At 45.6% G+C, this 69671-nt stretch overlaps 4 protein-coding genes and 1 long non-coding RNA gene across 8 annotated transcripts; 3 read left to right on the top strand and 2 right to left on the bottom strand.

The window, feature by feature from the left end:
* Positions 1-8730: 8730 nt before the first annotated feature.
* LOC129475704 (uncharacterized protein DDB_G0271670-like) lies at positions 8731-11115 on the top strand. The gene is made up of 2 exons (XM_063634584.1): positions 8731-8755; positions 8832-11115. Exons 1-2 carry the CDS (start codon positions 8731-8733, stop codon positions 9470-9472), a joined length of 666 nt encoding a protein of 221 aa, XP_063490654.1. The 3' UTR covers positions 9473-11115.
* Positions 11116-13890: 2775 nt separating this feature from the next.
* LOC129475702 (protein FAM236A) lies at positions 13891-14701 on the bottom strand. 2 transcript variants are annotated; one of them, XM_055267948.2, is made up of 3 exons: positions 14549-14701; positions 14196-14371; positions 13891-14041 (listed from the first exon to the last, which is right to left on the bottom strand). In XM_055267948.2, the coding sequence occupies exons 1-3, from the start codon at positions 14582-14584 to the stop codon at positions 14014-14016; spliced, it is 240 nt and encodes a 79-aa protein (XP_055123923.2). In that variant the 5' UTR covers positions 14585-14701; the 3' UTR covers positions 13891-14013. The 2 variants fall into 2 exon arrangements, with proteins under 2 accessions (XP_055123923.2, XP_055123924.2); XM_055267949.2 differs by having other exon boundaries at positions 14196-14359.
* Positions 14687-17017, top strand: LOC134735954 (uncharacterized). The gene is made up of 2 exons (XR_010119558.1): positions 14687-14950; positions 15157-17017. It is a non-coding gene; the product is annotated as an uncharacterized lncRNA (long non-coding RNA).
* A 22623-nt stretch (positions 17018-39640) lies between these two features.
* LOC129475703 (protein FAM236D-like) lies at positions 39641-40550 on the bottom strand. 2 transcript variants are annotated; one of them, XM_055267950.2, is made up of 3 exons: positions 40303-40550; positions 39958-40133; positions 39641-39803 (listed from the first exon to the last, which is right to left on the bottom strand). In XM_055267950.2, the coding sequence occupies exons 1-3, from the start codon at positions 40522-40524 to the stop codon at positions 39776-39778; spliced, it is 426 nt and encodes a 141-aa protein (XP_055123925.1). In that variant the 5' UTR covers positions 40525-40550; the 3' UTR covers positions 39641-39775. The 2 variants fall into 2 exon arrangements, with proteins under 2 accessions (XP_055123925.1, XP_055123926.1); XM_055267951.2 differs by having other exon boundaries at positions 39958-40121.
* Positions 40551-40619: 69 nt separating this feature from the next.
* On the top strand, positions 40620-69198 carry LOC129475701 (doublesex- and mab-3-related transcription factor C1). Of its 2 annotated transcripts, none has more exons than XM_055267945.2 (7): positions 40620-40675; positions 65437-65594; positions 65894-65952; positions 66267-66400; positions 67280-67340; positions 67525-67672; positions 68661-69198. In XM_055267945.2, the coding sequence occupies exons 2-7, from the start codon at positions 65531-65533 to the stop codon at positions 68771-68773; spliced, it is 579 nt and encodes a 192-aa protein (XP_055123920.1). In that variant the 5' UTR covers positions 40620-40675; positions 65437-65530; the 3' UTR covers positions 68774-69198. The 2 variants fall into 2 exon arrangements, with proteins under 2 accessions (XP_055123920.1, XP_055123919.1); XM_055267944.2 differs by lacking the exon at positions 40620-40675 and adding an exon at positions 61537-63334.
* Positions 69199-69671: the final 473 nt, after the last annotated feature.

Below are 69671 nucleotides of genomic sequence, written 5' to 3'. Positions count from 1 at the left end.
AGCAGCAAATTTTGCAATTGCAAAAATATGGAACCAGCCCAAATGCCCATCAGTCAGTGAGTGGATAAAAAAATTGTGCTGTGTATATATACCATGGAATACAACTCAGCTGTAAAAAGGAATGACATAGTGGCACTTGCAGCAATCTGGATGGAATTGGAGACCATTACTCTAAGTGAAGTAACTCAGGAATGGAAAACCAAACATTGTATGTTGTCGCTCATAAATGGTTGCTAAGCTATGAGGATGCAAAGGCATAAGAATGATACGGTGGACTGTGGGGACTTGGGGGAAAGGGTTGGGAGGGGGTGACGGATAAAAGACCACAAATTGGGTACAGTGTATACTGCTTAGGTGATGGGTGCACCAAAATCTCACAAGTCACCACTAAAGAACTTAGGTAACGAAACACCACCTTTTCCTGAAAACCGTATGGAAATAAAATGAAAATGAACTATAGGACGTCTAATAATGGGCCATTTAAATGGCCCACAAGTATCCTTTTCTGGGGCAAATGCTGGGCCATTGATTTTCCATGGCTCTCCCACTAAATGGCCTCTCTAGTTTCCCCAACCTTTGTCAATGGAGCCGATAGCTCCATATAATAGAGACTTGGCCATCTTTGGTGCCACCCTCCAGGGTCGTATGGCCATCTACAGCCCTGGTGGTCCATTGGTTCCCTCATAATACTCAACACTTTCTGGCCTTACTCCACACAGGTTCTCCGGTCACTTGGATTCCTGGGGATCCTTCCAAATTCAAGCAGAGGATTCTTCTTCACCAAGGTGGATTATAGGCTACAGAAGCAAGAGTATGCAACCCCCTGCCAACCCTCACCATTGAGACCATTATTCTGTGTGATTTTTACCATGGTCATAGCACCCATCAAATTCGCCAGCCTGATGATTTGCACTGATGCCCTGACTGAAAGGACAACAGGATGGGTTAAACTAAAAACGGTTGTGTTGATTATTGGAGCCAAATGGACCCCAGTAATACTTTCCATATGGGTGAAATTTGTCAATCCCCACAAATATATGAATATATTTGGACTCCAAGTCATGGATTCCCAACTCTGATTTCCCATTTCCTGAGCACAACCTCCATACTCCATTTCCGTGTCCTTTTTTTTTTTTTTTTTTTACCCAAATGCAATCCACGAAGAGTTGACACCTGGACCCAAGGCAGGCTAATACACTGGGATCCACTGGCCATAGATGGAAGAGTGAAATATCCAACATGACTTTTCTATTTTTTCTGGAAAGCAGGCACTACCACTTTCTAAGGCTTTCCACAGTGATGATGGATTTAAAGGTTCGCTAATTACAGGCCCTTCCCAAAAGGAAATAAAAGTGTTGGCCTATAGACCCATGCCTACCACCATGTAGATCTTGCAGAAAGGAGAGAGAGATGGCTATCACTGGCCTAGCTATGCCTGATATGGCTGATGGCTTGGATCTGGGACACAGTTTCCCCTACTCAATGCCAGGCTACCAAGGCAGTATTGCACCCACAGTGTCATCTCTATCCATAGTGTACAACTAGTCCTCTACAAAACCATTGACTAGGCATATGAACAGCATCCTGACCAGCCATCAGGAAGAATAAAAAATAATGTGGTCCTACACTGGTTGTGCTCCCTGGAGCTACCTTTAGCGTAGTTATGATGATAGACTGTCTGACCTTGACCTGTGCCTCCAAGTCCTGGATTTGGCTCAAGAGTCATACTGGCCCTGGGAGGCCATCGCCACATCCTGGATGATGACTACAGCCCAGCCAACCAAAGTATCTCAAAGGATGACCACAGTCCAAACAACCACCACCTTCTAGACTCCTGGGTTATAACCCTCTCCTTCCCCATCCTCCTTATTGTGTGCATAAAACCACACTTTGAAGACCAGCCTCACTAGGGTTTCCATACCCACCCTAGGAGAACAAAGCCCATTTCCACTCAGGCTAAAACTTTGTCCCCGTGTGCCTCCTGAGGCAAGGCTACTGCTTGAGGCTACCTACCCCCTGTGCTAATCTGTGTGTATACATAGCTGAAGTTACATCCCAAAGGCCGGACTTCACACAATGCCAGGCCTGCTTCCTGCCCCCAGGAACAGACCCCCCTCTTATTTGCTGACCTAAAGCTCATGAAACAAGCCCGTAAAGCCATCCATAGGAAACGTTATCATTTTAAGGCCTTGGGTTTTCCTCTATGCTGTCCTGGTCCAGATCAAGGGGATGCTGATGTATCAGGTCTGGTCCCAGGCCCATGATTGCAGCTCAGGCACCTATCCAAATGCATGTGCTCCTATTTGTTTGCCTATGCCCACATAGCATAAGCAGACATAATACCCCACATAATAAAGGAAACTCCAGGTAAACTCGAGAGTGGCACGTGCCAGTCTCCTAGATAACTCCCGCCTGCTAAGCTCACTCTTAGAAATCTCACCTGCACATTGCTAACACTGCTCTTCCTCACTCCACTCACTCCTCAGCCGCCCCTGCACTCTGTGGGCTGTCAGAAATTGGTCCATTCCCCCATCCCCGACACTATTAAAAACTCCTACAGGGGGGCTCCTTGTCCTGTATATATTTCCAGGTGCTCCACTCCCTCCCCCACGCCTCCCTCTCCCTTCCTCGAGGACGCCCCTCACTTTAACTACCTTTGAGTGACTAATACACCTTTGAAATACTTGAGATAATTGCTGGCTCTGGTGTGGAGTGTGTTGACACTGATACCTTTAAAAGGAGGGGAGCAGCAGACCTGGCAGCTAGCCAGGTCATCGGGCTGTACCACCGTCAATAGGAGAATAAACACGCTGTGATGTACTCGTACAATGGAATACTACTCAGCAATAAAAACGAACAAACTGTCAATACACACAACAAGGATGAATCTCAAAAAACGTTAAGTTGAGCAAAAGAAGCCTGAAAAAAATGTGCACTGTGGTTCAGTTTCTATAAAGTTGCGGAAGAGGCAAAATTAATCTGCGGTGATAGAAATCAGAAAAGGGGTTGCCGCTGGAGGGAGGGGTGGATACTGACTGACTGCGAAGAAACACAAGGGAACTTTCTGGGGCGATTGAAGTCGTCTCTATTCTGATCTGTGTGACAGTTACCAAAGTGAATGCATTGGACAAAAATCAGCCATCTCTATACTTAACCATTTGGATTTGTGCATTTCTGTGCATGCAATTTATGCTCCCAATTTAAAGTGCTGCCAGTATAAGAAAAGGAATAAAACAAAAACAAATTGCTACCCCAACTTTCTTTTTGTTTTATATTGTTTTCCACACTTTTGTTCTCAATCTTTCTGTTTTTTATTTTTTATTTTTTTGATGTAAACGTGTTTCTTGGTTCTCATTTTGATAATCCAACCTGAGGGTCTCTTTTAACTGGAGAGTTTAGCAGATTCACAATTACATTTACTATAATTATTTTACATTAAGACTTACACGCGCTGTATTATTTGGCCATATATGAACAACCCATAGCTCAACAGCCTGAGATATATGTGCAAGCTTCAATGAACAGAGCTGGGACGGAACTATATGGGTGATCCTTGTTCCCTGACCAGGGTCAAACTGAACTTGCCAGTTGAGAATTGTCTTATGGACGGAACAGAATAGGACATGCAGCTACTCTTACGCATTTTTGAATAGTAAGAACTCAGAGGGGAGCTTGCCATAATGTAAATTATGTATACGATAGAGATATCCTAATTAGAACAGTGTTGTGCTGGCTCTTGAGATAAATAGGTCAACAGAAAAGAACACAAAGCCCAGAGACAGACCTTTGCATGTAGGGAATTTGATAAGTTTAACGTTTGTTGGCACTGCAAGTCAGTGTTGCAATGATGGACATTTGATAGAAAGTACGTACTTCCAATCCCCCAAATAAAAAGCCCCACTCCAAAGGTGACCACTCTTAAAAGGTTGATGAGCATCCTTTTAGACCTGTTCTATGCGTTTACGCTAGTGTATTTTTACCCACAGAAATGTATAATTGAGTTTTGCTTTGTCTGACTAAATGATGACAATCCTATATATTGTTCCTCAACATTTTAAAACTCAAGAATAGATGTTTTTTCACGTCATACCTGTAAATCTTCCTTAATCTTTCAACTTACACACAGTAGTTAGTCACAGTGTAGTTTTTAAAAGCGTTCTCTTATTGATGAGTATTTCTGTTATTTTCAATTTTGGTAACCATTATATACAAGACAGCAATGACAATTCTTGCACACATCTCCTTGTGCATAGGACTGGGTGGTTCTCTAGGATTAGGGTCGCCAGAGTTAGCAAATAAAAGTACAGGAAACCCAGTTACATTTGAATTTCCCATAAACAATGAATAATTTCTTAGCATTTAGTAAGTGTTTTAGTGTAAGAATGCCTCAAATATTGCATACAGGACACACTTATACTAAAAAAGTGTTTGCTGTGGATCTGAAATTCAAGCTTAACTGGGAGTCCGTTATTTTATTTGGTACCAATACGAAGGATGAATACCTATAAGTGAGTTTTTGTTGTTGAGTGTATACGCATTTAAAATTTTACAGCTGATTGACAGTCTTTACAATTGTGTTTTGCCATATTTGATATGAATCTACTTAAACATGGATTTGCTGCATGTTGGGTAAATAATTGTATCTCTTTGTTGTTTTATGAGTATTTTCCTGATTGTTGGTGGGATCAAAGAATTTTTTTTTTTCGATTCTCCTGCCTCAGCCTCCCGAGTGGCTGGGATCACAGGCACGCACCACCACGCCCGACTAATTTTTGTATTTTTAGTCAAGGCAGGGTTTCACCCTGTTGGCCAGGCTGGTCTCAAACTCCTGACCCCAAGAGATCTGCCTGCCTCAGCCTCCCAAAGTGCTGGGATTACAGGTGTGAGCCACTGTGCCCAGCCTGAAGATTTTGTTTGTTTTTTATTATTATATTTTAAGTTCTGGGGTACATGGGCACAACATGCAGGTTTGTTGGCCATCTGAATTTCTGACTCTGGGGAGTAGGTCCATAAGTTTTGCCCGTTTTCTACCTTTTCTTTACTTTTTTAGAGCAGGCTAGCATGAGCAGTGTGTGGGGTGGTAAAGGGAGGCAGGGCATAGGGCTATGCTGCTGCAGAGAGAAGCAGAGAGAGAGCATGAAGAGAAGGAAGCTTGAATGCGTCACTCGGCCTGAGTATGCCTAGCAAGCACACTGCTCTCAGCTTGGGTCATCCTCTGGTGGTCCCTCTTCAAAAGTGTAAAGCATTTTGGCCTAGGCTTTTCCCCCTTCCTTGGCCTGCAGAGGCCCTCTGAGGTCTGTCTGTGGACAGAGTAGTGGATTGGACAACTTTTTGAGGAGGTTGGGTGACTTTGTCGTGGGGAGAACAGAGAACAGTTGTGAACAAATAGTACAGTGGGGAGCGTTCCAGGGAACAGAGCTCTCCTTCACCTCACAGGCTAAAACCCTCCACATGGCCAGCAGTTGTGTTCAGTGGGCCATGTAGAGAGGATTCTATAGCACTTACAGTATCTTAATGAGAGTCTGCAGCCAAAGACTCACCAAGGACAGTTTTAAAGAAATTTGTATGATTCCCACTACTGTGCGTTGCAATGTTTTCTTTTTTCTTTTCTTTCTTTCTTTTTTTTGAGACGGAATCTCTCTCTGTCACCAGGCTGGAGTGCAGCAGCACGATCTCAGCTCAGTGCAACCTCTGCCTCCCAGGTTCAAGCAATCCTCCTGCCTCAGCCTCCCGAGTAGCTGGGACTACAGGCACACGCTACCACGCCCAACTAATTTTTGTATTTTTAGTAGAGACGGGGTTTCACCACGTTGGCCAGGATGGTCTCGATCTCCTGACCTCGTGATCCGCGTGCCTTGGCCTCCCAAAGTGCTGGGATTACAGGCGAGAGCCACCGCACCCTGCTCATTGCAATGATTTCTAATGCATATCTCTTGTTTGTGTTGTCTGCATTTTTCCAGGCTTCTTTAAATATAAAAAGCCCTTATGGAAGCAAAACCATGTGAATAATTTGATCGATAATGACAAGATGTTTGATGAAATTTAAAGTACATTTGCAAACAAGAAGAAGAAGAGGAAGAAGATGAAGGAGGAGGAGGAGGAGGAGTCGGCGGCGAGGGTGAAGAAGAAAAGAAAGCCTGCTAGAAAGTTTGGTTTAGAGGGAAACATCTCCAGGTTGATAAGTGATATGTGAGTCGGGGCCCAATCAGGAGACAGAAACCACGCAGGTTGTTTGGACAGAGCACAGTGAATACAAAACATGGCTAAGTGGTGGAACTGGGTTACCTCCTAAAAGGCACAAAAGAGAGCTTTAAGGGGTCCAGGAGTAGCAGTTGCAAAAGAGCAGCTACTACCTCTAGGATGAGGGATAGCAGGCAGTAAAGGAGTAGGAGAGTTCACTGTTCCTCCCGAGCTGAGAATCAGACCTCTTTGAAGAGGATGTAGCTGCCAAAAGAACTTGCAGACTGCCAGTGGTGTCGAAACTTACCAGAGAGTGTGGGCCTTTGCTGGTCTGTAGCAGAGACCACCAAGGCAGGAAGGTGGTGGGTGGTGGTGGTGCATGGGAAGGCTGGAGCTGCTCAGAGGCAACTGATAGTGGGGAAATCATGGTCTGGAGGTGCAGCTGGAGCTTGCCTGCACTGGTCTCTGACCTCCTTCAGTGAATATCATCAAACGGGAGACTGCTACTAGCAGGAGGGACGAATTTTCCTGCTGGGATTTGTAGGGTCGCCCCCAGTGCTCTCTACGGCCAGAGCGTAACATTCTGTTAGTTGGCATAGGAGAAAGACTCACAAGGATCACCTCTAGTGTGACAAAGCAGGGCAAAGAAGAGGTAACTTGGACCTGGCAGACAATACGTTGATAAATGTCACAATCGGTATCCAAAACCAACAACATATTTAGCCCCAAATGAACGGAGTCCTTCCCGTTAAGAGTGGGAACGAGGACAACAAAAACGTTTCACATCATCGCTATTAGCTAACAGGGTACCACGGTCCTAGTCAATGTGATGAGAAAAGGGAAAATGAATACTGTATTAATAATATGCGGAGACTGTGATTGCCTACCTAGAAGACGCGCGAGAATCCACTGAAAAAGCATTCTAATTAAGGAGAGGGGATATTAAGATGGCCGTATGCCCCAAAGTATACAAAACCAGTAGACTTCCTATATGTCAGAAATAAGTAATTAGAAGACATAATGGGAAATACACAATTCACAGCAGCAACGAAACTAAAAAAGACTGCCATGGACAAACTTAAGAATTATGCAAAAGCTATATAAAGCAAACTAAAAGGTGACTGAAGTACTCTGATTAAAAAGCAGAATCAATGGAAGAAGATGAAGAACATGCTGTATTTTGTGGCTGAGGAGCCTCCATCTTCTCATGTTAATGAGATGTTAATTATTCTCATAGTAAACTATACGTCCTAAGAAATTCTAGTTAAAATTCAAGCCAGGGAATTTTCTTTAACTTGAAAACTTTGATTTTGAAGTTCTTGTAGATGACAATATTTTCCAAAATATTTTGAAGAAATTTTGTAAAAGAAGAATAGTGAGGGGGGAATTAGTTCTACTCACACAACAACAATTTCTAAATCTTTATAGCAGAATTAGCAACAACCGAATTTAGATCAATGGGAGAAATTTGAAGTGCAAGCGTGGACATTATATGGAAATCTAGTACGTGTTATTGCGAAGTATAACAATTGCTATATAAAAGTCGACCGCAATCCCAGCACTTTGGGAGGCCGATGAGATGAGGGCGGGCCTGAAGTCAGGAGTTGAAGACCAACGTGGCCAACATGGCAAAACCCCGTCTCTACTAAAAGTACAAATATTAGCCGGGCGTGGTGGCGGGCGCCTGTAATCCCAGCTACTCAGGAGGCTGAGGCAGGAGAAGCTTGCACCCAGGAGGTGGAGGTTGCAGTGAGCCGAGATCGCACCACTGCACTCCAGCCTGGGGGACAAGAGCGAGACTCCATCTCAATAACAGCAATAACAACAACAACAACAACAACAACAACGTCGACCGTTTTGTTATGTGTGAGGAGGCTATACTGGTTCCTGTCTAGAAAGGTTAGGATGAAAGAAAGGAATGCTAAGTTGTACCACGATACAATAAGAGAATGCACTTGCTAGGGTGGAGGAATCTTCTTGCTATTTATTTGCAGGCTTCCTAGGGACTGACCTCAAGGCAGGAGTCGGTTTAAGGTCCCCGAATCTCAGATGAGAGGTGAAATGGGAGAGAGCGCTCTGTAGAGAAAGGATGAGGCGCAGTGACGTGAGAGTAAGAGAGGTAAGAAGAGGATGTCATTATGGGAATGGTGGTTTGCAAAGTTAGATTACAATTAACAATAACTTTCCAGACTGTGTAGCAGAGAAATAATACACAAGAGAACTGATGTTGTGCACCCAGATCCACTGATCATAAAGAAAACGAAACACATCTTCAGTTCTCCATGGAGGTCACTTGTTTCCCAGGTCCTTCCTCCACATCTAGATGACCACACAGGGTGCAACCAATGTAGATGCGATGTACACTATAATAATGAAACGAACGCAAAGGAAAACTCACTAAGTGCTTACTCTAGGCCAGGCACTGAGCAAAGCAACTTCAGGTAGATGATCTGAAGAGGAAGCTGCAGAGGCAGCCGCTGGACAGAAATGCCTACGCTCTTAGGGAGTCTTCTCCACAGGAGAGAAGGAGGGATACGAAGATAATCCAGAATGATCGGATTCATCACAGCAACAGGTAACAGTTATTAAGCGCTTACACTGGGCCTGGTCTCTTTTAGGCTTATGGTCTCTTTCAAGCCTCACATGAGCAGCCCCACCTCTGGGAGCAGCGCCCCCGCATCCCTCAGGCTGTAGCCTGCGGTACTGTTTTCTGCCAGAAGAGGCACTGCGGGGCGGCGCCCCCCAGTTCCCACAGCTCCGGGAAGACCCGGGCGGCGGAGGCTTAGCCCCCTCCCCTCCCGCTTCCTCCTCCTCCTCCTCCACCTCCTCCTCCTCCCCTTCCTCCTCCTCCTCCTCCTCCTCCTCCTCTTCCTCCTCCTCCTCCTCCTCCTCCCGGTCTGAGGGCGGCGGTCTCCGACTCAAGACCCTGGGGCTCCGGGTCTTCTCAGCAGCCGCCGCAGCAGCCGCGGCGACGTCACTGTCCTCGCGGCCTGGCACACAGCGCTCCGGCCGCCGAATGCCCGTGGACGCGCATCTCTTCTCAGAGTTCCTGCTTCCTGGGCCAGCCAAAGCCGCAGGTGAGAACGTCCGCGGTAGAAGTGACACCCAGGGCCTGCGGGTCTCAGAGGCCCGGTGGCCTCCTCCTCTCCTCCTTGCCCAAGAAACCCCCACGGGGGCGCCTGCAACGGGGACACCAAGTGCTCCCCGGAGCCCTGGGAGCACTTCTTCTGAGGCATGGAGCCCCTGCTCAGGTGCTTCTGAAAGTTCCTTTGTGGACCCCAGAAACCCCTAGGCAACTGTCTGCCCCGCCCCGCGCCCCCGCCGCCCCCCGCCCCCGCAGTACCCCTCGGGCCCCCGACATCCCTGATGCGCATGCCCAGGGGCCCTGTGAGCTAGAAAGTAGCTGAGCGGGTGCAGTACCTGCTGGTTAAGAACCGGAAGACGGTGGCGATCAAAAGGGCAGACATGCTGAAGTATGTCATCAAAAGGTACAGGAGCTTCCTCCCTGAGATTTTCAAGAAAGCCTCTGACCTCCCCGAGTTAGTCTTTGGGTTCTATCTGAAGGAACTTGATCCAGCAGAGCACTCCTATGTCTTGATCAGAAAAATCGATCCTGCCCTGGTTTGGGGCCTGACAGGCGACCAGGGCACACCAAAGACCCGGCTCCTGATGATTACTCTGGACTCGATCTTCATGCAGGCCAGCTGTGTCCCCGAGGAGGTGGTCTGGGAGGTGTTGAGGGTGTTGGAGGCACATTTCGTCTAAAAAGCATTTCGTCTCTGGGGAGTCCATGAAGCTCATCACCAAAGCTAGTGTGCAGCAGGAGTATCTGGTGCACAAATAGGTGTCCCACAGCAATCCCACGCTCTAGGTGTTCTTGTGGGGGCTCTCAAAGGAAACAAGACAGATGGAAGTCCCGGAGTTTGTGGCCAAAGTGAATGACACCCACCCCAGTTCCTTTCCGTGGCAGTAAATGAGGCATTGAGAGAAGAGGAGGAGATGCCCCGTGCCCGAGATGGCAGCTGCCGTTGGTGACGTGACAAGTGCCAGTGTTAGTGCCAGTTCCAGTTCCAGGGCCTATGCCATGGCTGAAGCAAGCATCAGCACCAGCACCAATGCAAGTGCCAGTTGCCAGTGCCAGGGCTAGAGCCATGGCTGGAGCAAGTATCAGTACCTGGGACAGTGCCAGTGTGGTTGCAATCTCAGGCTAGTGTCAGGGACTCCTCCTGCCAGCAGTGAAGGCTGAGGCTGAGTCTTCACTTTGTTTTGCTGTGGGTAGTCAAAAGGGCCCCACAGCAGTGGGTGCTGGGGTCCTGACTTTTCAAGAGTCGAGGGGTAGAGTGGGGTTAGGGAGAACCTGCCGCCCATGGTATCTGTGTTCCAGTTCTATTTGTCTTTCTCAGTGATTTAGCTTTCAATTGGCATACTGCAAAGTTTTGTTTGCCTTAGTTAACTTTTTTTTTGTAATGATGATCAATTTACAGGAAATAAACCGGTTAAAACTACATGATGACAGAGTTATATCAGAGTTGAAACAAACGCCATACCTAAGCATTTTTTCAAAATCCTTTGTTCCATCCAAGTACACTTGATTGAGTACTTAAGTTGAACATCCAGGTCTATGAATGACGTTGGTCAAATGTTTTATTGTTCTCTGTTTCGATTTTAGCAGGAGAGATTTGCTGTTTCATAAAAGACATTGGGAGAGTATATCATTTTATGCCTGTAACTTATTATAGCGTTGGAATAAGCTGTTCTTTGGAAGTTTGAGAGACTTTACCAGTACAATCACTCCCCCCCCACCCCGGCCTCCAAATATAAAAAGATAAAATAAAAAGCCGGTCAGTGTCTGTTGCACAAAATTACAACCGCTCTCTGCTTGTATTTGCCTAGTTCTCCAGAATGTAGGGAAAAATAAAAATTCAATGAATTAGACACCTCGCTCATCGACTCATTTATTCAACATACATTTACTGACTACCTACTATATGTGAGGCACTGTGCCGGGCGCTGGAGATACAGGAATGCACCAGACTCAGCCTCTGCCCCACATCTGAGAGTCTAGATGGGGCTGTCATGTAAGTAAATCAGCCAGATGTGGCAGTTTGATGTATTAATTGCCGGGATGAGGATAAGGACCAGGTGGTACGGGAGCCTGGAGGAGAGACACTTAACCCTGGGTGGTGGACGTCTGGGAACAAGGAGGGCTTCCTTGTAGTGAGATGCCATCTGAGATCTGAAGCACTGAAGGAGTAGTAAGTGCGGTGTGCCCCCGAGGCAGGGTATTGTGGGCATCGGGAGTATTCCATGTTCTTCAGTGGAACTGGAAGGTTAGAATTTGGGGAGACTGGGGAGAGATGATCTGGAGGTGGGGACCTGTACAGGAGCCAGGATCCTCAGTTGGTGGACTTCACAGCTGAGAGATTAAAAAAATAATGATAATAAAGTAAACGTGTAGTGGAAAGTGACTCTTTGGAAAGCAGCTGCTCTTGGCTCTTGGATGAGCCAGAGAAAAGACTCCGCCTGTGGCATGCCTAGAAGCTGTCCTGGACTCCTGTCCCTGTGCAGTTTCTACAGTGCACACAGCAGGTGCTTTACATCCAGCATCCGTAAGGAGTGATGGGCAAGGGGGTAAGTGTGTTGCACTCACCGGAGCTGATTCCCAGAAGCTACTGAGCAGATGTTCGCCCCTGAAGCCTGGGAGAGACAGAGCTCAGTGGGTTATATGACTACAGTTAGTTGTTGTTGTTGTTGTTTTAAGAAACAAAGGCCTAGATGTTAGAATGGATAAGTTATCCTGTTTATACAGAGGGAAAACTGTTTGTAGGGGTGAGAGATAAGTCTAGACTAGCCTGGAGCGAAGCCAGGAAGAGCCTTGATGGCTCAAACCCGTTTTGGCTGGCCCAGGAAGCTATGGAGGTTTCCTGAGCAGGGAAGGACCTGATGAAGGCCAAACCCTACAAAAATTACAGTGGCCAGCACCAGCGTGGTTTTCAAAGGACCAGTATTCTCCATGCCTTAGAATGGTCCTGGTGGGTATAGTGATCATAATAACTAGCCTAAAATTATCTTCAGTTCTTAGAGATTGACATGCATGTTTTACATCCCTGTCCGTTGGCCTTGCAAAGCCTTTTTGTGCCCTTCGTCACAAACACCGTGGGATCCTGGCACCAGTTCTCTCAGGACCTACCCTAGGATATGTAGGATCCAGAGAACATTACAATGTAACCCCTCACTCGCATTCCTCTGCTGGCATCAAGGAAAGGCTGGAGGTGGTGGTGGTGGTGGGGTGGTGCAGTGGAGTTGGGGGTATCATAATATGAAAGCATGCAATCTGAGGTGAATGGGGAAAGGGTTTTGGAAGGGCTCTGTCTTAGTTTGGGGTGGGGATAGTAGGAGCTGATTATGTGTACCTCAATCTGAGGCCTTTCCTCAAAATCCCGAGCCGCCTGCTCTCCATTTGAAGCCAATAAACATTGTCAGTTATGAAGGGTGTATGCATTTGGGCAGGGAGAGATGATATTTTTTCTGCATTGTTACGCTGAATTGCCCTCCTCAAGGCCATAGCAAGATACCTGTGGAAAAAGCATTGTCTATAAGTCACAGTCCTAACAGGTACTTAGGAAGAAGCAATGCTGTCCCATGACTGTAACCACGTACATGAGTCCAGATACGAGTGTATGTCTTAAGCTCCTCTCCATCTCCAACAGCCAACCCTATCCCACCTAAATATCTTTCTCAAGAGGTGTGAAAAGATATTGACCCACAAAACCACCAAACACTTCCAGATTTATTTCAGTCTTAATGAGAGAGAAGCAAGAGAATGTGCCAGCGGGGAGGATGGGTCAGCCTCCTGTGGGAGTGGGTCCTCGAGAGTGTTGCTCTCCCCTGGGCATGCTGAGACACTAGAGCTGCCCAGCCTGCAAAGCTGAGGACCCCACTCTGGGAGCACCCATGGGACTCAGCTCCTCATTCAGAAAGTAAACAGATCAATGTAATTTGACGTGGGCCTCTATGACGTCCTCCCACCCATTACTGTGTGTCTGAAAGGCCCGCCGTCTCTCCATTGACCTTGGTGATTGCTTGTGTTGCAATTTCTAACAGGTTAAAGGAACAAGTATGCTCCAACCCCCATTGTAGAATTCTCCTGCTGGTACTGTGTTGCAGCACATATCAAGGTCACCTCAGGAAGGCAAAAGAAAGAAAAAATGAAGCCCTCCTCTTACGAAAACGAACAATGCGTAGGTGGAGACGAGGCCGTCTGTTGGAAGGGCTCTCTGTCTTGCGGTGGGGTAGGAGGGCCCGGGAGCTCTTTGTCAGTATCGGGGTTAACGCCTTTTCTGAGATCCACAGATTCTTCCTCCACATGACCCTCCCGCCTCTGCATATAAACACTGCCCACTTTTCCTCCGATATGAAGACCCTGCGCATTGCTGGGGGAAGAGAGATGTTATTCTGTCCTCATTCCTGCATGTAAGTGCCTCACCAGGGTCAGAGCTGCCAGCTGTGAAAAACTCACCATTCATTGGCCACAGCACATTGCCACCAGGACCCAGGAACAAGCAGCGCTGCCTCGAGGAGGAGGGCGGACAGCCTAACAGGGCTAAGGAAGATGCTAGCTCTCTCCCTCCACAGCCCCACCACCACCAAAGCTGACCACCCTCACTTCACCCGACATGCTGAAAGTTACATCAAATGCCACAAAGCAAAAACAGTCAAGCGTGCCAGCATTTATTTCAGGCCTGGTGACTGGGACACTGGGGCGAGCAGGGGCATGGAGCAGCAGAAGGGGCTTGGTCACCGTTCACGCCTGTGTCTGTGGCTCCGGTGGTCTCAGATTCCGAGTGTCCGATATCCTCCCCTAGGGAGGAAAGCAGAGTGACAAGTGGACCCTCGGGAGCCCTGGGGATTTCTGGCTTGGCCTGAGGTTCTCTTGGTGGAACAGGAAGGGGAGGCGGATGGGCTTGGTGGTGAGCAGTGAGAGAGGCGGAGGCTGGCTCCGAAGGAGCTCTCACCTGAAGCACTTGGTGAAACATGCCAGGGCCCTCTGGAACCGGCTCCTCCAAGACCCTCGCAGAAGAGCAGGTTCCCTGGGCAAGGCTGTGCCACCGGATGGGTCCTCCGTGGCGTCAGACACAGCAACCACTTCCTCAGGGTCTTTTTGCAACCCTTTCACATTCTGAAAGACAGACTAAATAGCTGGATCCTAATGGTCCCTCCCACCCCTGGCTTCCTTCACCCCATCCAGCAACTGTTGTGTGCATCTCTGGCCCTCTTCCAGGGGCTGGGGATGCAGCAGTGACCTGCACAGACCAAAGCCCAGCCTCCTAGGGGACATTCCAGGACAATGGAGGGAAGCCAGACTCACCAGGTCAGCAGGTGGAAGGAAGGGAGTGAAGATCATGCTTCCAGGAGTGTGTGATGTGCCGGTAGGGACCGACAGGACTTCGTTGAAGACACTGGCGAAGCTCGTCACTCTGCCGGGTGCAAAGAGGCCGAGGGCCTGCCCCCTGCACGCCCCATTCAGCCCCTCTGCCCCTGCCCCATCGTCCCTCCCTCCTGCAGCGTCGTGCTCCAGCAGCGGATACATTTCTGGTATGTCACATTCCGTCTCTTCCTGTGTTTCTTACTCCCACTCCTCCAATCTTTCTTTCCTTTGTTTCTTCCTCCTGGCCCTCCCAGCAGGCTCGAGTCACGTTTCTGCTTGCTGAGCAGAAACAGCCCCGAGGGTCCTCCTCGAGAGAACATGATGTGTAGAGGTCTTCTACAGGTAGCTGATTTTATTTGGCCATGAATGGTTCATTGCATGCCAAGGTCACACATGGTCCTAGTTTGCCATGAGTGGGACCATTCCGGTTTTAAAACTTAAAGGCCCCTGTCCCGGGAAAGCTCTCAGTCCCAGGGAAACTGGAACTACTTCATTCATGTGGACACTATTGTCACATTACTGTGCACTGTTTTTCTCACATTTAACAGTTGAACCCTATAGATGAAATTGTTAAGAGTGATCCTGATACATCAGACTTAGACATTTATGAGTAATCGATGTGTATTGAAGGCTCTGTATATCTTCATAGTGTGGAGGTAAATGCAGCATTATGTGTTTGCCCCTGAATACATATCCACTAAAAGCCCATGACTGGACCGCAGCCATCACATCTGCTCTTGGGGTGTCACACCAGAGTTCTAGATGGACCCAGAATTGCAGAGAGACGAGGTCAGGGGAAGGAGCCGGGAAAGAGGTTAACAAGACCACAGATGCTGCAGACGGGATTCACACGAAGATGTCCTTCCCACCAACCAGGCCATCGCTGGCTTTGTAAGGTAATGAGATTAGCAACATTAGACGTGTTGAAACACAGCCTGAGCGGTCACTTGTACCGTATGCTGCAGAGAAGAGGGTTCAAATGGTTTCAGACAGCCCTGTGATTCATAGGATTTGTGTGCAGATCAGACGTAAAGAGCCCTTAGCTTTCATGTAAATACATAATTCCCTCTGATGTGTACAAAAATTCTCCCCAAAATCTTGTGAATTTCCAGGCAAGTGTTGTGAAATACTTAGAAACTCCTCCGAGAAGTGAGCAGGTCTCATTGTCTGTCTTATCTCCCTTTTCTCTCCTTGAATCTACTCCAGTTAGGTTTTCCCCTCCACCACTCCACCGAAACTTAGGAGTTAATTGAACATGAACCAATGAACAAGTGAAAGTAATGTTTCTTATAGTTGTATATGACTAGCTATGTGATTAAAATGACCAAACCGGCAAGTTGTGTTTAAATGCTTAATAAAAGCTAGGTTTAAATTGTTAACTTAAAAAATGAATGGAAATGAAGACCCAAATAACTACACTGTCATCTCCCAGCACGACTTTCATTCTCATATAAAGAAACTCATTTTCTAAGTAGGAGGGTTGCTCCAAACTGCTGGCAATTCCCAGGAAGAAAGGCCCAGGTTTTATGGAGCTTCCACCTGTTTCCTTGTAGACGCAGCCAACTGCCACCAGGTGGCAGAACAAGATGAGAAAACTGTGCCCCACGGAGTCCCTGAGCCCCTTCTGCTGCAGTTTTTGAGTGAGTTTTCTCAGGGGCCGGAATCAGTCCTGGGGAACCATCCCAAGGTTCCGCCCTCTTAAGCTATTCCAGGGTGCACCCAGGGCCTGCCTGGTCCAGGGTTTCTGACGTCTATGATGACGCTTAAGGCAGTGACATCGATCAGCAGGGCCTCTGGGCTAGGAGACCCAATTCACCTCCTCATTAGTAACCCTGGGATGTGGTAGTAGGTGGCTTCAGGCAGGATGAGGGGCGAGTTGCATCTGTCAGTATGTCAGGGTAGTGACATCTGTGATTCTGCAGGGACATTTGGACGGCAGGGAATCAGAAACGCCAGAAAGCGAGGGTCCGCAACGCAAAACCTTGCCAACTGCTGTGGACTGAATTGCGTTCCCCCACCCTGCAATTAATATATTGAAGCCCTGACCCCTAACGGGGCTGTATCTGGAGCTAGAGCCTTTAGGAGGCAATTAAGGTTAAATGAGGTCATAAGAGTGGAGCCCTGCTCCGACAGGATTAGCGTCCTTATGAGAAGAGACGCCACAGAGCTCATTGTATCTGTCAGTATCTCGAGGTAGTGACAACTGTGCTTCTGCAGGGACATTTGGGCAGCAGGGATGTCTCTTCTTCTCTGCACTGCATGCACCCAGGAAAGGCCATGTGACGTCTTAGCAAGAAGGAGGCAAACCATGAGGAGAGCCTTCAGCAGAAACCAAATCGGCCAGCACCTTGATCTTGGACTTCCCAGCTGGCAGAACTGTGAGAAAATAAATGTCTGTTGTTTAAGTCACCCAGCCTGTGGTATTCTGTTATGGCAGCCCGAGCGGACTAATACACCAACCTAGCGATTTTTCAAAGAAATGAGTCCCAGGCTGGCCCAGGAGGCCAGGTGGACAACCCTGTTGTCCCGCCCAGTAACATTTCCCTTTTTTTTCTGAATCTCCTTTGAGAGAATAAGCTGCCTCTGTGCAACTGCCTTGAATGGACCCAGAGTTCTGCAAAGAGTCAGGGAGGGGCTGTGAGTGATGGTGATAAGACCCGCCCCGCACCACCTTGTGGATGGATGGGATTCATATCGAGAAAGGCTACGATGTCGGCCCCCAGCTTTATACCATGTCTCCCTCAGCTGAGATTAAAGAAGTGTGTAGGGATTCAAGAAAAAGTTGATTTTTTAATTTGGAGTGGGTGTTACAGGGAGTAGGGGTCAACTGGATTTTGCCAGCCCTGAGATTGAACTGGGTAAATTACAGGTAAATTATATGTGTGAAAGCACTGGGTACATGAGAGGATCTCAATACAATTTTGTTGACTTGCAAGCAAGTTTCGCAGAAGCTCCTGCAAGAGGTGAAGTGATTCTGATTATTACAAATAATAACAGTTTCTTTTTATTAAAGACCTAGTAAGTACAGGTATATCACCTGTTTCCAATACTATCTTATTTATGCAAATAATCCTGGTGTACGAAAACAGTACAGGCAAAACAATAGTCTCCCTTGTCCACCCCTCTCCGTCACCAGCCCCCTCAGCAATGGCTTAATGTGTTTCCTCAAAAATTCCTCAATCTTTGCATTTACATACACATACATGCACTAATAGAAACATATGCTTGTCTTTTATGGGGCCACAAGATACATACTGGCTCAGGATGCACGTATTGTGTGGCGCTTGATTTTTGCATTTTACAGCAAGTCTGGGTGAACTTCTCCTGTCAGTTCACGGACAACTATCTCATCATTTTTAACTTCTGCATAGTATTCTAAGTGATATGCCATAATTCTTTAACTACTTCCATACACAAGGACCTTCACATTGTTTTCCTCAACTTTTAAAGTTCTCAAAAGTTTTTCCAGTATCTTTGTTTGCAGAGGATGTGTCGCTCTAGAAGAGATACACAGAAACAGAATTTTGGCACAAAACCCTACAAATATTTCAACACTGAGTAACCATTGATAAATGGATCTGAAAAGAGGTGGCAGCAATTTATCCTCTCAGGAGCAGTGTAGGATAGTGTTCATTGTCCTTCACCGTCGCTCTTGATGTTATTCATCCCTTTAAATATTTGCTAATCTGGTGGTTGATATATGAAAGGTTTTGAGACAAAGCCTTCCTTACAGAATCCGTGAAGGTCCAGGCCTGGTCATGCCTGCAAGCCCATACTCAAATGTCGCCTCCAGTGGGCTGGTTGGGGAGAGGCCGAGAAAGGCACAACAGAGTACAACAGAGAGTGACAGGAGGAAGTTTCGGGGGTCCATGAGAAGGCTCAGACAGGGCACCCACTCAGCCTTGGGGATGTTAATGGAGTCAGTGGAGGTGTCCCAGAGGATTAGATGCCTGAAATGCGTGAGGAAAGAAATTAGACAGGGAAAGGGAGAGGAGGAACAGCACTTGAAGCACAGAGAACAGGCCACTGAGGTGATTTTGGAAACTGCAAATAAGCAGACCCAGTTTCTATTCTGTGCACTAGTAGCAGTCAAGGTTGGCTACCACGAAACAGTGCTGGATTAGAAACGTGTGTCCCAGTGGAGACCCTGAGTTCCTCTGCTGCAGTTCTCTAGAATGAGGGTGCTCAATCAGGGGCTAGCCTGAGTTCCAATGTCCAGCCCTTGAGGATCTTCTGGGTTGCATCCAGGCCCTGGCCTAGAGTTTCTGAAGTCTGTCATGGGACATAAGATAGTGATACATATATATAGTCTCCTAAGGACCTAGCCTGGGAGACTCTAGTCAGCTGCCCACCCATTCTGTAGCTCTGGGATATGAAAAGAAGCAATTTTAGGCAGGGTGAGATGCCAATGGTGTCATGCAGTATCTTAGGGGGTAGTGAGGGTATCCTTAGAGGATACTGAAAATACTTGCATTGGGGCTCATGGGAGGCATAATAGCCCCCAGGGCAGCAGTGCCATCAGGGGACTTGCAACTAGGCAGCTGGCTGACACAGCAGGTAGCTGTGAATGTAGCAGTCCCCTAAGCCACAGGGTCACTAAATGTGTGAGAAGAACAAGAATTTGGAGATCATTTAGCCAAAGATTTCAGTATGTCAATAGGGCAATGGAAGCTCAGAAAGGTATAGCAACTTGCTCAGCACAGAGAGAAAATGTGTCACTATGGTGAGACAGTGAAGTGAGGACACTGTGACTAACACTGACAGATGAAACCTGTCTTCCCTTGAACCTGAGAGGTTCTAGAAATCAAGAGCCTGTGCAAATGGGTCATCACAGCAAACAGCTTGAGGAGGTTCATGGCAGCCAGGTCCCAATCAGCAGCAGTGCTGTGCCTCTGAGGATATAATGTGTGAGGCTGTGTTGGTGTGTGAATCAGCCTCTGGTGGGTGGTGAACAGGGGGCTCCGGGCTGGCATTCGCTCCCTCTCTCTCTCTCTCTCTCTCTCTCCCTGTCTCTCTGTGTGTGTGTGTGTGTGTGTGTGTGAGAGTGTGTGTTCTAGAGGTGAGGTCCCCTTGTCACCAAGCCCTGCTCTATTAAATCCTCTATGACCACTTGGGTTTCGACTGCTGTTTTCCAAGTTATGGCCCCCCGTAACCCACTGGATTGGTTGGAGGGTGGTATCGTTGCAGACAAGGGTCCTCCCTCTGAGCCCAAAGGAAGGAAGGAGGGAACAAGGTGGCCTCAAATCTTGCCCCCTGGGCCTGAGCCTCTTAAGCTGCAGTGGCAGCTTCATCCATATCTGTGTCCCACGCAGTCTCATATCCCTTGCCCTACCTACATTCAGCCAGCCCAGATTCATTTCTGGACTGCAGAAAAGGCCTCAGCACCTCCAGGAAGACAGCTCTGAGTCCAGACATTGAAAACATCTGGTTCCTGCTGAGCGGGAGGCTCTGGGCTCCAAGCTAGAGGAAATAAAAGGAATGCTTCTCACCCTTATCCCAGATCAGAGAGTCCAGGCACAGCAAAGCTCTAGTGGACTCATGCTCATTGATTCGTTTTCTTCAATAAAGGTTGATGGGTGCCATGCTGTAGGTAAAGCCCTGCGGCCAGGTACTGGCTGTTCCAGGACTAACAAGGCAGAGCTCATGCTCCAGAGATGAGAACCTGGGTGAGGACACTCATGCAACTTAACCTGCCAGAGGGGGCAGTCTAGCATGAGAAATGCTATGGTAGAGAAGAGTACACAGTATGTTTGTGTGTTAGTCCAATATTTCATCATATAGATAGGGAAATGGAAGCCCAGAAAGGTATAGCAACTTCCTCAAGGTAACACAGAGAGAAAATGTATCACTATGGTGAGACAGTCAAGTGAGGAGACTGCGATGGAGACTGGCATAGTGGAGGGGAGACATGTTACCAAGGGAAGAAGGATGTGTTCTTTTTGAAGGTAGGAACATCAGCGATCAAAAGGACAAGCGACAGGCTGAGTAAGGAAATGCTGGCTCCAGAGGAGAGCCATAATGCAAAGGCCCTGAGGCAGGGCAGAATTAACAGTTATTTTCGGGGGGTACTGAAGGCAAATTTTAGCCATGCTGTGGAGAAAGACGAGGCTGTAGGAGAGGAACAGAGTTGAGATGTCCAGATGGAAAGTCCGAGGGATGACAGACAATGTCCTGGGTAGAAAGGGGCTCTCACAGAATCATCTCATTTGGATCTGGATGGTATAGAAGGAAGTCTCCATTGCTGGTGCAGGATGAGTCCTGGGCTCCCGTCCCTGTGCAGTTTTCTACAGTGCATACACTGGGCCTTCTAAACACACCAACTCTAAAGCACAATGGTGAGGTCAGAGTGATGCCCACCCAAGCTGTTCCCTAGAAGCCAGTGATCAGATACCATCCTGTGTGGCCGGGGAAGCTGGCAAACAGTGCATAATGAGGACATTGATGTGGGTTCATCTAGAATAAAACCAGGATGACATAAAGAAGGGCTGCGTTTCTAGTAGGGGTCAAATGAGTGCAAAGAGGCAGAATTGTGGGGTTAAGATATTGGAATCAGGCCTCGGTGAGAGGCGAAGGCAGAGAGAGAGAGAAAGTGAGGAGAGGGAGAGGAAGGGGGTGACGGAGGGAGGGAGGGAGGGAGGAAGGGATGGATGGGGGCAGGGAGGAAGAGAGGAATCTAGGGAGGGAGGAAGGAGAGCATCTGGTCCTTTGCATAAGGGATATGGCCTATGAGCTGCAGCCTGCTGGGGCTGCCTCCCTCACAGCAGAATTTTTGGAAAAGTATCCACTGTGATGGGCCTCTCTTCCTGGAGAACAGACGCCTTTGTCCTACTTGCTAGGAAGATATTTTTCCTGCACTGTTTTTGGGTTTTGGTTTCTGTTTTTTGGCACTGAAATGACCCGGCTCACCCGGGAGCTCCCAAGAGGAGGATGCAGGGTCCCAGGTCAACTATATTACTACTCATGGCTGCCACTTACTGAGGGCCTAATACATATCAGACACTCTGTCGTGTGGATTACGTAAGCTGACACTTATCTTTCCAACCGTCCTGCAAGTTCAATGTCAGTCAAATTTTACAGAGGTGTAATCTGGGGCCGGAGACTTCAAGATACTTGTCCAAGGTCACACAGATATTTATTGACAAAGCTGGGACTTGACCCCAGATCTGACTAAAACGTGGGTGCACCATGCACCACCCTGGCACCTGAGAACTCCTCCCAGCCTTAATGGAGCCTTCTGTGTCTTGCACTCAGTCCCTAGCCCCCAGATATTCCTGCTGTCTTAATTGTTATTGATTGCTGCATAAAAAACTACCCCAAGCATATCAAGTTAACATGATAAGCAGTTTTTCTCTGAGAGTTCTGTAGATCAGGGATCCGGGTATGGCTTAACTGGGTCCTCTACTTCCCAGTCTCTCACAAGGCTGCCAGCCCAGGGACAACAGTCTCATCTGTAGGCCTGACTGGGGAAGGATCGACTTCCAAGCTCACTCATGCGGCTGTTGGCAGGATCCAGTTCCTCATCTGTGGGCTCAACTGGGGAAAGATAGACTTCCAAGCTCACTCATGTGATTGTTGGCAGGCTCTAGCGGGTCGCTGGCCTGAGGGCCTCAGTTCCTCTATGGCTGTTGGCCAGAGACTTTCATCAGCTCCTCGCCCGCTGGCCTTCTCCATCTGGGCAAACATGCATGCAAGAAGAGCCTGAGGGAGAGAATGAATGCCGGCAGGTCAGAAGTCACAGTCTTGTTATAGCCTAAGCATGGAAATGACATGCCATCACCTTTGCCAAATTTTGTTGGTTAGAAGCAAGTCACTAGGTCCAGCCCACCCTCAAGGGGAGGGAATTCCATAGGAGCATGGGTGCCAGGAAGGGGGATCCTTGGAAGCCATTCTGGAAGGCTGCCCACCACACCTGCTCCTGCACCCACCTCAGTATAGTGAGCCCCTTTGGGTATCAACCACCTTGACGGAGCAAATGGTTGATGGGCTACCTTGGACTGTGCTATGTGGCCTGCATCTCTCTGATCCCACCTCTCTTCCAGCAGGCCCAGGACTCCAGTCTGCCTGGCCTTGCCTTCCTCCCCAAACCAACCAGCTACTCCCAGCCACTGAGCCCATGAGATGTCACAGCAGCTGAAAATGGACCTGCTCCCTGTGACTGAAGCACACACCCATCACTCGGGTGGGACTGGGACCCAGGATGGTGCTCCAGGCCTCTCCTGGTAAAACAGAGGTGAAGGGCTCAGCTCTCCCACTGAGACAGGGCCCACCTCAGGAGAACACGGGTATAGGTGGGAGAGGGCCGGGTCCAGAGTTATCTGTGAAAGCTGCAGAGATGTTCTTGCTTTTACCCTCTGGGTTGGGATTCTGGGTAGAATCTCCCCATGTTCTCCAGCAGGCATCACAGAAACATCTCTAAGGCAACGTGGGGGCACCCATGCCAGAGAAGGAGCTGCTCTGAAGCTGCGTGGAGACCCAGAAGTGTTCAGACGCCTAAGATGGGGGACCTACTCTAGGGGGGAGAGGAGTGAGTATAGATTGGGGATGGCTTGTGTGTCTCCAAAATGTATTTAACTCAAAAGCAGACAGAGATGTGAAGCACACATGGCAAAGCATTTTTAAGTAGGGATGGTGGCTGCTGTATTCTTCTCTCTGTTTTTCTGTAGGTTTGAAATATGTCAGTAGTACAATACTCTAAAAGTAGAAAACAGAAGAGAAGGAGGGGCTCTCAGGACCCCTGCACTCCACATTTCCCAGGTGTGTCTCAGAACCAAATGCGTCAAGCTGGGGCGGTGGCATTGTGAACTTGTGAGTTTCCTAGGAACCCAGTGGTTCCATTAGGCTGTGGGGATCGGGACTGCAGGTGGCTGGACTCCCATGGCAGAACCTTAGCCAGGAGCAGAGCCATCCCCGAGAAGCCTGGGCTTTTTCCAGTTCTGGGAAGCATCCACCAGGCTCAGCTTTTCCCACTGCTGCTATTTTCTTGCAATATGTATCAGGGGCAGCTTACAAAGAGACACGGTGTCATAATACGAGATAAACAACCTGAGGTGATGGATCTGACGCCATGTGCTGGAGGGGCTCTCTCCAAGGTTGAGGTGGGGGTTGTTGTGGTCAGATTATAACTTAACGCCTCTGAAGCCTTTCCTGTGGATTCTGCGACATCTTCTCTCCTTCTGACCTCACCTCCCTGTCCCTCAACCTACAGCCCTCCTCCCCGGCCCAAGGGCTATCACTCAGTCAGTGCCCATCAGCCACCCTACATGAAGTGTTTGAAACCAGTAGCATGTTTACTGTCCATCAACCATTGTGCTATTGCAAAAGTGACTGGGGGACATGCAGTACTGCTCCAAGGTACAAGGACAGCAACCCATTTGGCTAGGTACCCCGTGCCTGACTCTCTCTCCACAACGACCCCCTTCCCTGCCACCTTCGCCGAAAGAGGCAAACCATAAAATCACAGGAGGTGGATATTCATGTGGAGAGGGACATCAAATATCATAACACCAAAAGAACCAAGTGTGCCAGTATGTATTTCAGGCCCACTGGGGTGAGCAGGGGCATGGAGCAGCCGAAGGGGCTTGGTCACCATTCACGGCTCTGTGTCTGCGGCCCCCGTGGTCTCAGTTTCCGAGTGGACGGGAGGAAAACAGAGTGACAATTGGGCCCTTGGGAGCCCTGGGGATTCTGGCCTGACCTGAGGTTCTCTTGGTGGGCTTGGCGGTGAGCAGTGAGAGAGGCAGAGGCTCTCACCTGAAGCACTTGGTGAAACATGCCAGGGCTCCCTGGAACCAGCTCCTCCAACACCCTCTCAGAAGAGCAGGTTCCCTGGGCAAGCTTGGTCCTCTATGGTGTTGGCAAAATAAACCAAGGGCATAGTGTCTTTAGCTGAGCCAGTCCTGTTCAGGAAAATAGGGAAAAATCATTCTAGCCAGCACTAACATTGCTTCCTTCATTCATCGGGTGTTCGCTGGGGCCCTGTTATGTGTACACCAGGATCAGTTGCAGGTACTGGGGATACAGCAATGAACTCTAGAGCTCTAGATCCCGGCTCTCCTGGGGCTGACTATCTGCCACGCTGGAGGGAAATCAGGCTCACCAGGTCCTCAAGAGTTTGCTCTTCCTTGGGAAGGCTAAAAACTGGAGCTGCCCACCTTGCAAAGTTGAGGGCACCAGTCTAGGGGATGCGGCTTTCTCCATGCAGTCAGATCAGGACTCAGCAGCAGCAGGAATGCCGGTGAAGTTCATGTTTTCTGAGAAGCGCGATGTACATGTGGTGTCTGAAAGGACTTAATGTCAGAGGCCGGCAGGACTCTTCATTGTGCTGGGCCTCTGGCTCAGGGCCTGTCCCCCTCGTGAAAATCCATCCCCGTGTCCCTGGCCTGGATCTTCACCCTCCCCTCCTGTAGATGAGTACACTCTTTTCAAACAGTTGATACATTCTCGAAAACTCCCTCAAGTGCTGAGATGCCTCATTGACTAGTATCATCGCTTCCCTTTCCTCTCTCCCGACTCTCCCTTGAACCCACTCTAATCAGCTTCCAGCCCCACAACACGACTCTCATGTAGATGATTAAATGATGAATTGAAAGTGATGGTTTCTGCTTTTCACGTTACTCTACTTATATAAGCCTAAAGACTTAAGGAAAGATCTATTTGTGCATTGTTATCTTTAAGGTTTACTGAAATTCAAACCGGGGTACTTGCCAATTACATTTTCCCCCCACCAGCCCCATCTTCATGTCAAGAAACTCAGTGAGTAGACAACCCTGAAACTACCCCTAAATTCCCAGTGAGCAGAACCCCAGCGTTGCTGGGGATCCACAATCAAACTCCAGGTTTCTCTTCTGTGCATTAGTGGAAGTCAACGTAGGGCACTTGAGGGAAGCATGGATGTAGAAAACTGTGTCTCACGGAGCCCTGAGATTTTTAGCTGTAATTTTTGAGTCAGGCTGCTCAGCCAAGGCTCAGGCTCAGCCTCCGGGAGCCTTCCAAGGTCCTGGCCTTGAGGACGCCCGAGGGTTTGTCAAGGGCTTGACAGAGCCCTTTTAGGACTCTGATGGGCCTTGAGACTGTGGCATCTGAGCCCCCAGGGCTCTGGTCTAGGAAGCATCAGTTTTCCCACCCTACTTCTAGTTGTGATTGGTGTCAGGAGGAAGAAAGAATCTGGGGATGCACCATAGGGTAAATGTATCAAAACCGTTTAATCCCTGACAAATGGCACTCCAAACGTGGAGTGCACATTTGGCGCATAGCGTGAATCTGTGCCAACTCACACTACCAGCGTCAGAACCTCAGTATATGATACCCGATTGGTATCATTATAATTTTAAATGTTTGTCAAGTTGCAGTTTGAAAAGTGGAATCTCATTGTTATCTTAACTCCATTATGGCTTGTGATGTGGAGCTCCTATTCTTTTCATAGTGGCCATTTGTATTTCTATAAATGGCCTGCTCAGATTGTTTGTCAGCTCTCCTATTGTTGTTTGTTCTCGCATGTGTTTCTTGAGTTGTCTCATCAGAGCTCTCTGTATATTGTAGATGTGATTATTTAGTCTGTTATAATTGAAGAAGATGTTCGCTCCCAGTCTCTCACTCGTGTTTGCATTTTATTTCCTGTGTCTTCTTGTATGGACACTTTTCATTTGGGGTGTTCACACGGACTGCTTTATTCAGGCCTCACCACAACCATGCGAGGTTGTTAGTATTTACCTCAGTTCTCTTTTTTTTGGTTGGTTTTATTTACATTTAATAAATGCTTATTGAGTTAGGTGTCAGAGATACTCTGCGCAGTGGGGATAGAATCACCATAGTTCCATGCGCCAAGATCACACTGAGGGCTGGCGTCACAGTAATGAGCTCTACACTTACAGAGCTTTCCACCTGTAAGAGTTTCAGGCACACTCTTAAACTTCTTTTTTTTCCCTTCACGATTTAAAAATGTATTACTTGCACATAATTGTACATATTTGTGGGGTACCGTGTGATGTTTCAACCCCTGTATACACTGTATAATCTTCAAGTCAGGGTAATTACCATATTCATCACTTTAAACATTTATCATCTCTTTGCAGTGTTAACATTTAAAATCTTCTAGATTTAAAATCTTGAAATATACATTACATTGGTATTTTCTATACTCGCTCTACTGTGTAATAGAACACCAGAACTCGTTCTTTATGTCTAACCGTAACTTTTTACTTTTTTACCAACCTCTCCCGTTGCCCCACACCCCCTTCCCTCCCCAGCTTCTGGTAACCACTGCTCTAGTTTCTGCTTCTATGAAATCAACTTTTTAAGATTCCACATCTGAGTGAGGTCATGTGGTGTTTGTCTTTCTGTGCCTGGCTTATTTCACTTAACATAATGTCCTCCAGGCTCACCCATGTTGCCTCAAATGACATGATTTCATTTTGTTTTATGGCTGGATAGTATTCCATTGTATACACAAGCCACATTTTTCTTTATCCATTCATCTGTAGATGGGCATTTAGGTTGATTCCATATCTTGGCTATTGTGAATATTGCTGCAATGAACACGGGAGTGCAGATGTCTCGTCAATGTGGTGATTTCCTTTTCTTTCGCTATTTACCCCGTAACGAGATTGCTGAATCACGCAGCAGTTCTATTTTTAATTTTTTGAGGAATCTTCATACTGTTTTCCATAATGACAGTAGTAATTTTCATTCCCACCAACAGTGCATAAGTGTTCCTCTTTCTCAACATCCTCTCCAGCATTTGTTACTTTTTGTCTTTTTGATAATAGCCATTCTAACTGGGGCGAAGTGATATCACGTTGCGGTTTAGATTTGTATTTCACTGATGATTGGTGATGTTGACTGTTTTCATATATCCGTTGGCCATTTGCACATCTTCTTTTGAGAAAAGTCTATTCAGGCATTTTTCCCAATTTTTAATTGAATTATTATGAATTTTGCTATTGTTTGGGCTCCTTATATATTCTGGATATTAACCCCTTCTCAGACGCATGGTTTGAAAATACTATTTCTCTCATTCTGTAAGCTGTCTCTTTACTCTACTGATTGTTTCTTTTGCTGTGCAGATGCTTTATAGTCTGATATAATCCTATTGGTCTATTTGTGCTTTTGTTGCTTATGCTTTCGAGGCCTTACTGAAAAAAAAAAAAAAAAATCGTTGCCCAGTTCAATTTCGTGAAACCTCTCCTCTATGTTTTCTTCTAGAAGTTTCACAGTTTCAGGTCTGACATTGCAGTCTTTAAGCCATTTTGATTTGACTTTTGTATATGGTGAGAGATAGGGGTCTGGTTTCATTCTTCTGATTGTGAACTTACAGTTTGTCCAGCACCATTTATTGGGGAGACTGTCCTATCCTCCATGTATGTTCTTGGCTCCTTTGTAGAAAATCAGTTGGCTGTTAATGCTTGGATTTATATCTGGCTTCCCTATGATGTTTTATTGGTCTACGTATCTGATTTTATGTCAGTGCCCTGTTGTATTGGCTGCTTTTGTATATTTCGAGGTCAGGTAGTGTTTTGTCTCCAGCTTTGTTCTCCCTGCTTGTGATTGGTTCGGCTATCAGCATCTTTTGTGGCTCCATACAAATCTAGGATTTTTTTTTTCTATCCAGACTGTCATTGGTATTTTGACAGGGATGTCAAACGTCGAACATGGAGATCACTTTGGTTAATATGGACATTGTAACAATATTAATTCGTCCACGAATGTGGGATCTCTTTCCATTTATTTTTGTCCTCTTCAATTTCTTTTATCAGTGTTCTACAGTTTTCACTGCAGAGATCTTTCATCTCCTTGCTTAAGTTTATCGGTAGGATTTTATTTTTTATTTTTTTGTAGCTATTGTAAATGAAATTACTTTCTTGATTTCTTTTTCAGATAGTTTGCTATTGGCAAACAGACATGCTACTGATTCCTGTATGCTGATTTTATATTCTGCAACTTTACCAAATTCACTTATTACTTCTAATAGTTACTTGGTGGAGTCTTTAGGGTTTTCTCTATATAAGACCATGTCATCTGCAAACAGGGACAATTTGACTTCCTCCTTTCAGGTTGGATGCTGATGTGGTTTGGCTGTGTCTCCACCCAAATCTCATCTTGAATTGTTGCCCCCATAATTGCCACGTGTTGTGGGAGGGACCTGGTGGGAGATAATAAAACCTTGGGGGCGGTTTCCCCCATACTGTTCTCGCGGTAGTGAATAAGTCTCGTGAGATCTGTTGGTTTTATAAGGTGTTTCCCCGTTTTTTTGGCTCTCATTTTCTCTCTTGCCTGCCGACAGGTAAGATGTGCCTTTTGCCTTCCATCATGATTGTGAGGACTCCCTAGCCACGTGCAACTGTGAGTCCATTAAGCCTCTTTTTAAACAATAAATTATCCACTCTCGTGTATGTCTTTATCAGCAGTGTGAGAACAGACTAATACAGGTGCTCTTTATTTCTTTCTCTTGCCTAATTGCTCTGGCTAGAACTTCCAGTACTAAGTTGAATTTAAGCAGTGAAAGTGAGCATTCTTTTCTTGTTACAAATCTTAGAGAAAAAGCTTCCAACTTTTTCCTATTCAGTATGATATTAGCTTTGGGTTTATCATATGTGGCCTTTATTTTGTTGAGATATGTTTTTTACCTCTTTGCCCACTTTGCTGGGAGTTTCTATCATGAAGGGATGTTGACATTTTTTGAATGCTTCTCAGCGTCTATTGAAATGAGCATATGGATTTTGTCCTCTGTTCTGTTGATGTGAGGCATCACTTTTATTACATTGCACATATATTGAACCAACCTTGCATCCCTGGGATGAATCCCACTTGATCATGATGCATGATGTTTTTAATGTGTTGCTAGTGTTTGGTTGAGGGTTTTCGCATCCATGCTTATTAGGGATATTGGTCTTTAGCTTTCTTGTTTTGTCGTGTCCTCGTCTGGCTTTGGAATTACGGTAATGCTGGCCTCGTAAAATGTGTTCGAAAGTATTCCCTCCTCTTCATTTATTTGTTTGTTTGTTTGTTTTTTAAGCCTTTGAGAAGAATTGGTACCAGTTCTTTACATGTTTGGTAGAATTCACCAGCAAATCCATCAGGTCCTGGACTTTTCTTTGATGGGAGAGTGTTTAATCCTGCTTCAATGTCATTATTCCTTATTGTTTCTGTTCAGGTTTTCTATTTCTTTGTGATGCAATGTTGGTAGCTTGTATGTGTTCAGGAACTTACCTGTTTCTTCTAGATTTTGAATTTCCTGGCAGATGGTTGTTGATGATAGTCTCTTGTCATCATCTCCACCGCTGTGGTGCCAGTTGTAATGTTTCCTTTTTTTATCTCTGTTTTTATTTGAGTCTTCTCTCTGTTTTCCTTAGTTAGTCTAGCTAAAGATTTGTCAATTTCTTTATCTTTTAAAAAGCTAACTCTTTGTTTTATGATTTTTGTTTTTAAAAAATCTCTACTTTGTTTATTTCTGCCCTGATCTTTGTTATTTCTTTTCTTCTGCTAACTTTGGGTTTTTTTGTTCTTTTTCTAGTTCCTTGGGGCATAACATTAGGTTGTTTATTTGAGATATTTCCACTTCCATTACACAGGCATTTATTGCTATGAACTTTCCTCTTAGAACTGCATTTGCTGTATCCCATAGGATTTGGTATGTTGTGTTTCCATTTTCATTTGTCTCAAGGAATCTTTAAATTTCCTTTTTCCTTTTTAATTCCTTCATTGACCCATCCATTGTTCAGGAGCGTGGTGTTTCATTTCCACGACCTTGCCCAGTTTCCAATATTCTTTCCGTTATTGATTATTTCATTGTGGTCAGAAAGTACTCAATATGATTTTGATTTTTAAAAGTTTGTTAAGACTTGCTTTGTGAACTAACATATAGTCTATTCTGAGGAAAGTTTCATGTGCTGTTGAGAAAAAATATGTATTCTGTGGCTTTTGGACGGAATGATCTGTAAATATCTGTTAGGTCCGTGGGGTCTAGAGTGCAGTTTAATGCCGACATTAATTTTCTGTTTGGTTAATTTTCTGTTTGGACGATCCATCCACTGCTGAAAGTGGGGTATTAAAGTCCCTCACTATTATTGTATCATGGTCAATCTCTCATTTAAGGTCTTTTAATATTTGCTTTATGTATTTGGATGCCCTGGTGTTGGGTGCATATATTTACAACAATTATAAATATATATATATATTTACAACAATTATAAATATATATATTTACAACAATTATAAATATATATATTTACTATATATATATTTACAAAATATATATATTTACAATGGTTAAAATAGATGTATTTAACAATTAAATATATTACAATATATATTACAGTTGTTAAAATATATATATTTTGCAATATATATCACTATGTATACAATTGTTACAAAAACATATGTGTATATATATATACACACACATATGTTTACAGTTGTTATATCCTTCTGCTTTATTGACCTGTTTAACATCATATAATGGCCTTCTTTGTCTTTTTCTTTTTATGGTTCTTGACATAAAGTCTATTTTATCTGATCTAAATAGAGGTACTCCCACTCTGTTTTGGGTTCCATTTGCATGGAATGTCTGTTTCCCACCCTTTGCTTTCAGTCTGTGTGTGTCTTTGTCGGTGAAGTGAGTTTCTTTTAGACAGTATTTGGTTGGGGCTTGTGTTTTTAGCCACTCTATGTCTTTTAATTGGAGAACTTAGTCCATTTACATTCAAGTTTATCATTGACAGGTAAAAGTTTAACACTACCATTTTGTTACCTGTTTTCTGTTTTTTTGTTTGTTTGTTTGTAGATCTGTTCTTCCTTTGTTTCGCTCTTACCATCTTCTTTTGCTGTTATGTATTTTTCTCTAGTAGTAAATTTTGATTCCTTGCTATTTATATTTTAGTGTCCCTATTATAGGTTTTTGCTTTGTGGTTACCATGATGAGACGTACAAAATATGCCTTATAATTACAACAGGTTATTTTAAACAGATAGCAGTTTAACTTTAATCACAGGAAAAACGAACAAAAACAAACTCTACACTTTAACTCATCCCTCCCTCCACACTTTGACTTTTTGATGTTTTAAGTTACGTCTTTTTATATTCTTATCTCTTAACCAATTGTTGTAGTTATTACTGTTTTGAACGGTTTTGTCTTTTAGGTTTCATACTTAAGATATATTTGGCAACCCGCGATGACAATATTATAGCATTGTGAATTTGTCTGCTTTCTTACTATTACCCGTGAGTTTCATACCTTCGGATATTTTTTTGTTACATGTTAGTGTTCTTTTCTTTCAGACTGAAGAAACCCCGTTAGCATTTCCTGTAAGACAGGTGTTGTGTTGATGCTTTTTCTCACCTTTTTTCTTTTCTTTCTTTTCTTTTTGCTTCAGGAAGTCTTTTTCTTTCTTTTTTGTTGGAAGGATAGCTTTGCTGAACATGGTATTCTTGACTGACAGTTTTTTCGCCGTCATCACGTTGAGTGTATCATTCCTCCCTTTCCTGGCCTGCAGGATCTCTGGTGAGAAATCCACTGAAAGCTGTATTGGTGATCCACTGAGTGTGATATGTTGTTTTTGTTGTTTTTCTCTTGATGTTTTGAGCATTTTTCTTTGCCTTTGATTTGTTTAAATAATTTGAATATGGTGTGCTTTGGGGAATTTGTCTTTGGGTTGAATTTTATTTGTCACCTCTGAGCTTCCTGTGCCTGAATGCTATGATCTTTCTCCAGATTTGGGAAATTTCAGCCATTATTTTTCTAAATATGCTTTCTAGACCTTGTATTTTTTTTTTTGTCTTCTTCAGCAGTTTCTATTACGCAGAGCCTAATTTTCTTGATGATGTCTTATAATTCTTAAAGGCCTTCTTCCCTCTTTTAAAATGCTTTTGTCTTTTTCCTCCTCTATATATGTTCTGTCTTGGAGCTTACAGAATCTTTCCTCTGTTTGGTCGACTCTGCTGTTAAACCTTTCTAATGAGGTTTTCAGTTCAGTCACTGTATTCTCTATTTTAGGACTTCTGTTTTTTTTTTTTTAATTGTTTTTATTTCTTTGTCAAATTTTTTGTTTTGTTCCTGGAGTGTTATTCAAATTTTATTTAGTTTGTTATCCATATTGTCATGTAATTCCCCAAACTTCTTTAGGATTATTCTGAATCGTCTGTCAGACATTCCATAGATCTTCAGTTTTTCTGGGTCTGTTACTGGAGTTTGGTTGGTTTCTTTTGGCGTGTCATATTTTGTGAGTTTTCGCAATCCTTTTCTCTTTATGTTGATGTCTGTGTGTTTAAGGAGATGCTCACCTCTTCCAGGTTTTGCAGCTGCTCCTTGGTGGTGTTAAACATTTAGTACTTAATATTGGAACTTAAGTTCCAACCTTGGCCAGCTGTTGCTTTCAGTCTGGAAAAGACTTACTGTGAGCACCAGAACTTAAATGCTCCACTGGAACTATATTGCTGCCCTGCCACTGTTTCTTGGTCTGGGGAAGACTTAAGCGAACACTGGCCCATTATTGCCAACCTTTTAGTTCTTTCCAGGTCAAGGGAAGGCTCCACGTGATCACGTGGGCTTAGTGGGAAATCTGGGCAGGGATTTGGGCCTTCCTGTGTGTTGCGCCCCCAGCAGTGCTATGGTTCTGGCCAGTCTCCTCAGCATTGGCATGCCCACTGATTGTGGCACAGAGCAGCAGCCAAGATCCACGTGAGAGTTGCTGTGATCAGTGCACCCACTTTCTGTTCCCAATTCACCCCAGGTGTTTCAGCTCTCTTCTGGAACTCTGAAGGGTACCTGTGGGATAGGGCTGGAGGGGACTTCCCACGAAGATTCCCAGACTGCTGGGGAGGTCACATGTCCACCTCCAATTCCCTCCTTCCACCTCAGAAATTGTGGGTCCAGAGAAATTCTCTGTGAGTAGCATTATGCTGGTTTGGGGGAGGAGGTGGCACAGTCTAACGTGACTGTTGTTCCTCTTACTGGTTGTGGCTTTTCTCAGTTTTGTCATCCCAGGAAGTTTCCTTGCTTCTCCCCCAAGTTGTAGTGAAATCAGGGTGGTATTCTTGTCTTTGGTTAATTTGTAGTTGTACTTTTGTGGGAAGAGTGGTACTGTGGGATCATCTGTTCAGCTTTCTTGCTGACGTCACTCCTCCTATTTACCCCAGTGTACAAATGCAGAAAGCGAGGCTAAGAAAAGGTGCAGGGATTTGTCCCTAGATTCTAATCCAAGATCCCAACCTATGCGTGCCTAACTGGAAAGCTATGCAGTGACGTGGGCCCATGGCAGGCTATAGGCCAACATTAAAGCCCCATTCATACTGGCCTCCTCCTAGACACAGAGGGAGCACGGCATGTAGCAGAACAAGTCCTCTTTTGTCCTCAGAGGTGTGTGCGTACTTCAAAGCCCACAAGACAGGGAATGGCAGAAGAAGGGGCATAATAAGGGGCCTGCTGGACAGGACACTGTAGTGAGGGTTGGGAGATCTGGGGGCCAGGACAAGACCCACCACTAACTGTGACTTTGTCTAAGCAACTGGCTCTCTCCTGGCCACTTCTCTAATAACCAGATAACAGTTCTGAGCCACCATTGCAAGTGTCGGAAAGGTGGGTTCTTTGACCCCAGCTGGGATAAAAGGAAAGGGGGTGAGATATACCTCCAGCAATCATTTCAGCACCCCATAGCTCTTATCAATGCAACCTCTCAGGCTTAGCAGCTATTGCTAGCATCATCATGATTTGCATGTAAATGACTGCAGCTGGATGACGATCTGGGGACAAATGGCATCCAAAGCTTATCCCAAAGGGCCTGATCTCAAGGAACCTGATGGATGTTGCCTCTAGGCCTGGTACAACACCAGCTGCTCTGTGGAGGGGGCATCCCAAGTAGTCTTCACAAGCCCTCTGTGAGATGCTTTCTTTCCCACCCCCACAAAGAGTAATAGCATCGGTCCTTCTCAATCATCCAGGACTGCTGTGAGGAGTAATGAGAAAGCTCCCAACAGCCCTGGAAGACATTAGAAAGTGAGATACAGCTGCTGTGTACCCACAACAGCAACAACAACAACAACAAAAACAAGAACATGAGGAACATGATGCAAGTCCGACAGATTACTCATCCAGGCAATTGCAGAAAACATACCAGAGCTGTGTATTATGAGACAAATGGTCATCAATATTACTACTAATCATCAAATGCCCACTGATGGTACTATTCCCAGTGGAGTTACAAATGCCACCCAAAGAATCCATAGCTCCTGTCCTCTCAGTAGATATGGAAAGTCACTGTTACCGGGGACCAGGTTTTGCCTGGCATGCCCCCACAGGTTTTATCCCATCTAGTTCTCACAGCAAGTGAATAAGACAAGTCTAGCTCCTACCTCTGGGAGGAGGCTGTTCACCCTCCCCTCACAATCCCCAGAGGACATTGATGAATAAGTAAACCAAGGCCAAAGCCTCCTGACCCATGCTCCATGGTGTGTGCCAGTGGTTTATGATGTCTCTGCAATACAGGTCTTGTCCACCCTTAAGTGGCCAATTAGGGCCTGGGACAGCCTGCAAATATTACCCAACATGGTTGAGCACCACCAGCTTTGAGCCTCACCTTTACGCCATACACCAGAACATACATGGGTTATCGTGTATGTAAAAAAACTCCAAACCAAGCCGAAACAAGAACAGGATGTGTATAAATTTCCTGAATGGGGTAGAATTCTGGTTATTTCCTGTGTAATTGCCAAGTATGTTCAACGTAGCTTCTCAGCAACCCGTCAGCTATATGAATCTTAGCAGAACCGAAGACTAGACCCGATTTCTTCAGCCTTTCACTGAATTCTCCTCCTCCGCCTGTGATCCCTATATCGGTCAGTGGTACCCCAGGGCCAAAAGTCACTCAAGCCAGAAACCTGGGTGTCATCCTTGGCCCCTCTCTGGACCTTGCCCCAGGCCCACCTCCAACCTAACACAGCACCATTCTATCTATCCTATGAAAAGCATCTCTCAAATAATGCCACTTCCCTCTTCCACTAATTTTCCCCACAAACTTTTTTTTTTGTTTTTTTTTTTTTTGAGACGGAGTTTTGCTCTTGTTGCCCAGGCTGGAGTGCAATGGCACGATCTCGGCTCACCGCAACCTCCACCTCCCGGGTTCAAGCGATTCTCCTGCCTCAGCCCCCCGAGAAGCTGGGATTACAGGCACGCACCACCACGCCCGGCTAATTTTGTACTTTTAGTAGAGATGAGGTTTCTCCATGTTAGTCAGGCTGATCTCGAACTCCCAACCTCAGGTGATCCGCCCACCTCGGCCTCCCAAAGTGCTGGGATTACAGGCGTGAGCCACTGCACCCGGCCTCCCCACAAACTTTAAAACCCACGAGTGAGTGAGTGCATTTTCTTTGGGCACGATTTCTCCCTATGCCCATCTATTTTCTGTGACTGAGACTAGAGGGTCTAAAGATGGCCAGTGAATGAATAAAATTGACTGGTAGGGTCACAGAAACAAGCAAAGCCCACGTTGACCCTCACTGGCATGATCTCATTACACTTCCTCATGCTGGAGTCCCAGGAAAGCCAAGTCTCTCTTTGTAATCAGTGCAGTGAGGATGGGTCAGCCTTTTATGAGAGTGGTCTTGGAGCATGTGCTCCCCCTTGGGATGGCTTAAAGGTTGAGCTGCCCACCCTGTAATGCTGAGGGCACCACTCTGGGGGTTCCAGCGAGATGCAGCTTTCCCCCTACAGGAAGTAAAACAGATGAATGTGATTTGATATGACCAATGTGAGGTCCCATCACTCATTAGTATGTGTCTGGAAGGCCCACGGTTAGGCTCCATCTTTTGTAGGAGACCAGCAGTCTTGCGACTGTCCTCAGGAGTACTCTGGCGGTCTGTAGAATTACCTCAGGTGACCATGGGGAGCACTGGAGGAGGGGCACGACAGATGCGGTTTTTTCCCCATTAGGTCGCACCATCATTTTACCAGTCGAAACAATTCCCCAGTGGGTGCAGTGTGGGAGGAGATCGGGCACTGTGTGGTGGGAACTGTCTCCAAGCACCCTGTTACCTGGGGACCCTGACCTCATGAATGTTTTAGCTTTGTTGCATGTGGGACTGCAAGTACAGTGTCCCCATCACCAAGAGCGTGGGCTGTAACTCACAGTTCATTAGGACCCCCTTGATTTGTAGTTGGTGACAGTGGCTCTTAGACTGCCTTGCTGTAATGGAAGGGTCCTTGCCTCAGATCAACCAGGGACTGTATCTTGGCTCCCTCTTGTGCTGGCGATGCGACCTCAGAATGGTGATCACACCACTCACCTTGATCCGGATGGTGGAATAATAAAACAAAAACATGTGACGCTCCTGTAACACAGCAGGCTGTGTAACATTTCATGGAGCTAAGTACAAATGTTGCTACCTCTGTAAGGCTGCCCAGGATTCATGGGAACATAGCACCAGAGAGACTGAGGACGGCTGGGGCAGAAAAACAAGCTTAATCTCTTGCTCACTCGCACAGTCCAATGGTCTTCTGTTCACCAGAAGTGCTGGGTGATCCTGGAGCGGTGGAATTTCTGACCCCACACCTCCTTCTGAGGCACTGTCCACTTTACTGACCTACCTGAGACATCCCTCAGGCACGGGGATTTTGAGGTGATGTAAACGCGGGTCGTGGGGAGGTGTAAGCAAAGGAGAAGAACTCATAACTCGGTCACAGTCATATTTCAGGAACAAAGGTGTAAAGCTGATGACCCATGCCTTCCCCTATCGCTGACCTGTCTCTCCCCATTCCTGCATGCGATTGCCCTGTATGCTCAAATGGTTCATTATGCAATGGGTAACGGGCCTGCTTTCGAGATGCACGAGCATCTGTTTTGTGTCGCTGTAACAGAATACATGAGACTGCGTGATTTATAAATAAAAAAATATTTATGTAGCTCATGGTTCTGCAGGCTGGAAAGTTGAAGGGTATGGCCCTAGCTTCAGGCGAGGGCTTGTGTGCTGTGTCATAATGTGGTGAGGAAGGTCAAGGGGGAAGTGGACACATGCAATGAGAGAAAACCTGAGGGGCATCCTGGCTGTATAGCAACCTACTATCTTGGGCACTTTGTCCATTCCTGCGAGCACTAATCCAGTCTCGCCAGAGCAGGAACTCACTCACTACTGTGAGGAGAGCACCAAGACACCTACAAGGACAAAGGGGGGGCCCTCATGACCCAAACGACCGTGCACTAAGCCTCACCTCCCAGCACCACCACCTTGGGGATGAAATTTCAACATGAGTGGAATCTCCTGTGTATACGGGGCTGGCAGAGGAAAGCATCTTCTGCTGTGAGGCTGCAGAGTCCAGTGGCCTGCACAGTGGGGAAGGCAGGGAAGTCCGCATCGTCCATCCGACCCAAGAGGGCCTGAGGTGGACGATGGCAACTAGAGGTCGAATCAGCAGTGGAGGTGTTCCTTTCAGGAGACGATGGGTAGTGCTGTGTGTGGGAGTCAGTCAGCATCTGGTGGGTAGTGGGCATACGGTTCTGGGCAAAGCAGACTTGGACAATGTTAGGATCAGATTGGAGAGCCCTGGAGAGAGTGTGGTGCTGGGGAGAAGGGCTGCTTGTTGCTGAGTCTGGCTACCTTTAAATCCCACCTCTGCCACTTGGGTTTCAAGTGTGACTGCCGAGTTGTGCCCTATCCACCAGATTTCCCCACATCATTTCTTGTTTCAACAAGCATTCGCATCCTAAATACACACACACAAGCACAAGCATGCCCATTCACATGCATGCACAGACTCTCCCTGACACTCCCTTACCAGTGCAATGACTGAGCTCATGGTTATGACAGCAGCTATGAAGGAACGAACACCCAACAGGTCCTCAGCCCTAGGGAGTTGGAACGCTGCTCCTCTTTTAGACTAAACATGGGGTTTAGGGCTAAACCCCACGATGTGAAGTCCTAGCCCCTTTTGGAGAAGCAGCAACATGGAGCTGAACTTCCCCCACTGAGTTAGGGCCCAGCTCAGGAGGACAGAGGCATTGTGGGGAGATAGGTGGTACCTGTGCCATCGAAAAAGCTGCAGAGACATGGGATGTAAAGAACTCCATCACTCCATAATTAACAGCTCTGTCTGTTCAGTACCTATGGGTCTCACCGTGGCTGTTCCCCAGGAATATAGGAAAAGGGCTGTGGGACTTCCAAATGCTGTTGCCTACCTGAACCTTACCCCATCTGGATTTCATTTGAGCTTGAAGGCCCTGGACCTCTGAAAAACCAGAGGGTGAGTAATTCACCCAGCAGGCCCTATGAAAGCATTTTATTTTCTCCCCCGGCTTTGCACAGGGGACTACATGAGACGGGGGAGGGGGAGAGAGAATTTTGGTGTTCCCGTGTCCTAGTTAGGCTTCTTGATGCTAAAAAGCACATCCAATATCCTCGTCCATTTACTTTGGTGACTCCTGGTGCTGCAGTTTCTAACAGGGCCTCCTCCATGGTTGTTAGTTAACAGGGACAATTATGCTCCAACCGCCCCCCTTTCAGAATTCTCCTGCTGATACTGTGTTGCAACACATACCAAGGTCACCTTAGGAAGGCAAAAGAAAAAAAACAAAGTCCTCATCTTATGGAAAGGAACAATGCATAGTTGGAGACAAGGCCGTCTGTTGGAAGGGGTCTCTGTCTTGTGGTGGAGTAGGGGGGCTTGGGAGCTCTTTGTCAGTATAGGGGTTAACGCCTTTTCTGAGATCCACAGATTCTTCCTCCACACTCTCGCGTCTGCATATAAACACCGCTCAGTTTTCCTCAGATGTGAAGACTGTGCGCATTGCTGGGGGGAAGAGAGATGTTATTCTGTCCTCATTCCTGCACGTAAGTGCCCCACCAGGGTCAGAGCTGAGAGCCGTGGAAAACTCACCGTTGACTGGCCACAGCCCGTTGCCACCAGGACCTAATAACAAGCAGCGTTGCCTCGAGGAGGAGAGCAGACGGCCTAACAGGGCTAAGGAAGATGCTAGCTCTCTCCTTCCACAACCCCACCACCACCAAAGCTGACCACCCCCAGTTCAGCCGACGTGTTGAAAGTTACATCAAATGCCACAAAGCAAAAACAGTCAAGCGTGCCAGCATTTATTTCAGGCCTGGTGACTGGGACACTGGGGCGAGCAGGGGCATGGAGCAGCAGAGGGGGTTCGGTCCCCGTTCACGCCTGTGTCTGTGGCTCCGGTGGTCTCAGATTCCGAGTGTCCGGTATCCTCCCCTAGGGAGGAAAGCAGAGTGACAAGTGGACCCTCGGGAGCCCTGGGGATTTCTGGCTTGGCCTGAGGTTCTCTTGGTGGAACAGGAAGGGGAGGCGGATGGGCTTGGTGGTGAGCAGTGAGAGAGGCGGAGGCTGGCTCCGAAGGAGCTCTCACCTGAAGCACTTGGTGAAACATGCCAGGGCCCTCTGGAACCGGCTCCTCCAAGACCCTCGCAGAAGAGCAGGTTCCCTGGGCAAGCCTGTGCCACCGGATGGATCCTCCGCGGCGTCAGACACAGCAACTACTTCCTCAGGGTCTTTTTGCGGCCCTTTCACATTCTGAAAGACAGACTAAACAGCTGGATCCTAATGGTCCCTCCCATCCCTGGCTTCCCTTACGCAACTGTTGGGTGCGTCTCCGGCCCTCTTCCATGGGTTGGGGATGCAGCAGTGACCTGCACAGACCAAAGCCCAGCCTCCCAGGGGACATTCCAGGACAATGGAGGGAAGCCAGACTCACCAGGTCAGCAGGTGGAAGGAAGGGAGTGAAGATCATGCTTCCAGGAGTGTGTGATGTGCCGGTAGGGACCGACAGGACTTCGTTGAAGACACTGGCGAAGCTCGTCACTCTGCCGGGTGCAAAGAGGCCGAGGGCCTGCCCCCTGCACGCCCCATTCAGCCCCTCTGCCCCTGCCCCATCGTCCCTCCCTCCTGCAGCGTCGTGCTCCAGCAGCGGATACATTTCTGGTATGTCACATTCCGTTTGTTTCTGTATCTCTTACTCCCACTCCTCCAATCTTTCTTTCCTTTGCTTCTTCTTCCTGGCCCTCTCAGCAGGCTCGAGCCACGTTTCTCCTTGCCGAGCAGAAAAAGCAGAGGTCTTCAAGCTGGTGGTGAGTCATCATTTGGTGGGGATGCCACAGACCCGAGTGTCCATGTGGGTTCTCTCCTGCCTTTGATTCACAGGATTATGTACATGGATGCCCTGGGCAGGTGTATGAGTCCAAATGAGTCGTCACAGCAAGGAGAGTGAGCTGGGTAATGGTATCCAGAGTCCAAATCAACAGCAGTTTTCTTTTCTGAGGTTTATGTGAGACTCCACGTCTGTGTAACAGTCAGTATCAGGTGGTTTAGGGCCTGGAGGGCTTGGAAAATGTGAGAGAGAGGGAGAGGTGAAGGGCCTGGGCTGGGGTGAGTTGAAAGTAGAACAGCCGACCAGCCTGGGCAGCATAGGGAGACCCCACCCCCACAGAAAATCTCAAAAGTAGCCTGGCATGGTGGCACACACCTGTAGCCCCACCTACGCAGGAGGCTGAGGGGGGAGGATTGCTTGAGCCTGGGAGGTGGAGGCTGCAATGAGCCTTGATGGCACCACTCCACTGCACTCCAGCCTGGGAGACAGAAGGAGACTCTGTCTCAAAAACAAACTGACAAATCAAACAAACAAACAAAAGAAAGTAGAAGAGCAGAGGTGAAAGCTCCTTGTTGCCTAGTCTTGCTATGTCAAAATCAGGCTTTGACATTTGGGTTACAAGCAATGCTGCCAAGTTATGCCCCCTGTTTACTAACCGGGTCTGTGGGGTCTGCACCGCTGACTTCACAGGAGCTCCCTGCAAATAGTACCTTGAAGGGAAAGTGGAAGTAGGTGGCCTCAGAGTCTTTATTTGGCTTTTGAAATAATAGTGCTGCTTAGGAAAGCATCTCTTACATAATCCTGAGGCTACAGAGTTGATCTCTGTGAGCCCATCATGGGCCGTGCCCTGAATGAGGCTCTGCTTCAAGCTCTCCTGTGAGGGAGAAACCGAGAGAGGCGTGAATGTAACAGAGAGTGATGGAGGGACGTTTATGGGGCTATGGGAGGACTGCGGAGGCGGGCAGTCACTCAGCCTTGGGAATTGGAAGGGAGTCAGTGAAGAGTTCCCAGACGAGGCGTGCCTGAAAGGAGGGACAAAAGAAATTGGCCAAGAAATAGAGACAAGGGAGAGCATCTCAAGTAGAAGCCCAAGACAATACCGTGAGGTTTTGCAACTGAAAAGATGTAGGCCTGGTTTTCTGTTCCAGGGTTTAATAGAAGTCAAAGTCAGTCACGAGGTTCCAGTACAGGCACCTGAAAAGCTGTGCCTCACAGAGACACTGAACCCTGGTTTTTGAGAACCCAAAGTGTATATTTTTAATAGAATTTTGATAGCAGTCCATTGATCATTTTTCCAGTGTGATTCATGCTTCATGTGTCCTACCTAAGATATCGTTGCCTAGCCTCACAACAGAGATTTTCTCTTCTGTGGTTTGTAGGTTTTAATATTTTGCAATTTACACTTAGATCTAGGATTTGTTTTGAATTAATGCCCGCATGAAGTGTGAATAATGTCGGGATGAATGGTGAGATATGGAAGTTGTTTGGGTCTTCCATAAAGAGATCTACTTTTTCCAGCACTATTAGTTAATTGTCAGCTAATTTAATTACCTTTGAGCCTTTGTTAGAAATCAACTTACTATACATATGTAAGTCTATTTCTAGCCCTTCTTCTATTTCATCCAGTGATCCCTATGTGAATTCTTAAGGTCATACCAGGCTGTCATGATTACCATGTCTTTATATTAAGTCAGAGACTTTGGTGATGTAAGTCCTTCATGTTTGTTCTTTTCCAAATGGCTTTGGATCTTCTATGTCGTTTGCATTTATAGATAACTTTTGAGAAACAGTTCTTCACTTAAATTATGATTATGGTGAGGCTATAGATCAATTACTTGAGAATTGACATCTTAACCTGAGTCTTCTGATCAGTGAACATTATATATCTCTGTTTATTTAGGTCTTCACTTTCTCTCTCCAGTATTTTATAGTGGTCTGCATTCAGGTCTTTCACATATTACATTAAAATTCTCAATAGATACCTCATTTGTTTTGCTGTAATTATAAATGACATTTTAAATAATGTCATCTCCAATTATTTGTTCCCAGTATGTTGAAATACAGTCGGTTTTTGCACGTTGAGTTTCTGTCTTGTAACTTTGTTATGTGACTTGTTAGGTCTAGGAGATGTTTATCCCCGCATTCCTTAGTATTTTGTATATAAACTATCATGCTATTTGTAAATGGAGAGTTTTTTTATTCCTTCCTATTCAATCTGTATGCCTTTTATTTATTTTCCTTGGCTCATTGCACTAGCTGGGACCTCAAGGATAATTGTAAACACATAGGAAGAGTCTGCCTTATTTTTAGTCTTGTGGGAGAAGCATTCAGTATTTCACCATTAGGCATGGTGCCAGCTGCAGGTTTTTTGTAGGAGTACTTTATTAGGTTGAGGACGTTGCTTTATGTACTTATCAAGTGGTTTGGGTTTTTTGGTCATGAATGGGTGTTTTACGTTATCAAATTACTTTTCTGTTATATATCTGGATAATAGATGTTCTTTTCTTTTATTCCATTAATATGGTGAAATATATTCACGGAATTTTAATGGTAAAATGACCTTACATTCCCAGGACAGACTGTGCTTGGTAATAGATTTTTTTTTTCATATATTATTGGATTCAAGTTGCTAAAATTTTATCGAGGAGTTTTGTATCTGTGTTCATTAGGAACACTGGTTTGTAGTACTTTTTTTTCTTCTGGTATCTTTTTTCTATTTTTTTTTTAAATAAAAGTAATGCTGCCATCATAAAATGAACTGGAAAGTGTTCCGTCCTGTATTTTCTAAAAGTGTTCTTTTGGGACTACTACTATGTTTTCTTTAAATGTATGATACTGCTAACCAGTAAATCTATTGAAGACTGAAGTTTTCTTTATGATTTACAAATTCGGTTTAAAAAAGCCTCCACATAACCATTCTTTTAACCTTAACAAGGTCTTTAGGGATGATTACCGATTAATTATATGTAGTTATTAGAAGAGTGTGCTTAAAAAATTTCCCTCAGCTTTTAAATGTCTTATTTTCTTTCTTCTTTTCTTTAATTTTTATTTTTCTTTATTTCTTCTAAAAAATTAACGGGATACATGTGCAGAACGTGCGGGTTTGTTACATAAGTACACGTGTGCCATGGTGGTCTGCTGCACCTATTGACCCATCCTCTAAGTTGCCTCCCCTCATCCCCTACCCCCCAACAGGTCCTGGTGTGTGTCCTTCCCCTCTCTGTGTCCATGTGTACAGAGAAAATGTGTACCATTTTCACGATATTGATTCTTCCTATCCATGAGCATGGAACGTTCTTCCATTTGTGTCCTCTCTTATTTCCTTGAGCGGTGCTTTGTAGTTCTCCTTGAAGAGGTCCTTCACATCCCTTGTGAGTTGTATTCCTAGGTATTTTATTTTCTTTGTAGCAATTTTCTTTCTTTGCTGTGTCAAGGTTGCCCCTCAGCTTTAGGTGAATTTGCACGTTTCCGAAAACATTCATTTTGACCATTTTTGCCAGTTTTCTCATTGCATTTACGAAGGGGAGAATTTTCAGAGGTCCTTACATCGTTGATGTTGCTGACTCTCTGAACGAGTTTTCATCATACCTATCCATGAGGGTGTTTGTTGTTAGGTGGTCCTCTGTGCTTGGAACTTACGTATCTCTCAATAATCACTTTATGGGTTACCGACCACGTGAAAGGGACCACAACCGGAGCTCTAGAAGCAAAGATGTATAGCTCATCACCTTTGATCTCAAAGTTGTCATTCTCAAGTAGATTCCATTTAACCAAAACATTTAAAGCCTTGTGATCACCAAGCCTGCATCTCGTCACCAAATTATACCTTAATTCAGTAAGATGGGGGCAGGGATGGAGGATCAAGGATGTGGGCTGTTTTGGGCCACCGTGTCTTAAATATAACCGGGCTTTTATCTGCATATTTGGCAGCAGCCTGGCTAGTATCTCTCGTCACAACTAGTTTTATTCCTAGCCACTTCAGAAGTGGCTGGGAGCCTCAGTGAGTAAGAGTGCAGATGAGGTGCTGCAGAGATCTCCCATATGAAGAGCTAGAAACTGAAATTTATTTCAACAACTGGGCTTGGTTTTGAATAACTCCTTAGCACCAGTCTAGGATTTTCCACTGAAACGGCTTGATTTATATTGATGCAGCCCACCACCTGGGCAGTTATTAATCGGCCTTTGGGTAGAAAGCAGCAGGGACCCAAGAGACTGCTCTTTACACCACAGCATGGAAATATAACTCCATCCCTCTCCTTTTGAATCAACCTCTGCATATCAACAAATATCACATGGTCATTGATCAAGGATCCTGTTGGTAACCTAAGACTTGAGTTTACATAGAATAACCTGTCTCTGAAATCCTTTGAACTGAAGCTGCTAACTTACTCATAACCTGTTTGTTGAGGGTGTGACTTCTCAGAGTATTCTGGTGCCTTGGATAAACATGCTTGGGAACTTTTCAGGCATGTTTATCCAAGGCACCAGAATACTCTGAAAAGTTCCCAAGAGCCTTCAAATGACAGTATAATGTTTAAGAGTCAGACAAATTTTACTCTGAATCCAGGCTCTGCCACTTTCTTTCCCGTGACCATGGATAAATTACTTAGCTTCCCTCAACCTCAGATTCCTAACTTGCAAAACTGAGGATAAGACTAAAGGGATTGCAGGAATTAAAGATGACAATACGTGTAAAGCATGTGGTGCACTATCCGGCAGCTAGCTAATGCTTCAAAAAATATTAGGTTTAGTTACTATTGAGCAACGTCTTTTTGTATTTTTATTTTTATTATACTTTAAGTTCTGGGGTACATGTACAGAACGTGCAGGTTTGTTACATAGGTATACATGTGCCATGGTGGTTTGCTGCACCCATCAACCCGTCATCTACATTAGGTATTTCTCCTAATGCTATCCCTCCCCCAGCCCCCCACCCCCTGACAGGACCCGGTGTGTTATGTTCCCCTCCCTGTGTCCATGTGTTCTCATTGTTCGACTCCCACTTACGAGTGAGAACATGCGGTGTTTGATTCTCTGTTCTTGTGTTAGTTTGCTGAGAATGATGGCTTCCAGCTTCATCCATGTCCCTGCAAAGGACATTAACTCACCCTTTTTTATGGCTGCATAGTATTCCATGGTGTACGTGTGCCAGATTTTCTTTATCCAGTCTATCATTGATGGGCATTTGGGTTGGTTCCAAGTCTTTGCTATTGTGAACAGTGCCACAATAAACATACGTGTACATGTGTCTTTAGAGTGGAATGATTTATAATCCTTTGGGTATATACCCACTAATGGGATTGCTGGGTCAAGATCGCTAGTTCTAGATCCTTGAGGAATCGCCACACTGTCTTCCACAATGGTTGAACTAATTTACACTCCCACCAACAGTGTAAAAGCGTTCCTGTTTCTCCACATCCTCTCCAGCATCTGATGTTTCCTGACTTTTTAATGACTGCTGTTCTAACTGGTGTTGGATGGTATCTCACTGTGGTTTTGATTTGCATTTCTCTAATGATCAGTGATGATGAGCATTTTTCCATATGTTTGTTGGCTGCATAAATGTCTTCTTTTGAGAAGTGTGTGTTCATATCCTTTGCCCACTTTTTGATGGGGTGGTTTTTTTCCTTGTAAATTTGTCTAACTTATTTGTAGATCCCGGATGTTAGCCCTTTGTCAGGTGGATAGAGTGCAAAAATTTTCTCCCATTCTGTAGGTTGCCTGTTCCCTCTGATGACAGTTCCTTTTGCTGTGCAGAAGCTCTTTCGTTTAATTAGATCCCATTTGTCAATTTTGGCTTTTGTCGCCGTTGATTTTGGTGTTTTAGTCATGAAATCTTTGCCCATGCCTATGTCCTGAATGGTACTGCCTAGGTTTTCTTCTAGGATTTTTATGGTTTTAGGTCGTATGTTTAACTTTTTAATCCATCTTGAGTTAATTTTTGTATAAGGTGTAAGGAAGGGATCCAGTTTCAGCTTTCTGCATATGGCTAGCCAGTTTTCCCAGCACCACTTATTAAATAGGAAATCTTTTCTCCATTGCTTGTTTTTGTCAGGTTTATCAAAGATCAGATGGTTGTAGACGTGTGGTGTTATTTTGGAGGCCTCTGTTCTGTTCCATTGTTCTGTATATCTGTTTTGCTACCAGTACCGTGCTGTTTTGGTTACTGTAGCCTTGAAGTCTAGTTTGAAGTCAGGTAGCCTGACGCCTCCAGCTTTGTTCTTTTGGCTTAGGATTGTCTTGGTTATGTGGCCTCTTTTTTGGTTCCACGTGAAGTTTAAAGTAGTTTTTTCCAATTCTGTGAAGAAAGTCAGTGGGGATAGCATCGAATCTATAAATTACTTTGGGCAGTATGGCCATTTTCACAATATTGATTCTTCCTATCCATGAGCATGGAATGTTCTTCCATGTGTTTGTGTCCTCTTTTATTTCCTTGAGCAGTGGTTTGTAGTTCTCCTTGAAGAGGTCCTTCATATCCCTTGTAAGTTGTATTCCTAGGTATTTTATTCTCTTAGTAGCAATTGTGATTGGGAGTTCACTCATGAGTTGGCTCTCTGTTTGTCTGTTATGGGTGTGTAGGAATGCTTGTGATTTTTGGACATTGATTTTGTATCCTGAGATTTTGCTGAAGTTGCTTATCGGCTGAAGGAGATTTTGGGCTGAGAGGATGGGGTTTTCTAAACATACAGTCGTGTCATCTGCAAACAGAGACAATTTGACTTCCTCTTTTCCTAATTGAATACCCTTTATTTCTTTCTCTCGCCTGATTTTCCTGGCCAGATCTTCCAATATTATGTTGAATAGGAGTGGTGAGAGAGGGCATCCTTGTCTTGTGCCAGTTTTCAAAGGGAATGCTTTCAGTTTTCACCCATTCAGTATGATATTGGCTCTGGGTTTCTCATAAATAGCTCTTATTATTTTGAGATACGTTCCATGAATACCTAGTTTATTCAGAGTTTTTAGCATGAAGCGCTGTTGAATTTTGTTGAAGACCTTTTCTGCATCTGTTGAGATAATCATGTGGTTTTTGTCATTGGTTCCGTTTATGTGATTGATTACATTTATTGATTCGTGTATGTTGAAGCAGCCTTCCATCCCAGGGATGAAGCCGACTTGATCGTGATGGACAAGCTTTTTGATGTGCTGCTGTATTTGGTTTAGCCAGTATTTTGTTGAGGATTTTCGCATCGATTTTCGTCAGGGATATTGGCCTGAAATTTCCTTTTTTTGTTGTGTCTCTGCCAGGTTTTGGTATCAGGGTGATGCTGGCCTCATAAAATGAGTTCAGGAGGTTTCCCTCTTTTTCTATTGTTTGGAATCATTTCAGAAGGAATGGTACCAGCTCCTCTTTGTACCTCTGGTAGAATTCGGCTGTGAATCTGTCTGGTCCTGGACATGTTTGGGTTGGTAGGCTATTAATTACTGCCTCAATTTCAGAACTTGTTATTGGTCTATTCAGAGATTTGACTTCTTCCTCATTTAGTCTTGGGAGGGTGTATGTGTCCAGGAATTTATCGATTTCTTCGAGATTTTCTAGTTTATTTGTGTAGAAGTGTCTATAGTATTCTCTGATGGTAGTTTGTATTACTGTAGGATCAGTGGTGATGTCCCCTTTATCATTTTTTATTGCATCTATTTGATTCTTCTCTCTTTTCTTCTTTATTAGTCTGGCTAGTGGTCTACGTATTTTGTTGATCTTTTCAAAAAACCAGATCTTGGATTCATTGATTTTTTGAATTTTTTTTTGTGTCTGTATCTCCTTCAGTTCTGCTTTGATCTTAGTTATTTCTTGTCTTCTGCTAGCTTTTGAATTTGTTTGTTCTTGCTTCTCTAGTTCTTTTAATTGTGATGTTACAGTGTCGATTTGAGATCTGTCCTGCTTTCTCTTGTGGGCATTTAGTGCTATGAATTTCCCTCTACACACTGCTTTAAATGTGTCCCAGAGATTCTAGTACATTGTGTCTTTGTTCTCATTGGTTTCAAAGAACATCTTTATTTCTGCCTTCATTTCGTTATTGACCCAGTAGTCACTCAGGAACAGGTTGTTCAGTTTCCACGTAGTTGTGCAGTTTTGAGTGAGTTTCTTAATTCTGAGTTCTAATTTGATTGCACCGCCGTCTGTTAGAGAGTTTGTTATTATTTCCATTTTTTTTGTTTTTTTTTGCATTTGCTGAGGAGTGTTTTACTTCCAATTATGTGGTCAGTTTTAGAATAAGTGCGATGGGGTGCTGAGAAGAATGTATATTCCGTTGATTTCAGGTGGAGAGTTCTGTAGATGTCTGTTAGGTCTGCTTCGCCCACTATTATTGTGTGGGAGTCTAAGTCTCTTTGTAGGTCTCTAAGAACTTGCCTTATGAGGCTGGTTGCTCTGGCATTGGGTGCGTATGCATTTAGGATAGTTAGCTCTTCTTGTTGCGTTGATCCCTTTACCATTATGTAATGCCCTTCTTTGTCTCTTTTGATCCTCGTTGGTTTAAAGTCCGTTTCATCAGAGACTAGGATTGCAACCCCTGCTTTTCTTTGCTTTCCATTTACTTGGTAAATCTTCCTCCATCCCTTTATTTTGAGCCTATGTGTGTTTTTGCCCGTGAGATGGGTCTCCTGAATACAGCACACCGATGGGTCCTGACTCTTTATCCAATTTGCCAGTCTGTGTCTTTTAAGTGGGGCACTTAGCCCGTTTACATTTAAGGTTAATGTTGTTATGTGTGAATTCGATCCTGTCAATAGGATGCTAGCTGGTTATTTTGCCTGTTAGTTGATGCAGTTTCTTCATAGCGTCAATGTTCTTTACAATTTGGCATGTTTTTGCAGTGGCTGATACCAGTCGTTCCTTTCTGTGTTGAGTGCTTCCCTCGGGAGCTCTTGTAAGGGGGGCCTGGTGGTGACCAAATCTCTCAGCATTTGCTTGTCTGTAAAGGATTTTATTTCTCCTTCACTTATGAAGCTTAGTTTGGCTGGATATGAAATTCTGGGTTGAAAATCCTTTTCTGTAAGAATGTTGAATATTGAGCCCCACTCTCTTCTGGCTTGTAGGGTTTCTTCAGAGAGATCCGCTGTTGGTCTGATGCGATTCTCTTTGTGGGTAACCCGACCTTTCTCTCTGGCTACACTTAACATTTTCTTCCTTCATTTCAACCTTGGTGAATCTGACGATTATGTGTCTTGGGTTTGCTCTTCTCGAGGAATATCTTTGTGGTGTTCCCTGTATTTCCCGAATTTGAATGTTGGCCTGTCTTGTTAGGTTGGGGAAGTTCTCTTGGATAATATCCTGAAGAGTGTTTTCCAACTTGGTTCCATTCTCCCCGTCACCTTCAGGTACACCCATCAAACGTAGGTTTGGTCTTTTCACATAGTCCCATATTTCTTGGAGGCTTTGTTCATTTCTTTTCACTCTTTTTTCTCTAATCTTGTCTTCTCGCTTTATTTCATTGAGTTGATCTTCAATCTCTGATATCCTTTCTTCCACTTGATTGATTTGGATATTGATACTTGTGTATGCTTCACAAAGTTCTCATGCTGTATTTTTCAGCTCCATCAGGTCATCCGTGTTCTTCTCTAAACTGGTTTTCCTAGTTAGCAATTCGTCGAACCCTTTTTCAAGGTTCTTAGCTTCCTTGCGTTGGGTTAGAACATGCTCCTTTAGCTTGGAGGAGTTTGTTATTACCCACCTTCTGAAGCCTACTTCGGTCAATTAGTCAAACTCATTCTCCGTCCAGTTTTGTTCCCTTGATGGTGAGGAGTTGTGATCCTTTGGAGGAGAAGAGGTGTTCTGGTTTTTGGAATTTTCAGGCTTTTTGCGCTGGTTTCTCCACATCTTCGTGGATTTATCTACCTTTGGTCCTTGATGTTGGTGACCTTCGGATGGGGTCTCTGAGTGGATGTCCTTTTTGTTGATGTTGATACTGTTCCTTTCTGTTTGTTAGTTTTCCTTCTAACAGTCAGGCCCCTCTGCTGCAGGTCTGCTGGAGTTTGCTGGAGGTCCACTACAGACCCTGTTTGCCTGGGTATCACCAACGGAAGCTGCAGAACAGCAAAGATTGCTGCCTGGTCCTTCCTCTGGAAGTTTCGTCCCAGAGGGGCAGCCCCCACATGCCAGCCAGAGCTCTCCTGTATGAGGTGTCTGTTGGACCCTACTGGGAGGTGTCTCCCAGTCAGGATACAGGGGGGCCAGGGACCCACTTGAGGAGGCAGTCCTTCCCTTATCACAGCCCGAACACTGTGCTGGAAGAACTGCTGCTCTCTTCAAAGCTGTCAGGCAGGGACGTTTAAGTCTGCTGAAGCTGTGCCCACAGCCGCCCCTTCCCCCAGGTGCTCTGTCCCAGGGAGATGGGGGTTTTATCTAAAAGTCCCTGCCTGGGGATGCTGCCTTTTTTTCGGAGATGCCCTGCTTAGAGAGGAGGAAACTAGAGAGGCAGTCATCCTTGCTGAGCTGCGGTGGACTCCGCCCAGTTCAAACTTCCCATTACACAGTGAGGGTAAAACTGCCGACTCAAGCCTCAGCAGTGGCAGACGCTCCTCCCCCCACCAAGCTGGAGCGTCCCAGGTCGACCTCAGACCCCTGTGTTAGCAGCGAGAATTTCAAGCCAGTGGATCTTAGCTTCTGGAGCTCCGTGCGGGTGGGACCCGCTGAGCCAGGCACTGGAGGGAATCTCCTGGTCTGCCGTTTGTGAAGACCATGGGAAGAGTGCAGTATCTGGGCTGGAATGTACCGTTCCTCCCCGTACAGTCTATCACAGCTTCCCCCCGCCCCCCAACCCATGGTGCTTCCCTGGTGAGGCGACACCCCACCCTGCTCTGGCTTGCCCTCTGTGGGCTGCACCCACTGTCCATCCAGTACCAACGAGATGAACTGGATACTTCAGTTAGAAATGCAGAAATCACCTGCCTTCTGCGTCGATCTCTCTGGGAGCTGCAGACCAGAGCTGTTCCTATTTGGCCATTTTGCCAGCTCTCCCTGTGAGCAACCTCTTAATGCCATAAACACCCAGTCTGTTTTAGTGACCCAAATTAAGAGATTTGGAATCCAGTTGCCTCACCTGACCAACGGTGAGCTGCTTTTCCCCTGTGCTTCCGCGGATGTAAAGTGACCAGGGAGAGAGATCCTCCGTGTTCATGACTCTCCCTGATATGCTTAGTGATGCTAGGTGACAACACAATCAATTCTCCTCCAATTAATGCACTTACATAATGGCCAATTTGCCACATTTACTGAATTTCCTGATTGTCATTTTAACAGCTTTCACAGGAGTACTCATTTTTGGTTATTAAAGATGAAATATACCTTTCTGAGTATTAACTCAATGGAGGTGGATATACCTTAGGAATTGGGGAAAAATCCAGAATTAAAGACTGAAAATTTTCTGAATTATTATTTTTTCAATCCAAAAATCTGGCAGTTTGCATATGATAGAGTTCCTTAAATATTCTTGATATATGTGGGAGTCTTTCAAATACCAATACCATTAAAAATATCTATTCAACATATGTGCTTTTCTTTTCTTAGTGTTCTCTTGCATTTTTTTCAATGGCTTTATCAGACAGAATTGCTTATTTTGATTGGGAATAAAGATGGTTGACCAAATGCAGCTGGGATGTGCCTCTTCCCCAGAGAGGAAGCAAAATATTAAGTAAATCTGCACACTTCAAACACATCTTTTGAGAGAAAACATGGGAATTCAATAAAGGGGCAATGGAAGACACTGTGGTGGAAGAGGGAGGAAGCGGGACTGCCTGTTTGGTATTGCCGGGTGCCACGACTGGCCCCTGGACACAGACTGGACCCGAGGAAGCGGTGAGTGAAGGAATCCTAAGGCACCACATTCCTGCTGTGGACCTCTGAGATCCTAGACACAGAAGTTCCCTTTGGGCTGGCAGGTAAAGCTGCAGGGAGAAGATGCAGAGGCACTGCTTGAACCTGTGTGGAGCCCAAAAGGCTTCAGTGTGCTGGGCAGCTGCAGGAAAACATGGCTCTAGGTGCCCACCCCCAAGGCTCTGTGTCCTGCCCTAAGCGGCCGCAGCTCCTACTGTCTGCTGGGCCGGGAGATAGTGGAGTCCAGACACGCTCATGTGCCCAACACAGGCCCCGCTGCCATTGCCATGGGAGCAAGGTGCATCTGAACCACATGCCCCCGTGTTTGCCCCTCCTTCCCAAGACTGCCTGCCTGGCTGTTTCTGTGGCGATGGGGGTTGGGGAGGGCAGGAGGGGTGGGGGAGGGGGAGGGGGAGGGGGCGGGGGAAGAGGAGGGATTTCTTCCTAATTCGTTCTATAAGGCCAGCATTACCCTGATGCCCAGACCAGACAAAGACAAACGAAATAGAGAAAGCTGCCGGCCAGTGTCCCTGATGAACACAGGTGCAAAAATCTTCAACAAAATACTAACAAACTGGATCCAACAGCACCTCAAAAACATAATACACCATGATCAATTGGGATCTATCCCAGAAATGCAAGGATGGTTCAACACACACAAATCAATAAATATGATCTGTCTCATCAACAGAACAAAGATCGAAAATGATATGATCAGCTCAGTAGATGCAGAAAAAGTGTTGGACAAAATGCAGTGTCACTTCATGATAAAAGCTCTCAACAAATTAGGTACAAATGGAATATACCTCAACATAATAAAAGGCTATATATAAAACTAACCCACATCATACTGAATGGGGAAAAGCTGAAAGCCTTTTCTCCAAGAACAGGAACAAGAGAAGGATGCCCACTTTCACTACTCTTATTTAACATAGTACTGAACGTCCTACCGGAGCAATTAGGCACCAGAAGGAAATAAATGACATCCAAATGGAAAGAAAGGACGTCAAATTGCACCCCTTCACAGATGACGTGATCAGATAGACAGAAAAACCTAAAGACTCCCCAAAAACTCTTAGAACTGATAAACAAATTCAATAGAGTTGCAGGATACAAAATCTACATACGAAAATCAGTAGTGCTTCTATGCACCAATAATGAACCAGCAGAAAAGGAAATCAAGAGAGTAACCCCTGCAGCCATAAGAAAGACTGAGTCCATGTCCTTTGCGGGGACATGGGTGAAGCTGGAAGCCATCATTCTCAGCAAACCAACACAGAAACAGAAAACCAAACACCGCATGTTCTCACTCATAGGTGGGAGCTGAACAATGAGAACACATGGACGCAGGGAGGGGAACATCACACACTGGGGCCTGTTGGGGGGTGGGGAGCAAGGGGAAGGAGGGCATTAGGACAAATACCTAATGCATGCGGGGCTTAAAACCTAGATGATGGGTTGATAGGTGCAGCACACCACCACGGCACACGGCACATGTATACTTACGTAACAAACCTGCACGTTCTGCACATGTATCTCCGAACTTAAAGTAAAATTTAAAAAAAAAGGGCAACCCCATTTACAATAGCTACAAAACAAACAAAGTATCTAGGAATAAATGTGACCAAGGATGTGATAGATCTCCACAATGAAAACTTCAAGACACTGATAAAAAAAATTGAAGAGGACACAAAATAATGGCAAGGCATTCCATGCTTATGGATTAGAAGAATGAAAATTGCTTAAATGAGCATATTACCCAAAGCAATCTACAGATTCAGTGCAATCCCGCCCAAAATACCAATGATATTTTTTACAGAGATAGAAAAAATATCCTAAAATTCATATGGGACCCCAAGAGACCTCAAATAAACAAAGAAATCCTGAGGGGTTGGGGGAAGCAAACAAACAAAGCTGGCGGCATCACTCTGCCTGACTTCAAAATATACTATAAGGCTATAGTAACCAAGACACCGTGATATTGTTGTAGAAACTTAAAGGCTTAAATGGAAGACTTGAAACTGTAAAAATAACAAAGGAGAAAAGCTGCAGGGCATTGTTCTAGTAGGGCAAATATTTTATGGGTAAGACTACAAAAGCACAGGCAGCAAAAGCAAAAATACGCAAATGGGACCATCTAAAACTAAAAAGCTTCTGTATAGCAAAGGAAACAATCAATAGAGTGAGGAGACAACCTGTAGAATGGGAGAAGATACTTACAAAGTAATCGCCCGATAAGAGACTGATATCCAGAATACACTAGACGTTCAAAGAACTCAACAGCAAAACTCCCCTAAATAACACTATTAAAAATGAGCAAAGGATCGGAATAGACATTTCTCAAAAGAAGACATACAAGTCGCCAAGAAGTTTATGGAAAATTGCTCAACCTCACTAATCCTCAGGGAAATGCAAGTCCAAACTACCATGACATATCCTCTCACCCCAGTTAGAATGGCCATTATGAAGAAGACAAAAAGATAAGTTTTGGCGAGGATGTGAAGAAAGGGGAGTTCTTACACATTGTTGGTCTGAGTGTAAATTAGTGCAGACATCATGGAAAACAGTACGGAGGTTTCTCAACAAACTAAAAACAGAGCTACCATATGATCCAACAGTCCCTCAACTGAGTATTTATCCAAAAGAAAGGAAGTCAGTATATCAAAGAAAGATTTGCTTCCCCATGTTTATTGCAGCACTACTCACAATAGCTAAGATACAGAATCAACCTAAGCGTCCGTCGACATGAGTGGATAAAGAAAATGTGGTATCTACGTACAATAGAACATTATTCAGCTACCAGAAACAATGAAGTCCTGTCATTCGAGGCAGCATGAATGAACCTGGAGGATTTTAGGTTAAGTGACACAAGGTAGGCACAGCAAGACAAATACCACACGTTCTCACTCATATGTGGAAGCTGAAGGAAACTGGGCTCATAGAAGTAGAGAGTAGAATTGTGGTTACTAGAGGCTGGGAAGTATAGAGGGGAGGGGAGGATAGAGAGAGGTTGGCTAATGGATACAATATTACAGATCGATAGGAGGAATAAGTTCTAGTGTTCTATAGCACTGTAGGTTGAATATAGTTAACAGTATCATATAGTATATGTTAAGAAAAAGCTGGAGGAGGGGATTTTGAATGTTTCCAGCACAAAGGAATGATAAATGTTTGAGGTGATGGATACCCTAATTACTCTGGTATAGTCATTACACATTGAATAGATGTATCAAAATAACACTCTGTACCTCGTAAATATGCACAACTACTATGTGTCAAATAAAAAAATAAAAGAAAAAAAAAAGAGGACAAATACCACATGATCTCACTCATGTGGAATCCTAAAACTTTTTTTTTTTTTTTGAGTCGGAGCCTGGCTCTGTCGCCCAGGCTGGAGTGCAGTGGCACAATCTCGGCTCACTGCAAGCTCCACCCCCCGGGTTCACGCCATTCTCCTGCCTCAGCCTCTCCGAGTAGCTGGGACTACAGGCGCCCGCCACCACGCCCGGCTAATTTTTTGTATTTTTTAGTAGAGACGGGGTTTCACTGTGGTCTCGATCCCCTGACCTCGTGATCCGCCCGCCTCGGCCTCCCAAAGTGCTGGGATTACAAGCGTGAGCCACCGCGCCCGGCCTTAAAAAGTTGATCTAATAGAAGCAGAGAGTAGAATGATGGTTGCCAGAGGCTGGGGGTGGCGGGGCTTGCGGGGGATACGGCAAGGGAAGATGTTGGTCAAAGAGTACAAAGTTCCAGTTAGGAGCAAGAAGCTTTAGTGATCTATTGCGCAGCGTTTCTAGTTAAAAATAATGTATTACACATTTTTAAACTGCTAAAAGAGTAGATTGTAAACGTTCTCGCCACAAAAGAATGATAGGTAGGTGAGGAGATGGATATGCTAATTAGCTTCGTTTAATCATTCCACATTGTATATACATATATCAAAACATCGTATTGTGCCCCATAAATATATGTAATTATTATTTGCTTTTTTAAATAAAATAAATTTATAGAGACTGCTGCTTCTGGAAAGATGGTGTAGTTGTACATTTCCCTATTCTTCCCACCAGGTACCACTTAAAATTCTAGACACTATATATAAAACAAACACAAGGCTGGAAATGGAGAGAAGAAAGAAGACCAACTGGGGACCTCAGAACGACACGGTGGTGAGTTCCTCGGGTTTTGTTTTTGCCTGATATACCCCAGACTTGGAGCTGAAGAAACCAGCTACTGGGGAATGCCAAAATGCACAGGTAAAACGAAACGAAACGAAACAAAACAAGTGAAGAAACAAAGAAATAAACCTACAAAAGCCTGTTCTTCCTAGCCTGAGGATCAGAAAAGAGGCAGCCAAACAAGACAGAAAATATTTTTCACAATAACTGCTCTACTCCAGTGGAACACCTCAGAAAACTCTGTGGCCCCTTCCCCACTCATGCCAGCAAAGATCTAGTGGGGAGCGTAGACTTCCACATTCATTTCCATGGGCAGAGACGAGGGCCCCTTCGCACTGTCATATCAGCAGGATTATGTGGAGATCTCCAACATATACCCCCACCAGGCCATAAGGAGACGCCCCTCTTTGTCCCTGCTGGGATGATGTCAGGATTTTCACCACCACTCAGCGTTAAGGATGCCACTCAATCCATGGGCTAAAGAGAAAATCTTCCAGATGTAAACCGGGAGAGCCATTATGGAAAACAGTATGAAGGTTCCTCATAAAGTTAAAATAGAACTACCATATGACCTGGCCTTCCCAATTCTGGGACTACATTCAAAAGGTATGAAATCAGCATGTCAAAGAGATATCTGCACTCCCATCTTCACTGCATCACTATTCACAATAGCCAAGATTTACAATGAACCTAAGCGTTCATCAGCGGATTAACGAATAAAGAAAGTGTGGTCTATATACACAATGGAATACTGTTCTGCCATATAAAAGAAGGAAATCATGGCGTTTCCAACAACACACGGCATTTCCATGTGTGGAAGGTGAAAAAGTCGATCTTTTAGAGGTAGCGAGTGGAATGGTGGTTACCAGAGGCTGGAGTTTGGGGGAGTGGGGGAGATGTTGACCAAAGGGTACAAAATTTCAGCTAGACAGGAGGAATAATTTCAAAAGATCTATTCTACACCCTGATGACTATAGTTAATAAGAATATGCTGTGTACTTGAAATTTGCTGAGAGTAGTTTTTAGGTGTTCTCACCACACACAAAAAATGGTAAGTATGTGAGGTAATGCATATGGTAATTACCTTGATTTAGCCATTTCACAGTGTGTGCTTATTATCAAAACATCATGTTGTACACCACAAATATATGCAATATTTATTGGCCAATTTAAATGAAAAGAATACTGAAGACTAAATCTTCCAGGACTTCAGAAAGTGAATTGAACTGAATGGAAATGATTATAAAACATGTCAACATCTGTGGTGCAAAGCTAAAGCATCGCTGAAAGGAAAATTTATGCCACTAAGTGCTTCCATTAGACAAATGGAAAATTATCAAAGCAGTAATCTATGATGTCACCACACTAAACTAGAAAAAGAGGAGCAAAAGAGGCAGAAGGAAGGAAATGTGAAAGATACGTAAAACAATCAATGAAATGGAAACCCGAAAAATAATAGAGAAAATCAATAAATAAAAACCGAGGTCTTTAAGAAGACCAGTAAGACATACACAACTCAATAAAGACTGCAAAAATAAGCCTATGATGATTCACTGCCTTTGTGTATATTTACCGAATGACTTTGATAAGTATAGTTACGAAACTTTTCATATAGTTGACTTTCGGAAGCTAAGCCCTTATGTTTTCAATATGAATCGTACAATGGAAAGAAGAAATAAAAGAAACATCGGACTCTTGATTTAAATCACGACGAAATTTGAATTTTGAACTAGCAGCCAGATCCCTGTCTTTCATCATAGAAACTAGTTTCTGCAATGTCTTTCACAATTAGCTCAATTTCCTTTCTAAGAGGCAGACATGATACCTAAATAACTGCACTATGAGTTCAATTTTTCATGCTACGAGCATGTCTTTGCAAATTGGAAAGTTCTTGGAGACAAAATTTCCCACGATTCATGCAATGCTAAAAGTAAGGTAGTTGAAGTTTTTCAGACTTTGAATCAATTATTCTCCCATACGGTTAGAAAGGTCTTGTGTTACATGGACATTTGAGTGGCGACTTAGGTGAAGGCCTTCTGCGTTTTGTAAAATATTATATATGGTCTCATAATTTTCTGTTATGCGTTATGTAACTGAAATAACAATACCTTTTTACGATGTCTCCACCAAAAATGTGTGTGTGTGTGTGTCTTCTACAAGATCCAAGCCATTTTTTAGTTGGCCAAATTAATAACCTCAGATCCTCTTAATAATTATCACAAACTGCCTTTTTTGCTATTGCTGACCAATTAATTCTAATTTCAGGCAACGAATTTTGTCAATCTGATTAGACTGTTAGAAGGAAAATTCTTATCAAATTCATCATGTATTTGCCTACATTTCTCTTAATATTGTCCAGTTTATTCTCTTTACATTTCTTTCAACAAAACGAATAAACAGCTTGTGCTCTTTCTCTGCCACAGCAAGTGCAACATCAACAACAACGAGGTGGGGGAGGGGGTGAGATGAGCTTTTTTTACATCAAAATGCCCATCCATAAAAGCAGAAATGAATTATAGAATTAGAGAAATCACCGTTTTTTAACCAACAAAGTAACAATCAAATCAGGCAAGAGCCCTGAATGAATACTAAGGCCAAGAGGTAAAATTTTGTGGGAGAGCAGAATATCCGCATGTCATCGAAATATCATGACAGACTACTTATTAATCACAAAGGGAGAGAAGTACCTTCCCAATGTGGTACTCTGTCTGAAAAATACCTTAGTTAAGTGGTAAAACTGATGAATACAAACAGCATCACCGATAACTAGAGAAACTGGCATTAGGGGCCTCCAGATGTGACATAATGTGAACTGCTCATCACCTTCTTAATATTCGTACCCAAACTGTCAAACATAAATATAAACAAGAGGCAAATATCAGGCCAGCCCGTGTTGTGGGACACTTTACAAGACAACAGGCCTCGGCTCTGGAAAAAATGTCATCGTCATGGAAGGTTTAAAAAATTGGTTGGGGTACTGTTTGCAATTAGAGGACACTAAAGAGACATGACAACTATGTGCAGTGTACCATGCTTGACTGGATTGTTGATCCCCCAAAAAGTCTTTCAAAAGGATATTATTGGGACATTTGGTGAAAGTTAAATATGAACTGCATGTGAACTTGGATAATATTACCCCTTCATTGTTACATTTCTTCAACGTGATAACGGCACTGTGGTTTCATAGGAGTACATTCTAGTGTTCAGGAGGTGCATGCTGAAGTAACTGGGTGAAGTGTTTGGAACTGTTATGTGGTTAGGCAAGAAAAAAAAATGACGGAGAGATAAAGCAATGAGATAATGTGAATCTAGGCATAAGATTGTTCATTGTATTACCCCCTCAGCTTTGTGTATTTTCAAAATAAAACGTTGAGGAAAATAGATTCCTCATATTTAGAGTTATGCACTGAAATGTTTACAAATCAAATAAGATACATTAAGATATCCACGTATGATTTTTGTACTTTTTTGATTTCTGATATTTGCTTGAAAATAATCTGGAGGAGGGGGAGAGGAGAGGATATGTATGAAATGTGATTGGCCATGAGTCGTTAATGGTTGCAGTTGGGAGATGGATATTTGGAGGTTCCTTATGTTATCCTCTCTTGTGCTGTCGTTCTCAAAATGCGGTCCCCTACCAGCAGTGTTAGCATCACCGGGAAACGTGTTTGATAAGAAAACTCAGCCGAGCGTGGTGGCTCACGCCTGTAATCCCAGCACTTTGGGAGGCCCAGGCGGGTGGATCACCTGAGGTCAGGAGTTCGAGACCAGCCTGACCAACATGGAGAAACCCTGTCTCTACTGAAAATACAAAATTAACCGGGCGTGGTGGTGAATGCCTGTAATCCCAGCTACTCGGGAGGCTGAGGCAGGAGAATCACTTGAACCCGGGTGGCGGAGTTTGCGGTGAGCCGAGATCGCACCACTGCACTGAAACCTGGGCAACAAGGTTTGTCGAAACTCCGTCAAAAAAAAAAAGAAAAAAGAAAAGAAAAGAAAAGAAAAGAAAAGAAAAGAAAAACAAAAAGCAAAGCAAAGAGAAAAAGCAAAGCAAAGCAAAGAGAAAAAGCAAAGCAAAGCAAAGCAAAGCAAAGCAAACCCTGGGTCCCACCCCAGATCTTGTCGTCTGAGAATATAGATACAGAGCTCAGAAATCTTTGTTTTATCAAGCCCTCTGGGTGATTCTGATGCAAGCTAGTGTTTTAGGACCACTGCTCTAATGTACCATATACAAAACAATTAATACACCATAGCTAAGTTACATTTACTATGGGAGAGGAAAGCTGGTTTGACATTAGCAAAGCTGTAACTGGAAAGGGACCCGAGAGAGGTTTGTGTGTTGCTCATATATTTTGTTGCCTGTTTTAGATACTAATTGCATGTGTATATTTAATTTTTGAAAACTCATTAAGAGGCCTGGCTTGGTGGCTCACATCTATAATCCCAGCACTTTTGTCGGGTGGACTGCTTGGGCCCAGGAGTTCACGATAGCCTGGGCAACATGGAGAAACCTCGTCTCTACAAAATATAGGAAAATTAGCTGGGGATGGTGGCGTGTGCTTGTAGTTCCAAGTACTTGGGAGGCTGAGGCAGGAGGATTGCTTGAGCCCAGGAGGTGGAGGTTGCAGTGAGCCAAGATCACGACACTGCACTTCAGCAGCCTGGGTGACAGAGTGAGGGGCTGCTTTTTGTTTCTTCTTTGTTTACAAATCAAATAAAGAAAGCAACCCAAGGAAGGAAGAAGGAAGGAAGGAAGGAAGGAAGGAAGGAAGGAAGGAAGGGTGGGTGGGAGGGAGGGAGGAAGGAAGCAAGGAAGGAAGGGTGGGTGGAAGGGAGGGAGGAAGGAAGGAAGGAGAAAGAAAAAGAGAGAGAGAAAGGGAGAAAGAAAGAAAGAAAAAGAAAGAAAGAAAGAAAAAAGAAAGAAAGAAAACTGATTAAGATATACATTTATGATTCTTTAACGTTTTGGATTATAAGTTAAACTTTGCTGAAGGTTTTGGAAAAAACCTAGAAGTTACCTAGGCTGGGTATTCTAGAGATAGTGGATTCTCCCATAACTGATCCACAGATTCAGTGAAAATGCAATCCAAATCTGTTACAACCGAGTTCTTGGGAAACTTGAAATTGCATGCTGATTTATGCAGAAGGACAAAAGGCGTAAGACATGCGGGGGTGGAGGTGGTGTGGTGTAGGGAGAGAGGAAGAAGAAAGGAAGGAAGGAAGGAGGAAAGGAAAGAACAGAAAGGAAAGGAAGGGAAGGGAAGGGAAGGGAAAGGAAAGGAAAGGAAAGGAAAGGAAAGGAAAGGAAAGGAAAGGAAAGGAAAAGTTAAGGAAAACACAAGGAAACAATATTAATATGGAAATGCTGGCAGCATTCCTTTTAAAATCCGGAACAACCCAAAGAAGCCCAATTTTGCTGTCGCTATTAGATCTTGTACTAAATTTCCTAGCCAGCGCTGTTAAAAAACAAAGAGCCAACCAACCAAAAAACCAAAAAATACAAACAAAAAACCCCCATAACTTCAATTCTATTTCTACTATGCATAAACTCACAGATAATCCCAGAACGCCTACTATAGAGTTTAGCATGTTGACAGACTTTAAGATCAAGTCACGTTTTTAAAAGTTAAAGGCATTTCTGTAAATTAGATCCAAATAGAAATTGTCCTTTTAAACAGACATCAAGTACAAGAACAGCAACAATCTACAGTATCTTGGAATACATACAATAAATGATGTGCAAGATCTAAATATACAAAAGATGAAACTAAAAACTGAACTGAAAGATTAAAACATTAAGGACCCACGTAAGTGGAGACATCCCAAGTTGATGAACAGGAAGGCTGAGTATTCTACAGATAGTAGATTCTCCCCCTAACTGATCCATAGATTCAGTGAAAATGCAGTCCAAAGCTGTTACGACTGAGTCTGCGGAGACTTGACATTGCATACTAATTCATGCAGAAGGACAAAAAAGCAAAGAATAGCAAAGATGTGTTTGGAGATGATGAACACCATGCAGGGACTTGCCCTAGCAGATGTCAAGATGTATTATGAAGTGAAAAAATTTAAGACAATTTAGTAGTGGTACAGGAATAGACACATTTATCTGTGGAACAGAACAGGGAGTTCATAAACAGAGACACACAAATATGGACGAAAGTGTCTCCAAGCATTGTTCCCTGGGGGTTGCAAAGTCACCACCGACTGGGAAGCCGCGGCATAGAAATACGGATCGATCTTTAATCACATGCTGAATTTTTAAAAGATAAACTACAAAATACCAAGTACATGAGTTAAAAATGCACGCACACAAAATATTTCACACCCAAAGGGAGACTAATCTGGGAAACAAGCCTTGGGGAGCATAAAGCTCAACGATCACTTCAGGATTTCTTGACTGACCTAGCACAGGGAGCAGGAGAAGCTACCGGGAGGTGATGGGGGCGTGACCTCAGAACGTGAGCGTCAAGAGATCTCGAGGTTCATTGGTCGCCAGCCACAGCGGCGGGAGGTCAAAGGCAGCGCAAGAGCTCATGGGCCTTTGTGGCAAGGGCGGGAAGGGAAGCAGAAGCTGGATCTTCCCTCAGACCGTCTGACTGGTTCTGACTTGCTGGAGGCTGAGGCAACCACAGGCTGACATGAGAATTAGGTCCTCGTTCTCCACGCCTCTTATTTCCTCCCACCCTCCTGAGCCAGATTCCCAACCCCTTCCCCTCTCTGCTACCTCAGCAGGGAACCCCCATCTGCTCCTGATGTCCCATCGCACCCTTAGCTCTCCCGGAACCCCTTTTGGGAGGACTCCTTGCTCCAGCCCCCTGAGCCCTGGCCTTTGGCCAATGAGGCAGGACTCATGCATGGGATTGCTTTTGATTCAGAGGTCCGGGAGGGAGTGGATGGATGATTGGGCTTCCTGAGGAAGTGGTGCACTCCAGGGTGGCGGGACTGCGTGTGTGGGGTGGGGTGGGGGTGGGGGGAGATGGTGTGCTCAAGCACAAATGTTGAAGTGTGCAGAGGATTATGGAAGATTTTGAGGAGGCTGTGGAGGGAATGTGTGGGTTTGCGTGAAAGCAGAAAAGGTGTGTCAGTCCAAGAGAAACACTACTGCACTGAGGAGTTCCCTAGTGGCTAGATCAGAACCTGACACTTCATAGGAGGCTCAGCAGGTACCTGCTGAATGAAGAATCAAGGGAATCGGCCGGGCCCAGTGGCTCACGCCTGTAATCCCAGCACTTTGGGAGGCCGAGGCGGGCAGATCACGAGGTCAGGAGATCGAGACCATCCTGGCTAACACGGTGAAACCCCGTCTCTACTAAAAATACAAAAAAATTAGCCGGGCGTGATGACGGGCACCTGTAGTACCAGCTACGCGGGAGGCTGAGGCAGGAGAATGGCGTGAACCCGGGAGGCGGAGCTTGCAGTGAGCCGAGATTGCGCCACTGCACTCCCTCCTGGGCGACAGAGAGAGACTCCGTCTCAAAAAAAAAAAAAAAAAAGAAAAAAAAAAACCACAAAAACTTAGCCAGGCGTGGTGACAGGCACCTGTAATCCCAGCTACTCGGGAGGATGAGGCAGGAGAATCACTTGAACCCGGGAGGCAGAGGTTGCGGTGAGCCGAGATCACACCATCGCACTCCAGCCTGGGTAACAAAAGTGAAACTCCGTCTCCAAAAAAAAAAGAATCAAGGGGATGCATGAAGGGATGCATGAAATTAGTAACTGAAAGAGGGCCAGGGATCCAGGAGAACAATATGATTTCATGGGATACTAGAGGGAAATCAGCCCAAAGGGGGAGCAAGGGAATAATTAAGTGTAAGGTGGAGTACAAGGAAAAAATTCAGCATGAATCAGCATGAAATGTGAGGGGAAAATTGAATACAGGGCATAGAAGAGACTGACAGTGGAATTGAGTGGTGGTGGCACAAAATCCTGTGTGGGGAGTGAATGAATGCAGGAGGTTCGGAAGAGAATTGGTGAAGTGGACGCCAGGAATAATACTTGGGTTTGGCAGAGTGCAGGATGATACACAAGAAGGGGGTGTAGTAATGGTGGAAGAGGGCACGGGAGTGCATGTGCATGCCTGAAAGTGGGGTCTATGGTGAAGTGACGGTAAGCGAGGAGAATAATGACTGCATTGAATGGGTATGGGATCCATTCCAAGAGTTTCTTGGGAAGGGGCTATGTGTGAGTGGGGCTTCTGGGAAGGAGGCAACATGAGCAAGGAGGTCGCAGTGAAGGCTGGCGAAAACCAGGGGAGAAGAAGGGGAGGGAAGGCAATCTGATTCCAGCGGTGAGAAGGATGCAGAAGGAGCATTCAGCCACCTCAGATAGGGTTTTCCAAGGGCAGAGGAAGTACGCTGGGGGTAGGGGATCATGTGGCCATTCTGACCTCCGCTCCTGACCCTAGAAGCGTGGATCCCATGTGTCTGAACCTCCATTTCCCTATGGATGTACTGAGGACAAATAAATACCTGCTGCACCCTGCTGCCGCTCTAACTCTGAATGCACCACAGGGCGTCAGACTGGAGCCCCATGGGGGACTGAACTTGGCCCCAGAAGAGCTATAGGTTGCTGTGACCGCTGCCACAACCACGGTATCACTGCCCAAATCAGGGGCCACAAGCATTTCTGCCTCTTCCAGGCCTGCGAGTGTCACAACTGTGCCCTCTTCTCATGAGTATGGTGTCTGAGATGCGGGGGGGCCAGACCTCCTCTAAATGGGACTAATCTTAGCCCTGCAATCCTTTACTTCAGAGAACGCCTCAGGGTCTTGCCTGCTGTGAGTGCCTTGAAGAGGGAGCAGCAGGCACGATCAAAGAGACACCTGGCTCAAGGACCAATAAGGAGTATGGCTGCCCCTCCCAAAGCTCCCATCCGTGTCAGGAATTTGACCATCAGAGCAGGAGTCCTCAGTGAGTGTTTCTGGCAAGGGAGGGAGCCAGAGTTTGGGTGGAGGAAGCATGAGTAGTTCTGTCACCAGTCCTGTCACAGAATTGCAGTGCGACCTGGGGCAAGTTGCTCCCTGGACCTTAGTGTGCCCAGGTGCAAAATGTCACCAATGTTATCTACCAAGTGTTTGTAGGGAGGAGAGAGCTGGGGGACAGGGGAATCGAAGAGCTCCATGGTGAGATGAGACCTGAGACTGGAGGTGGGGTGAAGTGGGGTGGGATTGGGGGAAAGACTCACCAAAGCTGTTCCTGGTCTTTCACAGCTGGGAAGGAGAACAACATGCTGCAGCCCGAGACCCACATCTTCACAGCCCCGGAGGAGGTAAGGAGAGTCGGTGACCAGTCGGGTAGGCTCCCACCCAGGCACTGTCCAGACATCTTTCACTGTGTCCCAAGGACATGGGTTTCATCTCCAATCCTATCACCAGCTCACCATGTGACCTTGGGAAATATCACTTCTCCTCCCTGGGCCTCAGTTTCCCCAGTTGCAGAATGAAAGGCAAGACTGCCTGGTCTTCAAGGTCTTCAGAGCTCTGACATTCTAGGCTCCTATCCTCGTCCTAAAACATGTCCACACCTCCTCTCTCCATGGCCGGCCTGGTACCTGACTGCAACCTGTGCTCTCTGTCCCCGCAGGGGAGCTCCCAAGGGGCTCTGCTGCTTGGCCAGGCCCCAGAACCTTTGTCTCTGCCCTGTACTCCAGCGACCTTGGAGCAGCAACTGCTTTCTCCTTCTGGGGATCCCCACAGGGCCCCTGCCCTGCCCAGCATGTGAGTAGCGTGAGGACCATGGAGCAGGTTGTGTCTTGTGTGCCTAACCTTGTCCTTGATGCCATGGGAGATGGAAGAGGAAGAGGGGGAGGAGGAGGAGGAGAAGGTGGAGGGGGACGAGGAGGTGGGAGAGGAGGAGGAGGAGGAGGAGGAGGAGGAGGAGGAGAAGGAGGAGGAGGGCAAGGCAGCATCTAATACTAACGGGCAAGGACAGGGCTCTCCTAGCTTTGCTATTTTCTATTTGTGAGACTTTGGACAAGTGATTTTATGTGTCTGAACCTCCATTTCCCTATGGCGGTACTGAGGACAATATTCTATACCCATAGCATTGAAAAGAGAACTGGCACAAGGCCTGCCACATAGTAGGGCTTCGACAAATGGGGGTTGTTATGCCACATGAAACAGGTGGATGGGGTAGAAGGTCCTGCTGAAAGGTGGGGTCCGTGCTGGCGAGGGCCACAGAGGCCCAGGGCAAAGCCCAGAGGCCGTCAGAGAAAGCTTCCTGGAGACCCTTCAAGACCCATGGGGACTGGGCAATATGGAAGTGAGAATCAGTCCCCGAACAGGGACAGTAATCACATCTCTCCAGGTGTTTTGCAAATTAAAACACAGACACCTGTAATTTCCCGTGATTTTCACCATTGCCCTGGGAGGCAAGAGCTGGTAGGAATAAGCGTCCCTGTCAGGAAAAAGAGGTATGGAAAAGAAACCTGGCCAAGCAGGAGCAGGGACTTGCCCCAGCCACAATGACTAATGGTCCAGCAGGCATTGGGATTCTCACATCCAGATACTGCAAAATCCTGCCCCTCTTTCTGTCTACTGGTAGTATGTGTCCGCCAGCGGATTTAATCCCCTGGCCTCTCCTTTCCTTGTTTCTAGATGCTCAACTCTGATCCTCCAGCCCTGTGCCACCCTTGACCCTCTTCTACTGCAGCCACAGGTCCTGGGAAAGTAGTGGGGTCCAGAACGCTGGGACGGGCGGAGTTTAGTGGATGGGAAGAGCAGAAGGCCTTGGTGGGGGTGGGGGAGGAGGTTGAGGGAACAGGGGGCTGAAGGGGCACTTGTCGTATTGGGAAGAGGTGTAGCTTCCCAGTGCCTATTCTCTCACGCGCTTTCCTTTGCAGGTCCCCAAAGTCTCTGACCAGGCTTTGGTTTCTGCCCACTCAGAGTGGCAGCGGAAGCTGGAGGCCGCTGAGGCTCTGCTGACTCTGAGAAACTCTGTCCAGGCCCCTCCTGACTCCATCTCCCTGCACCAGCCTTGCAACCCACCAGGTAGCCTGCTCCCTGAAAGGAGAACACAGGGTGGGAATAGCTGGGGAATGGGGGTCGTTGTGGTAAGCAGGTTCTAACTGAAAAATCAGAGTCAGTAAGTTGAATCTCCTTGGGGCCAGGCACCCAAGCTCCTCAGTATGACTCCCGAGATGGTGGTTGAGGGCTGTTTAGTGAATCTTCGGTTTATTGAGCTTTGTGCGCAACAGCAAGCGTTCAGTGCCCTGATGTCAAGAAAGAAGGAAGCTGAGGCCCTGAGAGTCGCAGGGACTTGCCCTCTCTGATATGCGTGCAGCGTGTCAAGTGGAAGAACTGGCCCTCTTGACTTTCTATGCTCAGGGTCTATGCTCAGCCCCCTGTGGCCTACTGTGGTCTGGGGAGGACATACAGAGGTGATAAGGGGCTTGGTCTGGAAGGAGGTCTGGTCTCTGCCTTCCGGGAGCTTCCAATCTAGATGTGGAGCCTGGATGCCCTTGCAAGCTGTGTTTTGTGGCCAGATTTTAACGATGTGCCCAGAGAGGAGGGGCTGGAGGAGCTCCGAGGGGGGGATAAACAACTGGGGAGGCTGGGAGGTAAGGCTAGGCATTCCCAGGTCCAAACGGTGAACGGAGCATGGCGTGCCAGTGAAGAAACACCCCTGGAGGGACTGCTGGAACAGAAAGGGATGAGGCTGGAGAGGATACCAATCACAGAGCTCTGACAGGTCAGGCTGAGGAGGCTGGACCAGCAACTGTGGGTAGTGAGGAGCCAGGGAACGTTTTCTGAGCTGGGGAGAAGAATTTCAGAGACCCTGAGCTTGACAAAAAGAGTTGTGGTGGCTTTGATGGAAGGATTGGGGGAGGCAAGATGGGAGATGGGGAAATCAGAGAGGAAGAGGTCTATGCAACAGTCCAGGTGACAAATCTTTGGTTGGGCGGGACGCATAAAAAGAGTAGATCTGGAAGGGGATGTGGATGTGACCTGGCTCTGGCCCCTTCCTTTCTGTCCACAGCTCCTGCTGGAGATAAAGGATTCCAGCCTCCCAGCCCCTCTCTCCGCCCCAGGCCAGCCAGCTCCATCTCGCTGCCTATTGGACATCTGGGGTGCATCTCCCTCTTGAGCTAGGAACCCAGAGGAGGAGGCCTCAATAGAGCACTGCCTATTTGGTATCCAGTTTCTGAATGTGCAAAATGGTTAACGTCCAAAACGCTTAACATCTTTTTTTAAAGCCTTCAGGTGTTTTATAAGCTTTTTATTATATGGGGCAATTCCTTGGCTGAGGGTGGATATTCTTGTACCTCTATTCCTTACTCTTTTGGATGCTGGGGCCTTTTTCTGTCTCATAAAGACAGGATTGTGCAATCTAAGTTGATCAGTCTCTCAGTGGGGTTCTGTGTGAGTTCATATGCCAGAGTTTTTATTCGTCTTGTGATTGCTGACATACCTGTGCACCCATGTGTACACCCATGCATGTGGAAACATGAAGATGTTTTCACTTTGTGTCTAGGTTTATGTACGTGAACAAATAATAAACTGTTGTTGTTATAAGGCACTGTGATGTACGGGTTGTTTGTTACCACAGTGTAACCCAGACTATCGCGACTCTAACCGATTTGTTCAATTCATGTTTCAAAGTGAGAATCACCTTATCCAATAACTGGGATTTCCTAACATGGCTAGATAAGAAAATGGTAGAAGAGAAAGAGTAGGATATTTATTCATTGAGCAATTAAGTACCTACCCTCTGCCTGGCATAGACTGTTTCCAGTTGCCCAGAGGGCCATAAGTGGCAATGCCTGTAGGATCAAGCAGATCATGTAAATGAGTAGAGCAGGCCCGATGGGCTCTGGCCAAACTGACGGTGTATGCTCTGCGTAAGTGGGCAGCTGCTGCTTGGCTCCAGGCAATTGTTGCCATGCAGGGATAGCGACTCATGCTGGCCAAATTGACTGTTTTTTCAAGAGAAGATGGAATTCTAGATTTCTACATAAAATCACTCGACTTGTAAACGTTGGCTCGGGTT

The sequence above is a fragment of the Symphalangus syndactylus genome, chromosome X, assembly GCF_028878055.3.
Source record: "Symphalangus syndactylus isolate Jambi chromosome X, NHGRI_mSymSyn1-v2.1_pri, whole genome shotgun sequence".
NCBI lineage: Eukaryota > Metazoa > Chordata > Mammalia > Primates > Hylobatidae > Symphalangus > Symphalangus syndactylus.
Note: the sequence above shows the minus strand (reverse complement) of the source record. Positions and strands in the feature narration are given on the sequence as shown.

What these genes read in the sequence shown, in the direction of transcription:
- LOC129475704 (XM_063634584.1), top strand. Translation starts at nt 8,731, where the DNA reads ATGATCGGATTCATCACAGCAACAG. An exon ending in CGGATTCATCACAGCAACAG is followed by an intron (nt 8,756 to 8,831) that starts GTAACAGTTATT and finishes TCACATGAGCAG; the next exon opens with CCCCACCTCTGGGAGCAGCG.
- LOC129475702 (XM_055267948.2), bottom strand. Translation starts at nt 14,584, where the DNA reads ATGATCTTCACTCCCTTCCTTCCACCTGCTGACCTG. An exon ending in TCCTTCCACCTGCTGACCTG is followed by an intron (nt 14,372 to 14,548) that starts GTGAGTCTGGCT and finishes CCAGCTATTTAG; the next exon opens with TCTGTCTTTCAGAATGTGAA. An exon ending in TGTTTCACCAAGTGCTTCAG is followed by an intron (nt 14,042 to 14,195) that starts GTGAGAGCTCCT and finishes TTTCCTCCCTAG; the next exon opens with GGGAGGATATCGGACACTCG.
- LOC129475703 (XM_055267950.2), bottom strand. Translation starts at nt 40,524, where the DNA reads ATGTATCCGCTGCTGGAGCACGACGCTGCAGGAGGGAGGGACGATGGG. An exon ending in TCCTTCCACCTGCTGACCTG is followed by an intron (nt 40,134 to 40,302) that starts GTGAGTCTGGCT and finishes CCAGCTGTTTAG; the next exon opens with TCTGTCTTTCAGAATGTGAA. An exon ending in TGTTTCACCAAGTGCTTCAG is followed by an intron (nt 39,804 to 39,957) that starts GTGAGAGCTCCT and finishes TTTCCTCCCTAG; the next exon opens with GGGAGGATACCGGACACTCG.
- LOC129475701 (XM_055267944.2), top strand. An exon ending in CATCAGAGCAGGAGTCCTCA is followed by an intron (nt 65,595 to 65,893) that starts GTGAGTGTTTCT and finishes GGTCTTTCACAG; the next exon opens with CTGGGAAGGAGAACAACATG. An exon ending in GCCCCTGCCCTGCCCAGCAT is followed by an intron (nt 66,401 to 67,279) that starts GTGAGTAGCGTG and finishes CCTTGTTTCTAG; the next exon opens with ATGCTCAACTCTGATCCTCC.